The sequence below is a fragment of the Myodes glareolus genome, chromosome 25, assembly GCF_982192425.1.
Source record: "Myodes glareolus chromosome 25, mMyoGla1.1, whole genome shotgun sequence".
Classification (NCBI taxonomy): domain Eukaryota; kingdom Metazoa; phylum Chordata; class Mammalia; order Rodentia; family Cricetidae; genus Myodes; species Myodes glareolus.
The window spans coordinates 33,905,623-33,977,711 of NC_142050.1; positions in this window are offsets into that span (position 1 = coordinate 33,905,623).

A 72,089-nucleotide genomic window follows, 5' to 3' on the forward strand; every position below is an offset into this window, starting at 1 on the left:
AGAAGTAGAGGGAGTGCAGACAGTCAAAGAAATAGGAACCTGGACCCGAACTAAGCAAGAATGTGGGAGAAAGTCTTTACTTTTTTGAACAAGACAATCATCTTTTAATAAGTGATTTTAAAGTCAGGAGGGCGATGGCAGAGGAATTTTTCTATTCATTTGCCTATAATGGATTTAGGGAAGGATTTACTGATCTCTGTGTTTGTCTCTTGCTTCACAGAAAGTAGACAATTTTTGAAATGCATGAATTTTGAATCCTGTGAGTATAAGTGTAGTATCAAGGGCTGTAAAAGGATTTGCTAGCTGAATTATGAATTAAAAACATCCCATCAAAAGACTGAATCTTGATGCCTTGTGAATAGGGGCAGTGAAGGCTAATTAGGAGACAGGTGTATGTCATTCCCTATAGATTTTGAGAATGCTGACCAGACCCAACAAATTTCACTATTCCCTGCCAATGCTGATCAATCCCTAAAAATTTCACTACTCCTTGAAAATGCTGAGCAATCCCTACGAATTTCACTATTCCCTACCAATGCTGAGCAATCCCTAAAAATTTCACTACTCCTTGAAAATGCTGAGCAATTCCTACAAATTTTACTATTTCCTGCCAATGCTGAGCAATCCCTACTAGTCAAATTGCATTTGCTCTTTCCTCAAAGCTCCCAATATTCCTACCTCTTCTTTAGACTTTCTAGGTCAGAGTCAGATGCCAGCCCAGCAGGCTCCTTAAATGCAGGGCAAGTGTTAGGCAGCAACTGGGGCCATTGTCCCTGGTGAAAGAAATAGTACTCACTTATCAGTCCTCTCACTGAGTGGAAATGTCAGAGAAAAATGTCCCATTTGTCTGACACTCTTGGTCTTTTAGTTTTTTTGTATGTGCATTACTTCTTGAAGAAAATTTTAAATATTTATTATCAGTCATTTTAAATATCATGAAAAATATGTGCATACAAACATTTATGAAAATCTTAAAATGATTCAGGAGCCTAAGGCAGCACAAATCTATAATGTGCTGTATCATTCGATGCAACACGATCATAAGTGTCTTTAGAAGAGAGAAATAAATAGAACAATACCAAAAGGAAAGAAAAGACAAAAGTCCAGTTTCTTTTAAAAGAGTTTAAGTAGCACATATCAAATTTCCAGGTGGCATTTATGCACGTATACATGTCTGTGACAATAACGGTGAGAGAAAGAAGCCACAAATTGGAGAAGAAGTGGAAAGGGCTAGATGAAGGAAATTAGAGGGAGGAAGGAGGAAGGGATTAATAGATACAAAACAGCTGGCCAAGTCCTAGAATATGTTAGCTGTGGGAACCTTGGCAAGTGGCCCACCCTGTGAAGCAACAGCGCAGTTGACACAGTTGGGTAGTAGCTGTCGAACTGTAGTGCCCTCACCAGATGTGAGTGGCGATGATAAACATGCCAATCCTAGTCTGGGGAATGCCTACTTGCGTGATCCCTGGCACCCATCTTTGCTTATCGACACTTTATAGTCACCAGAATACACCACTTATGCTTGTTTGCTTTTTCATTACTATCTTCATTTGGAGAAAAAAAACCCTTCAAAGTGTGGGAGCTTGATGACATCTCTCTGTGTTGATGCCAGAACTGCAATATGGAGTTAATTTTAAACTTGAAGTACTTTTTTTCTATGTAGCCTTTGACCTGGACTTGGTCTGCGTTCTTTATTCTAAAAATGTAGCTTTAAAAACAAACAAACAAACAGAAAGGCAAAAACAAACAAAAACAAAAAACATAGCCTTTTCGACAGTTACTATGCACCATCAGGCTTCAACTAGAAAGAAAAGAGCACAAGAATCCTGGATTGGGACCCCAATCTTTGTGTACGGGAAGAATAAATCAATTGTTCTCCCCTCTGCTTCCCCCTTGGAATGCTCTTTGGCCTCCTGTCTCCAGAAAATCGGTGCTGGTACAAGGTGAGCCTTCTTTATCTGTCACTGTTCGATTTACTCATTTTTCTTAAACCTAGGTCTAGGCTTGGGACAGGCGAGTCTGTTAGCAAAAACATGACGTTGGTTTCTGAGTTTGTTGAGGCTTATTCTAGAGAAAATGCATTTCAAACAGCTTTCTGATCCTTAGGTGCCCAATCCATTCTCAGTCCTTTGCTCTTGGGAACATAATGTCGTCATATGCTAGTCCATTAAGCCGGGGCTCTGTCTTTTACACAATTCATATTTTAAACTTTGAAGAGGCTCATAACTGAGCTTTCACAAACCGTCCCTGTTTACTTTCTTCCCACTAAAATAATCACTGCAAATACCCCTCTGAGAATGTATATTTTCGGATGCCAGGTAATCAAAGCTTAGTTGTACTCAGGGGTTTTTTTCAGAAGCAAATGGAAAATAATTGCTTTAAAGTGCCCACTTGTGAGGGGTTGTGCTCATCACTGTAATTGCCAGCAGCCACTGTCTTTCTGTCACAATAAATTCTCAGTGATCCATTAGCTTCTACTGGGGACTTGAAATAGATCATCTTGTTAACGCTGACTTCGTTTCTTAAAATATTTTTTTTTTTACCTGATTTCGTTTTGGAAATCCAGTTTGCACATAAACTAAAATAATAAATGCCCACTGGCCTACTTTAAGGAGTGGGGCAGGTAGTTGGATAGGATAAAATTAAGGCTCGGTCAGCCTTGCAGGATTTAGATATGAGTTCTCAGTGTGAGTATTTACTCTGGGAGCATATTTATGGCTTCGCCTTTGTCAAAGGAATTTAATTGCTTGTCCATAAGCCTTTGCATGCAGAACACAGCAGTTGGCCATTAATCCCTAGGATGTGGTAGCAGCCTCTTCAGCCCTGCTCTCCAGTGCCAGAGGCATAGCATGATTGCTGAACAAAACAAAAAAACCTCCTTAGTGAAAATGCATGTCAACAACTTCCTAATTTGACTGCATATTCACCAGATTGATGGATGTACACCTCCACTCTACTTTGTAGGGCTTTTTGGGGGAAAGGTAAGCTTACCTTTGCTGATTTACTAATTTTCCAGTTGGTTGGGAAATACATCCAGTTATTATCTTTGCAAAAAATGGCTTGCTAATTGACTACTGGCATCCCTTTCCTTGCTGGTAATCTGCCAGCTCACTTAGGAGTCAACCATTCATTTTGTAAGATCTATAGAATTTGATATCTAAGTCTCCACCAAGCTGGTACATACTCACTGTAGGGATGTATGGATCATTGAGGACATGCCCAATTATAGTCACTCCATGGTACCATCCCATTTTTATACAATTTTATCCGTTTCAGTCAATCACAGAGACCATTCCTCTAGTTTTTGTATCTATTATTATTGTAAATAAATAATAAATAAAACGCAAAAATAATGACCAGTTGTGTGTGTATATGGAGGCCAGAGGTCAAACTCAGGTTCTGTCAACATCATTTTTGAGACAGGTTCTTTTACTGGCCTGGAAATCACCAAGTAGGCTAGGCTTGCTGGCCTGTGAGTCCCAGGGATGCCCTTGTCTCTGCCTGCCCAGAGAGGGAATTACTATCATGGGACACCACGTCTGGCCTTCATGTGAGCACTGTGGATTGAATCCGGGTTCTCATGTTTACACGGTCAGCATTTTACTTACTGAGCTATCACATCAGTCCTTGTGTGTTTTTTAAAAAAAATCATAACCAAATAATATTTACTAAAAGACAAATAAAACAACTGAGAAGTCATTACTTTCACCCTAACAAAGTGAAACACAGAAGTCCTCAAGAAAAACAAAATTCTGTGAAGGAGTAGTAAGGGTTTAAAGAGGTAACTCCAGGCTGAGAATGGCCTGTGTGTCCACTAAGGATGAAGTAAGCTGACAGGAAGCAGGTTTTAGCTTGGCCCAAAAACTGTGAAACACCACTAATTAAGATTTTAGCAAATTCACATCAAGTGACCTCAGTAGGGAAGCAGAACAGATAGATCGTGGCTTTTTAGTTGTCAGTGTGAGTAAGGGACTCAGTTCACAGCAAAGCCAGCCTACCTTTCACTGTGTCGAACCATCTTCTAGCACCAGGCTACATCCAGCACAGACCACCATTGACTCGTGAAACTACACTGGAGGGAACAAGAGGCATATCTTCAAAACCAAAGAACGAAACAAAACAAACAAATGAAAAAGTTGGAAAAAAGAAAGAATCAACCAACCAAAACAACAGCAGAAGCAACAAAACCATGGGTATTTCTGACTGGAAGTTTGGGGGAGAGTAACCTAGTTTCTGGGCTAAGTGAGGAAAAATAACAAAATGCCTAATTTTTCGATGCTGAGTCATTTCGTGAAGAAATAAACAAATAAAAGAATACCCATCAGAGTCTTTCAGACTTAAACCAGGGCAATTTTCAGCTGTTTGGATGAATAACCTTAATTCCTATTAATATCAGCCACATCTGCCCTGTAGTGGAGGATCTAGATGTATTGTTGTGAAATTTAATTTGGTAGAAAGCTTGCTGTGAAAATTCTGAAAAGTTGCAATTTTCAATAATTTTTAAGCTAACTCTCTCTAATCATGGGAGTCCAGCACATTTTGCTGCAATGGTTTGACCTAACAAAGTTTTGCTAATGTACGTAAGGACGGTGGGAGAGATTAAATATTTGATCATATGCAATATCAGTCATTCTACCCTTAAAACGTCTAAAAGAACTAGATACAAAGGATAGTTGTCATGGAGATATATATAGGATAACCATCTGTACTTTTCATGCAAGGTGGATGTGTGTCAAATTTGGAAGAGGCTTATGCTTATAGTGAAGATCCTTATAAATGTTTTCTTTCTGAGGATTGGTTGGAGTCATAAGCAAAACTGACTTCAAAGGTATGTTATGCAAGTTCCCTATCTCCATCCTCCTAACCGAGTGTTGAGTGTTGCCTTTATTTTTACTTTGCCTCCGTGTAGCCATCATGGAGGCACCTGAGGACTTGGTCGTGCTGGAGCTGAGTGATCAGGATCAGCTATGGCTTGAATTGGATAATTCCCCTACAGGCTCGTGTTCTGAATGCTTGTTCCTCAGCTGTGAAGCCATTTCTGGAGGGATCTTTAGGAGCTGTAACACAGCAGGTGGACATCCGTAACCTGGGTGGGCCTTTGTGGGTTGTAGTCTGACCCTGGTTGTGGTGTGATCCCCAACTCTTGCTCTGTGAAGAACTCCCGCCATGTAGTGAAGAATTTCATCCGTGTGATTCCACTGTGAACTCTGCCCTACTTTCTCATGATGATGGAAACCTCTGGAACCATGAGCCAAAATTAATCTTTCCTTCCTTAGGTTGTTCCTGTCAGCGCGGGATCAAAATGACATGAAGGCCAGATTCATACCAGCCATTCATCCTCAATCTCAATTCTACTTTGACACGTCGCCAAGTTCTAGTGAGCATAGTTCTCTCCAAGCTGTAAAGGACCCACATGATTAATGTAGTCTTTGATTTGGGGTTGATATGTTTGGAGTGTCTAGAGAATAGCCCGCATATTACTGGGGGGAGCTACCAAGAAACCTCTGAGAAGGAAAATCTCCAAGTCTTAATTTTTAGTTAAGATGAGAATTTGAAACAGAAAGCCTTTGGGATTCAGAAAAAAAAAAAAACAAGCCTAAATAGTTAAGTGATTACAGACAGTATTTGATTTGCTGTAAGTACTCTGTTTAGTATCCCTGCATTAGGTTGTGTTTTACAATCAATAGCATTGCTAAGTTGTTGATGGCCAATAATTGTGACACAGATGCTGTTACCTGTACAAAAGTACCCAAATCATCATCATCTTAAATTGCAGAATGTCTGGAAACTACTTGGGAGACAGTGATGGGTCACTGTTTCAACCTCTAGGTACCAAATAGCTGCAGAGAGAATAGGTGCTCTTGCGATTGGTGGTTGTTTATTACTCAACACCAGAGGATGTTGTTGTTTGAGTTGCTCACGTAGATTTTAAAAAATGAAATCTGCATCAATTGTACCATATGGAATAACACAACCATTAATGACTGAGCTCAAGAGAACCATACTGGCACATGGGAGAATTTCTAGACTACCCATAAGCCATGCATTGTGTGTGTGTGTGTGTTTATTTCCTATACATGGTCAACAGCAATGAATGAACAATAAAACAGTGAATGAATGACTAGATGAATGAATGAACAGCAATGGATGAGTAAAGTGTGTCTAAATGCATTGCATAGAGCCTTCTCAGTTTTCACAGAATAAAACTCTAAGTGAAAGGAACACACTGTATTATACTTTAATGCTTTTTGTTTTGATTAGTACATAAAATAATGAGACTCCTTGCAATCCATGGTGTCAGATTCAAGGACATCTGGCATATTTGTCCAAAACTTCTGTAAGAAGTGGTCTTTCTTTTAAGGTTTACCAAGTATTCAGACTAGAAAAATCAGTGATGTCAATGTGTCAAGCCTGACATCTAATTGACAAAGAAAATAACCCACTGAAGAACAAGTTAATGCAAAGGTAGTAGCTCCAGCAAGAAGCTCTGACACTCATGCTGGCAGAAGGATTGCCTTGGAATTTTTGTTATCAGGTCTGCACTAAACCCATTCTGCATGTGACACACTGCACAGAGTTGTGAAAGTTGCCTGGAGACTGATGTGAGCCTTACTCATGTTGTAGCTGGTCTGATGAGAAAAATAGGCCATTCCCAATTGTTCACTGACCTCACCATCTCTCTCTCTCCCTCTTTAGGGGAAGGACACAGTTATTTATAGACCCTATTAATTTAGCTTAAATGATTCTAGCTACTGGCTATGTGTAATCAGCTTTTTCCTCCTTTCTGCTTAGAATTGGCTGAAGACACATTGGATAAGAGATTATAAAAATGTATCATTTAAAAGCATCCATAGCTGCCTCTAATGTCATCTTGCAAGTTTGCTATCAAACCATATGAAAAATAGGCAGACTCCCCTTTCTCTAGAATGGGAGATTAGATTGATCACTGGTGCTTAAAACATGTGGACAGGGAAAGGCTCTTAACCGAGAAGAGCCCCCTAATGTCACATTGAATGGAAGCAGAATGTCCTCTTCTGTGTTTTCAAGCACATGTAGCTAATTCACAGTAGGCAATCGTTAAAAAGGATTCCAGAGAGATGCCCACCAGAGATTAGGGAAAGGATTATTTGTGAACGCCACTGGAGGATTTAGTCTCTCCCCGGGTAGCTAGCCTTCCGGTTAATGAAGTGTCCGTCCTGTGATTTAATGGGCCAGGCTGTTCTGCAATAACAATGGGAGGTTGCTGGCTGCATAACCCTAAAGAGACAGTAGACAGAAAGAATTCGGGGCACTGTAGCAAAATTTCCTTTCTGATGGTGGGGCCAACCCAGAGCTCCTCTGTCATTAACCTGGTCTGCCCCTGGGGTCAATGCTTGGGATGGACTCACCTGACTGTGACTAGAAGCACTATGATGGCTCCTTTCTCGGCCTTTGGGGAGGGATAGCTGTTTTCTTTTTAATTTCAAAGTAGATTGATGAATAGCCAAACACTCTGGAGTGTGTGTGTGTGTGTGTGTGTGTGTGTGTGTGTGTGTGTGTGTAGGTCATGAATGTAAAAAGCAGGCCATGAAAGGGAAGAAGAGATTTTAAATGGGTCAAGAAGTAATAAAAGAAAAGTAAAGGTGATAGTAGTCACATGACATGGAAGAGGGGCTGTTGGGTCCAGGGGATGGGGCAGCAGGAGACGAGAACCAACAGGAACACAGTGTGGAAGGAAATACAACCACCTTGCATGGAAATGTACATGAACTGAAAACCCGCACAAGGAGCCAGGAAAACTGAATGTCACCCACAAGAGCTTCCACATCTTCACTCCTGGGCTTCAGTGGAGTAGAAAACTCCATCTTTAAGGAAATGGGGCATTGGTCTGACTTGTAGGTGTAAGTGACTTTATTACTGCAGTCATGGGAACGTTCAGTATGGGTTCTGCCTGTGGTGACTCAACACTAGTCTGTCAGGTGATGTTCTGAGCACCAAGGACATGAATTCCTTCCTCAGTCATGGCTTGTGTTGAAGCTCAAAGCCAAAGATTTACTTACATTTTATTCTGTTATACACCTGCCATTCTTCCAGAATTCTGTTTTAGTCTTGGGGTAGTTTATCACCGTAAACACTTTTTTTTTAATTTATGGGGTTTTATTTTTGTACATATTAATAAAATACTTTTAGACTTGTACATTATGTAATGTTTAAATCAGGTCAACTGTAACTCATTTTCAAATGTGTTCCTGATAATTATTAACCCACAAAAGTATGACTGCTGCTCTAGTTACTAAATATAAAGCATCAATTGCACATACCTCTCTGCATGTGATAATTATCATTCACTTCATGTCTTCATGTTGGCTGCTGTGACTAGCCTCTTCTGTCATGGGAGATGGAGACATGGTGCCCGGCATATATCAAGCTAATCTTGATAAACCAAGGTTCTTTGGTGGGTTTGCTTAGCATTCACGTTTTATTTGAAATATATTGATTGATCCGTTTGCCTTAGCTCGGGGCTGGGTCTCTTAGCATTAAAATCCCCAGGCTCTCTTTCAATAAGCATCCATTGGCTTCTATATATTACTATGTAATATATGTTACAAACAAGGAAGTTTCACGCTTGCTTTCATGTTGATGTGGTACCAGTCACAACAAGGTGACATCTGCAACGTGGGCTCAGGTACAATTTGCTCATGTGCATTCAAGATAATAGTTAAAAGCGGTGCAGCATTTCTATCTAGTCTTTAAATAATGTCAATTGAGAACTAATGAAGACCACCCACTCTTAACACTTCGGTACATTGTGAAAGAGAATACTTTGCCTCCCACAATCGTAAAGTAGAGAGACTGAGCACAGGAGCATCTGTTCAACACGTGAAGAAGTATACAGCAACTTATCAGACTTCTAGAAAGAGCCAAGGATGCAAATCATATATTTCAATAAGGTTATTGATGAGACTTTGGTGTGGACAGTAGTGATTTATATGAAAGAGTGTTTCAAATGGATTTGCTTTAAGAATCTTTTGCTGCCACCTAAGTCACGTGCTCCAGTTTGGAGAGCAAACGTGCGTGCATGTAATAACGGCTCTGGTTATCAGAGTAAACATCACCTTCAGTTCTTTTCGGTAATTTAGTGATTTGCTCTATATCTCAAGAGCAAAACTTGATTTATTTGCGGTGATTCCTTTCACTTTCCACTCAGTTTTGCAATTTTTCAATGTTGGAAATTGATATAGAACATAAAAATGTTTAGAGTTGCCTAACAAGTCCCCAGGAAACTTTTAAAAGCCATTAATTTGCAAGCAATTTTGCTTCTATATTTCATTTCTCAATTGGTTGTGATGGAAGTAATTGTTGCATCCAAAGGGAGAATCATGACTTCAGGCAATCCATAAGCATCCGACTCTTTGGGAACTGCTTTGTTTTTGTTAAATATCCCCAGTTACAAAGAAAAATGGAATTAAATCTTGGAGGCATGACGTGATGACAGAGCTCACAGCAGCAATTCAAGTTGCAAGGCCTGTGCCCCATACATGAAAATGAGAGGAAAAGTTTTTGTTTTTTCTTACTAACTTGATTTAGGACTAAAATTTGCCTCTAAGTGTGTGTGTCTATGTAGTCATTGCCAGAGAGGATTGGCTATGGGGAGAAGATACACACTGAAGACAGGTGACATCATTGTATAGGCTGAGGACCCTGGGCAAGCACAGCAGAGGAAAGTGTGAGAGCAGGTGGGTTCTCTGCCTTTGTCCTGGCCACTATAAGGTGAGCGTGTTCTGCCACAGGCTCCTGCTGCCTTGATGTTCTGTCTCAGCTCAAGATCAAAGTAATTGGGCTGGTGAACCATGAAATCTCTGGCATTGTGAGCCCAAACAGATGACCTTCCTCTCAAACTGCTTCTCTCAGGTATTTGTCACTGAGATGAGAAACTGATCATCATCGTCCCTGTTTAATTAGGTAAGGTTGTCCTTATAGTCTACCCTCGAGTTTAGTAAGTACTAAACAGAAACAGTCAGACACCTAAGATTTGGATGTCAAAAATCTAAGGCATTTAATATTTTTGTATTTTAATGTGCAGTTTTAAAATAAAGGAACTGGAGAGTCCTTGGAAGGTGTGGGAAATAATTTGCATAAGTCAGCTATGGTATACTTTGTGGGTGCCTGGTAGTAAGGTGGTAATATTTATGCCCATATGCAGATAGTGTATGTATGCATTTTCTGTATATCATTAAAGGACAAATAAACCCAGTGGTTTCTGTTTCTGTTTAGCTTTCAAAGCTAACAGATGACCAAAGGCAGCATTATAGTTGATGATAATAAGTTCTTAATCATGCATATGTTATGTGAGACTCTGTTCAAAGTAATAATAAAAGTCTGAGCATTTTACATAAATTTAATTGAACAAATTGTTGTATCTATGTAATTCTCATTAAGTCATATAATAAATTGACACAAACACACACACATATATACATACATACATATATATATATATATATAAATCTTTGGTAAAATATTTCCAATGTATGGTCCTTTTAGTCCGTATATCTGTCTTGCTTTTGCTTGTGTTCTTGTGTTGTGTTGTTCAGCAAAATGTATGTTAGCTGTGTACACTGAAAATAGTCAGTGGGAGATAAAAAAAATTGAACATCTCTTTTGGCTAATTTGTGCATGTAACACAGACATCAATTGCAATTGAGTTTTCTATAGGAAATTAAATCTTTCTCAAAATAACTCAGAATAAGAATTCAGTCAAAATTCAGTTACTTATGTGACTATGACCCTCCTCCCCATCTAAAATTTGTATTTTTCAGACTTTTTTGTAGAGAGTTTGATTGAGTGGAGTCGCATCATGTGAACATGATATACGCAATTTCTTAAATATGAACTTTATTCCCTGCAATTATTTTTTAAGATTTATTTATTTTTATTTGATCTATATGGGGGTTTTGTTTGCATGTATGTGTGTGTATCATGTGCATTCCTAATGTCTGCCAAGCCCTGAAGAGGATATCAAATCCCTTGAAACTGGAGTTATAGACATTTATGAACTAGCATGGGTGCTGGGAACTAACCCATGTTCTCTGCATGAGTAAGATGTGCCCTTAACTGGCCAATCATCTCCCCAGTCACGTTGCTTCAGTTCTTTCACTTTTTTGGTACATGACCAGAAAATCCTAGCCTTTGACTTGAAGGTGGAAAGATCAACATTTTTAGTTTGAATGTTGGAGAGGGAGGTTTCAGAGTATTTTGTGTCAGGGGCATATATAGGCAGATAGGTTTGCAAAATTAACTACTCTGATAATTCCTTTTTATTTATACTTTCCCTTCATCTTTTACTAGTGGGCTTGAATTTTGTTAGACTCGGGAATGAACATATGGAGACTGTATTCCCCAGCTCCCCCTGAAGCCCTGAAGTGATGCATAAGTGGAGTCCACAGATGTCTGGGCTATGCAGTTAATCTCTGGGTCAAGTCCCTTATGCTGAATTTCTTCATTCCTCCAACGGGCCTAGAATGTGGTCTTGAACTGTTTGTAACCACATAGTTGAGAGAAATCGTCTAGAAAATAGAGAAACAGCTTGGGAGTCACTCGAATTTCTTAGATGGGCAGTGTTGTTGACCTAATGGCTTTAGATGCCTCTCTCTGTTTTTGGTCAAACATGTTCAATAACTTAGGCTGTTACATAATTTAAGTCTCCACACATGTACCATAGTCCGCCATTTAAAACAGATCAGAATCATCCTATGTCATTTTACTAACACTTTAAAACTGATTGCCTGTCATGGAGTTTAACCTCTATCTTAGACTCTGAGATGCTATGATGAATCACATATTCATTGAAGACATGATTTAACCAAGAATGAATGGGTACTTTTAGCATGAGAGGCTTGGACTTGGGTTTTGAGGGTAGAGTCTGGCTTTAACAATAGAACTGCTCTCTTTCCCTTGAATTCTATGGTTCCTGTTATTCTCCATGCAGCATACAACAGGAGCATCATCTGGGAATGAGCCAGAAATGCAGACTTCTCCTCCTTCTCCAACTGGACCCTCGGGATCAGAAGTTGTGGGGTTCAGCAGCCTGTGCTTTACCAAGCCCTTCACATGACTTGAATGCATTTTTCACGCTAGAGGGTCACCACTTCTGTTCTCAACACAGCTCTGAAAGTTCTTTGTGGGAGACTGTGAGATACGGGCTTGAGGACCGAACCATTTCAAGGGCTAGGAAGTTTGCCTGTGGTAACACGGGTGGTCAGTGGTGGGCCCTGGGTTAGAATCTATGTTCTCACGGAAATCTGTACCAGACTGTCTTCCTTTCACAAACTCTCCATCGAGAGACTTGGGACTCACTTCTTTAGTGTTTCTATTTGTGGAAGCAAAGGAGTAGCTTTGATTACATTAAAAAAGCTTGTGTGTGTGTGTGTGTGTGTGTGTGTGTGTGTGTGTGTGTGTGTGTGTGTAGTGTGTGCATAGTGCATACCACACTGTGGGAGTGCATGTCAGAGTTTAGTCTTCAGGATTTGGTTCTCTCCACCCTCCAGATGTGTCTCTGGGGTTGAGCTCCTGTGGTCTGGCTCAGTGGCAGGCACCTTTACTTGCTGAGCCGTCTCACTAACGAAAGGTTTTAGATAACAGATGGAAGGTACAATTGTTGTTGGCTTCTGAAAATAGAGAAAAATTATACTATTTACTGCAATTATTGGGAACTTAATAGATTAGGTTTGTTTCACATTGACCCACCGCTGGGTAAAAATTGGTTTGGGGGGCCTTTCTATGCAAATTAACATTTTTTTTCCCAACAGAAAGGTGTTCTCAGTTGTGTAAATGCTCAGGAGTCTCTTTCTGTACAGATTTACTTGGCCATAGTGATTGAATTATTGCCCTCAAAATCTTTCTAACTCATTGATTTCCAGGTGGCAGTCACTCAGAAATTACATATATATTAAAAAAAAAACCTTTGCTGTCTCAAGCAGTGGTTAAAACAAACAAACAAACAAACAAAAAACAACAACTATAGCAGGTTAATAAAAACTCAGAGGCAGATATTGGGGTTCAATTCCAAGACCAGGAAAGCAAAGCAGCCAACAGCAATAATAACAACAACAACAACAACAAACCCTTCATTTGTCTTTTTGCTGAGATAGGCTTGTCAGGCACTTCTAGAAGCTGATCTTTCATCATGACCAGTGTGTGCAACAAAAATACACTGTGCCACACTTTTACTATTTAAAGTGAGGTTACCCCATAATCCACTGTCAAATCTACTGAAGTGATAATTTTCATTTTCTCCATTTCTTAGCAGTTCCCCTTTTATTGTGTGTGTGTGTATGTGTGTGTACGTGTGTGTGTGTACACATGTGTAGATTTGTGGGAGTTGATGCTCTCTTTCTACAATGCGATTTTCAGGGGTCAAGCTCAGGTCGTTAGACTTGGTGGCTTGTGCCTTACTGAGGTACCTCACCTTCCTAAAAAAGCTAGAAAAAAAGAAAGAAAACTGTGAACAACATGAGTACCTCAGTCAATATAATAAATACTATTTTCATTGTTTTGTTTTTTTTCAGGATGTTTTTGTTTGTGTAGCTAGCAACAGTGATGCTAAACTTCCAGAGGTAATATAGTAAAATAGAAACATATTAATGTCAAAGTGGAGATAGACTTTATTATCTGAAGAGATGGATGGTAGAACTCCAGGAGTAAATATAAATCCTGTTATGCAAGCAATATATCACTTTTAGGGAAAGAATATATGGTATGGGAGGTCCTTCTGTCTGTGTATTGCTTTTATTGGTTAATGAATAAAGAACTGCTTTGAGCCTATGGCAGGGAAGAACAGAACTAGGCCGGGAAAGCTAGACTGTATGCTGGGAGAAAGAGGGCAGAGTCAGAGAGAAGTGATGGAGCTGCCAGTCAGATGCTGGGAACTTTACCTGGTAAGCCACTGTCATGTGGTGATACACAGATTAAGAGAAATGGGTTAAATTAATATATAAGAGATTAGCCAATAAGAAGTTAAAGCTGAAGGGTCAAGCAGTGATTTAATTAATACAGTTTCTGTGTGATTGTTTCCTGACTAAGCAAGCTGGGCAGCCAGGAACCAACAAGCGGCCTTCCTTCTCCAACAATTATACACATGGAGGCCAAATCTAAGACAGGTAAATTGTGTTAATAGCTGGTGTTTTAGTCTCAAACTACAGTATGTACAGTGAGTTTTGATAAATTGTTGAGTGAGTACACTAATCCAGGCTAGAAGAAGATCTACCAATGTTTTCAAAACATATTGGCATTTTAGAGTTGTCTGCACCATAAGGATACTTGGAAGTCTCATTTGCCATAGAAGAGTGAGCCAATCACTGAGAGGTAAGAGGATTTCTATTGAAGTCTGGGCAGACTGCTTTCAAGAGGAGCCATCTACTGAGTGTGGCCTTAAAGAAAGCTAATCATGAAGAAAGAGCAGACCGGGCTAGGCTCCTTGTGGATGTAGCTCTATTCTTGGGCGCATACACTCAACAAAATGGTCTATTCTTAGAAGGTGGCTAAGGATGCTGTGTGGGGTGGAAACTCTATCTATGCTGTCTAGATAACAAAATATCAGGTCTATTTAGGAAACTCAATGACAAAAATAGCAAATCAGTTGGACTTGGAGCACAGTGACAGGGGCCCACGTGGGAGGTGGCCAAGAGAAGGGAGTGTAAAGAGGGCAGAAGATAGAGAAGATAAGAAGATTTGGGATCCGGAGGTCTTGCACAAGTGATGACTCATGGAAACAGGTTTATTATGAAGCACAACATCTTGTGTACTATTTCCAGGTGAGAAATGGGATAAAGTCCACAAGAGGACAATCTGTTAGACAGTATTGCACAAAGAGAACACAGGGTATCTCGAGAGCATTTCAGGCCAAACACACAGCTTCATTGAGACCGATAATCATAGCTCTGTACAGTGGGAAGAGTTGGGCTCTCGGGATCCAAAACACTCCAGAAGACCCAGCTACAGGTCATTAGTGATGCTGCCAAGCATATTCCTGGTTTTGAGAAGGAGCTATGCTCCTTCTCCAAACACCAGGACTTTTAGGGAAAGCCTCAGTAAAACCAGCCCTCAACGCGGAGCTTATTGGTACTTTGAAAACAAGTTACCTGTGAATGGATTTTTTTTTAACCTTTGTATTTATCTTAGGATAAAACATTCATTTGCTCATTTATGAATCTTTGTCTTCAAGGCCAGTAACTAAGGCATGGTTCTAGACCATGCCAAGTTCCCTTGTCCTTTCAGAGACACTGTGGATGAGATACAATTTGAATAAATATATGCTGCTTATCATGAAAACTTGGAGAAAGCCAGACTTGTCTTAGCTGCAGGAAGGATGCTCCAGACTTGGTCCTCTGAAATGGTGAATTGAATAAACACCCAGGACTCTAGCATTTCCACGATGCCTGATTTTTTTTAACCTTTGTTCTTTGTTTTCCAGAGCTGACCTTTTGTTAATGATATTTTACTGCAACCCAGATTCATGTTGCATCAAATGTTATGTTATTTTTAATCCCACAGAACTTTCCTGGTAATTTTGGAGTGGTTTGTTAGAATTTTAAATACATCAGAAAATGGTCTTTAAAAAAACACTTGAAAGAATTTAAAAGAGAGAAAAAAATATTGACCTTTATAATAAATTGATACTGTTATAAAAATATACCCTAGGGGACACTAGAAATGGTCCATTTAGAGTTGGACACTAGAGAAATAAGCTCTTTAATGTATCTCATAAATATGTTTCAGATGCCTTTCAAATGGTGAGAGAGCAGTGCAGGGCATTTTTTTCAACCATAATAGTTATGTTTTTTCATCACTTCTGTCTGTCCAGTATAATTTGTACATGACATTTAGGCTGGACATTTCCATTTCCCATTGCTAAATACAGGAGCATTTGCAATGTCAACCAGACCTTATTTATTGTAACCATGTTGATCCTAGCAGTGTTTCACATAGATATGATTTGTAAGAGGCTCTCTCTACCTCTTAGAAACTGGTCAAATGGAGCTTGACAAATAGGTGGCCATGGTGATTGCTGTTGTAGCTCAGAAATGATGTGTGTTCTTTTTGAATATATATTAATGGTCATGGTTTGAGATTAAACTTAGTTCACTGTAGGTTTATTTGGCCAAGTTCCTGGAAGGTGTTCTTTACTGCAGAGTCTAGAGAACACTCTCCTGGTGCCCCTCCTCAAACTTTACTTTTTGTAGTTTACCATACTCAGCTTGCTTCTTTTCATTATAAATCTTCATTAGCAGTAACACCAACTACCATATTGCAGAGTCTATACTAGGCTGTTTTGGGATTTCTTCTGCTAACAGAATTAATCCAAAAACTTTTCTCTTTAGCCTCAGCGAAACTTTCTGTACAAGGGCAAAAGGCAAAAGACAAAAGGCAGCCTCTTCCCTCACCAAAATATCACATAAACAATCTCTAGGCAACATACTAAAATTCCTCTCCTCTAAAAGCTCTTGAGCTAGCACCCAACAGTTCAAATCATTATCAGCACCATTGTCTTCCATACTCCTACTAGTATGGTTCATTAGGCAGTGTACAAAACATTCCACTAACCCAAAATAACAAAGTTCGTATTACTCCAAACAAAAGCATGGTAAGGCCTATCACAGCAAGAGTCCAGTCCCTGGTACCAACATCTGTATTAGTTAGGGTCTTCATGGTTTGAAGAAACACTATGACTATGGCAATCCTTATAAACGGAAACATTTCACTGGGGTGGCTCACTTACAATTTCAGAGATTCAGTTTGTCATCATGATGTTAGGGAGCATGGTGATATGCAGTCAGACAGGGTGCTGGAAAAATAGCTGAGAGTCCTAGATCTTGCAGGCAACAGGAAGTTGACTATCCTGAGCATAGGAAACCTCAAAGCCCACCTACCTAGTGGCACACTTTCTCCAATAAGGCCATACCTACTCTAACAAAGGCATGCCTCTCAATAGTGCCTCTCCCTATGTGACTGTGGGGGCTGATTACATCCAAACTACCACACTTGGGTTAGTGTGTGCTTTTATCCTTGGGGTTGCTGATTACATGCCTCTGGTACCCAATTCTGCCTTTATCTGAAAAGTTTCTACTTTTCCCTACAGTGCTAGCACATGTCATGCTGGGAGATAGAGACCACATACTAACCTGTTGTATAATTCTGATCCACAGTTTCAGGGAGCTGGTGAGAGGAACATAGCAAGAATTGTATCTGGGGTTTCCTTTGTCTGATGTCTCCCATGGATGTGCTGATGGTACGGTACTTTCCACACAATAGAGTTCAGAGAAGAGACAAATTCTTCTATACGTTTTGCATTGATGTCCTATGTTTCTACTCTAAGAGTTTTATACTAATAATTTCCCCACATTATTCTAAGGACTAGTTTTCCAAAATCGACAAGGAGGAAACAGACTTAATGCCAAGCATCACGCGTGGAATCTCAGCCTCCAGCTGTGGTAGTCCACAAAACCTTAGTGATCCCTCCCTTGATCCGGATTAGAATCTCATGCCCTTGTTTACATAGGCTGGGCAAACCGTTGCCTAATGGAAGCATAGAGATGGGTGTAGCGGTTGCATGGAGCATGTATAAAATATGTTTTTTATCACTTGCCCTCATCTTACCACTCTTTCAGATCTACACCACGGAGAGCAATGGAAGATGAATTAAACACAAAAAGGGCTGAATTGCTGAGAGGGGTGTACAACATGCATGCCAGAGTCTCTTGCAACAGCAGAAGGCAGTGCCAGCGACTTCTGTTAGGACAAGAGAGAACGAATTCGGTATAGATAATAGGACTGTGACATCAGGTACAAGTGCCCTCTACACAAGTGTCAGTCTCCTTGTAACGGGTTTCTGGCAGCCTGGTGGAGACTTGGCAGTGCTTCCTCTTTCATCAGGGATTGGCAGGTATGGAAGCTTGTGCTTCTGCAAGGAGCCAACAGCAGACTTCCCACTCTGGGTCTGATCAGATACAGGAAACTGGATCTGTAGACAGCAAGTGCATAAAAGAATAAAATGGCCTATACTGTGTGGAAGGCATAGAGCATACACAAGGCTCTGCTTATATTTTTCAGAATAATAATGGTGTGGGAGGTCTTTCTGTGTATGTGTTGCTTTTTTTTTTTTTGTTAATAAATAAAGAAACTGTCTTGGGCCTGCACAGGGAATAGAGGTAGGTGGGGGAAAACTAAACTGAATGCTGGGAGAAAGAAGGGCAGAGTCAGAGAGAAGCCTTGTAGCCCTGCCAGGAACCAGGCAGAACTTTATCCGATAAGCCACAGCCACGTGGCAATACACAGATTAATAGAAATGGATTAAATTAATATGTAAGAGTTAGCCAATAAGAAGCTAGAGATAATGGGCCAAGCAGTGATTTAATTAATACAGTTTCTCTGTGCCTATTTTGGGGCTAAGTGACTGGAAACAGACAAGTGGCCCCCTCTTCCAACATAATCTTATGCAAATCTTAGCAGTACGGAACTTTCTGTAGAGAGACTGTGTATTCAAAAATACTTCAGAGTGAGAGTTAGGTCTTGCCTAGACATCCGGTCATCCAGGCAGTACTTCAGACTTCTATTCCCTAAATGTTTATTCACATTGAAGCTAACTGTTTAGTAGGAGAATTGATAAACTTTTTATTTCAAAGTAAACGATTTTATATGTGATTTTACTACCATGTCATTTAAGATAGGCATTTATTATGTGCCATAGGTTAGACACTAACAGCTTCTGGTACAGTGCACACTTGCAGAATGACAGGAATAATTTATTCCTGTGGCAGTCCTACCCTGTGATCTCCCAGTCCTGCTCTGTGATCATCTATCAGTCCTGCCCTGTTATCTACCAGTCCTGTACTGTGATCTATCAGTCCTGCCCCGAGATCTACCAGTTGTGCTCTATGATCTACCAGTTCTGCCCTGTGATCTACCAGCCCTGCACTGCAGAGTTCTGGAGGTTTGGCATTACATTTGTCAGTGGCATTTTGGCTCTCCTGGTGAGTCAATGACTCCAGGATCTTGTTGGCTGACCTTCTAACTTGGCACTGATGTCAATATAGTCCCCTGTGGGTTAGAAAAATTGGCATCTGTGCAAATGTAATGCCATTGAACCAGCACGACTGGATCAAGCCCTGTCGGGAGATTCTTGGCAGTTGCTGCTCTTTTTGGCTCCCACTGTAGCTCCTCTTGACCATTTTATTGTCATGACTCTCCAGTGACAACATTACTGTATCCTTGCAACCAAGTTCCAATTGGGTAACTAGAAAGACTTGTAAATCCTCACGAACAGACTCATATTCTTCTGTGCAAAAGAACAGTCTTTGAGTCTCTCATTTACAACTTCCCTGTGAAACTTGGAACGAAACTCCTCCAATCTACAGTAAATTTATCAAATGATAGTCTAATGTTCCAAGGAAAAATCAAAGTGATACATTTAAGAAATAATAGCACGTCTTACTCAGAACTTCTCTGAAACTTCACTGCTAGAGGAAACACAAGATAGACTTTTGCTGAACATTTACCATGCTCTCAGAGCCTTATGTAGTAGATAAATAAGGATGAAGTCCTCAAAGCATATTTGGGAGGAGCAATTAGCTTGACCAATGTTGTAGAATGCATCTTTCTTCCAGATGTCCGCACTTCTGCCTCATAAGAGTTTTGTACTTCTAAACCATTGTTTGTGAGTTTGATGCCTTCTTTTATTCAGTAGTCAAACTTGGCCCATGTGACTTAGTTTGCCCAAAAGCAAATGAGTGGATATGATATTGACTATTTTTAGAAAGAAGCTTTAAGTGTCTTTCTGGTCTTTCTGCAGGTGATAATCACTTTGCTTCTGCTTTGCCATAAAATAACCTCTCTTCTAGAGAGAGGCTGTATCTTTGGATGATGTAACAAGGGTGTAGAGGGCCTGGCTACTCGAACCCAGTGCTGCAGAGCTGCAACAGACACTTGGCCTACAGGAAAAGTCCATGACTAAGACGGGAAATTCTAGAAGGGGCTTTGGATGATGTTACAAGGGAACAGAGAGCTTGGCTACTCAACCCCAGCGCTGCAGAGCCACAACAGACACTCAACCCACCGGAAAAGTACATGACCAAAACAGGAAATTTTCTTTGGTAGTTACTGAAATTTTGGAGGGCCACTGGTAGGTGGCTTAAGTCCAATACTGGCCAAGAAGACTAGCATGTTGTTGAGGTGGAATGGAGCATGAGATGCAAAAGAGATCCACTCAGTAACTGTAACCATGAGAATTCCCCATAGCATATATACAGGTGCACTTGTTTTATTTTGAACAGAAGTGGGAAGCTAGACCATGATGTTGGTGTTGATAAGTTTTAATGACCAGAGCAGGGTCAACACTTCACCATTCACTTTCTCATCTAGCATTTCTTTGTTGAATGCTTATTAGGTATCCCATGGAAGGTTCTGACTGCATAGGGAGGTACAGAATGACCGGTCTGTGACTTCTAAAAATTTAGGATATAGTTTGTATATTTGTGATGATACTGCTAGCATGGAAGTAAGACCTATGATATGCACCCTAACAATTTAAGAAGAAAATTTGAGTTTTGTTTAAGCCATGTTGTAAATTTTGGAATTGTACTCACACTAAGGTAAGGGTTTACATACGATTGTAAGACATGCTTCTGTTTGGTATGTTGGAGCTGGCTCAGTGTCAACCTGTGTGTCACTTGCTTCTTTGCTCTTGGTCCCAGGTTTAGTGAAATCAGATGCAAATCTGAAATTAGCGATGTTGGAAGCATTTCAGTGGACAAGGCACATAGTTATGTATGACTGTCCTCAGCTGATAAAAGATGCACACTGTTGTACTGGTGTCCCCAAACAGTTAGAGCTACAGTCTATTTGAACTAATTTTTCCTGTAGATAATAAAGACGTTTTGAAACGAGGAGCAGGATCTTCAGAGGCCATCTTAAGGCTACAGATTGGCATTGGTACATAGGAAACACAGGAGCTGAAAGACTGTAGGGTGAAAATGGAAAGAAGCCTTTAAAAATAACCCAAGATGGCTCCCTCAATCAAAATATCTCTTTTCTTGCCCTCCATCTCTGTCTTTCTGCCATCTTGACTATCCCATTACCTCAAACTCTCCTCCCTTATCCCCTTCTTCTCTCCTTCTCCCTTTCTGTCCTCTCCCAATTTTGTCAAAAGATTTTGTCTATTTCCCCTTCTCAGGAAGAACTATATATGATTCTTTTAAGGTTCACCTTCTTACTTAGCTTCTCTAGGGTCATGAACTCTAGGCTGGTTATCTTTTGCTTTATAGCTATTATTCACTTATGAGTGAGTATATACCGTGTTCATCTTTCTGGGTCTCGGTTATCTCACTCAGGATAGTTTTTTCTAGTTCCATCCATTTGCATACATATTTCAAGATGTCACTGTTTTTTTTTTTTTTAACCACTGATTAGTACTCCATTGTGTAAATGTACCACATTTTCTTTATCCATTCTTCTGTTGAGGGACATCTTGCTTGTTTCCAGGTTCTGGCTGTTACAAATAATGCTGCTATGAACATAGTTGAACAGATGTTCTTGTAATATGATTGAATATTCTTTGGGTATATGCCCAAGAGTGGTATTGCTGGGTCTTGAGGTAGGTTGATTACCAATTTTCTGAGACACCGCCATACATTTCCAGAGTGGTTGAAAAATTTTGCATTCCCAACCGCAATGGAGGAGTGTTCCCCTTAATTCACATCCTCTCCAGTATAAGCTACCATTTGTGCTTTTGATCTTAGTCATTCTGACTGGTATAAGATGGTATCTCAGAGTTTGATTTGCATTTCCTTGAGGCAAAGGATGTTAAACATTTCCCTAAGTGTCTTTTGGCCATTTGAGATTCTTCTGTTGAGAGTTCTCAGTTTAGATCTGTACCCCATTTTTTAATTGAATTATTTGGAATTTTGATGTCTATTTTCTAGAGTTTATATATATATTGGAGATCAGTTCTCTGTCTGATGAGGGGTTAGTAGTAGTTCAGTAGACTGCCTTTTTGTCTTATTGACTGTGTCCTTTACTTTACAGAAGCTTCTCAGTTTCAGGAGGTCCCATTTGAGGGAGCCATTATGGGACTAGCAAGAAAACATGGCACTAGAGAAATTCCTAGGAACCCACAAGGATGACCCCAGCTAAGATCCTAAACAATAGAGGAGAGAGTATCCGAACTGGCCTTGCCCTGTAGTCAGACTGATGAAAATCTTAAATGTCATCATAGAACCTTCATCCAGCAACTGATGAAGAAAGAGGCAGAGACCCACAGCAGAGTACTGGGCTGAGTTCCCAAAGTCTGGTTGAAGAGTGGAAGGAGTGAGAATATGAGCAAAGGGATCAAGACCATGATAGGGACACCCACTGAAACAGTTTATCCGAGCTAATGGAAGCTCACTGGCTCTGGACAAATAGGAGAGGAAACCAACATAGGACTAAACTAGATCTTCTGAATGTGGGTGACAGTTGTATGGCTGTGGTAGACTGTGGGTCCTCTGGCAGTGGCACCAGGATTTGTCCCTGCTGCTTATACTGGCTTTTTGGAACTCATTCTATTTGGATGGATACCTGGCTCATCATGGATATAGTGGGGAGGGCCTTGGTCCTCTTTGAAACAATGTGCCTTGCCCTCTCTGGGGGAGGAGGTGGAAGGGAGGGAGTGGGAACTGGGACTGATATGTAAAACAAAAAAGATTGTTTTCTTTTTTTAAAAGAGTAAAGTAAATAGAAAAACTAATCCAAGATGAAGGAACTGAGGGTCTGCGCAGAGTGACAGTGGAGAAATAAACAACAAAGAAAATGGAGCCACAACATGTTTTAGAGAATACCGTGATTTTGACCATATTCAAGGTGCCTGGCCCTCAATGGAGACTCTTTAAATATTGGTTATGTAAAATTAATTTCATAGAAAGCTTGTTCTTGAATTTGATTCTCTTTCTTTTTCTCCTACTGTGTTCAGGAATTTCTTCATTGTTGCCAGCCTTTCTTTGTTTATGCCTACATGTAGTTTTTTAATGCTGTTTTTATATTGACCTTTTTAATGTTAATAACAAAATATCACAGACTGGAGAAGTTATAAAAGCAGACTTTATTTTCTCTCATGATTCTGGAGGTGCAAGTTCTGGGCTCCTTCCTGCAGTACTCTGACTGTGCAGGCACAGGGTGCCATATGTCAAGACATGGCAAGGAGGGAATGAGTGAGTGCACGTGAACACGTGTGTGTGTGTGTGTGTGTGTGTGTGTGTGTGTGTGTATGCGTGAATTAGTGTATGCACGAGTGAGTTAAGTGTGTGTGTGAGTGAATGTGTGCATAAGTTAGTGTGTGAGTGTGGTTGTGTGTTTTTGAGTGACTGTGTGTGAATTAGTGTATGAATGAGTGAGTGTAAGTGTGTGTGTGTGAATGTGTGCATAAGTTAGTGTGTGAGTGTGGTTGTGTGTTTGTGAGTGACTGTGTGTTTGTGAGTGACTGTGTGTTTGTGAGTGACTGTGTGTGAATTGTGTGTGAGTGAGTGTAAGTGTGTGTGTGGGAGTGAACGTGTGCATAAGTTAGTGCATATGTGAGTGAGTGTGATTGTGTGATTGTGTGTGTGTGTGTGTTTCCTTTCTGGTCTCTTCTTATAATGCTATTAGGATTCCACCATAGAAGTTCTACCTTAATGGCATTATCTAGTCTTAAAGCACTTCCCAAGAGCCACAGTCTAAACAAAATAATCAGATCAAGTTTCTATCTCATCGGTACTCAAAATGGAAGTTGTCCATATCTGAAGCTGTAAATTATAAGCCATATTCAAAGGTATGACTCCTCTTAGCCCATCATTCTTTCCCTACTTCAGTCAGAGTAGTTTATAACCAGCAAAGAAGTGTGAGTTACAAAACTGAGTCTCTCCCAAACAGCAGGTACTTGGCATTCCCCCCACACCCAGACTATTCCTGTCCTGAAAAATACTTCATAATCTTCGCATGCTTATGTAGTTCATTTCAGTGGCATTTAGAGATGGATACACGATGAACACAAGTCACCTTGGAAACTTCAGCATGTCCGTCAAACTAATTGCACAACCCATCAGCAAATTCACTCCCTTTAATTGGGAGTCTTCAAGGTACCTCCCTTCAGCATATGCTTGCGACTGATCAATCGTTGCCACAGATGATTTAACATTTGTGTACACATAAGACGACACGCCATAATTCACGGAAATGCCAATGCTTCGAACTAATCACAAACACTGATGAATGTGCTGTCAATGTTTATGTAATTACCCCAGATCTATCACCGCACTCCGGTGCATTGAAATGCATTAGTGCATAAAGCATGTGCATCATCTGGTGATCGATATCTTATTTCAGATGAACGTGTGTTACTGTGTAATTACTGTGTTACACTTTCTGGGTTTCTGTTTGTTCCCACTGTGTTTGCACTGCAAGAATAAGACCATGCAGCATCTACCTGGGCTGAGTGGGGAAACTGGTGACAATCAGTGCCTGGTTGATGATGTGTTTAGTTAAAACTTAAACACTAATTATAACTTGAGACTCCACTTGCATGATTCAATTTGTTCTTTTAAAATTGTCCCTTTCTTCTGGCTAGCCATATTGTGCCCTAAATTAATTTTATTCTCTGAACCATGTCTCTGATTCTTTTAAAAATGTATTTCTTTGGGTTTCTTATCCCCCTTGGCTATATTACTTTGTTTTCCTTTTCTTGATTTGTTCCTTCATCCTTACTAGGTTAGAGACTGAGGCCAATTAGCACTAACCAGTAATTGCCTAACATAAATCAGCTCTCTGATGGATAAGCCAGACAACTTTTTACATGGCTGAATTCTCAGAGAATCTGGTTTTGAAATAAATGGAGGAGCATTCACCTTTTAACTTCCCAGCCATTCTGGGCTAATCTCATTTTTGTAAAGGGTCACGGGATGTGCTAGGTCAAAGATCCAGGAGACAGAGCAAGTAGTCATTTGGCTGAAGCATGACAGTGCTTAGCTCTCCTGTCACCAGTCTCTGAGGGCGCTGTAAGAGCCCTCCACAGCTGCCTCTCAAGAATATTGTTACACAGTTATTTTTAGAAGTTATATAATATTGGTTTCTTTCTTTCTTTTTAAATGACCACTCACAGAGATAATATTCTAGCAAAGGTCTGAAAAGAGACCCCTGTAGTCTTTCATCTAAGAATGAACGAGGCAATACTTGAAGGAAATGTATTTTGGGAAGACGTCAGAAACTCAAGGATCCGACAGGGCATTTCTCAGACCTGTGGAGTGGGAGGTGAGAGGTGTTTCTAACACAGCCCATGGACACAGAACACGGGCTGAGAGTCTGTGGAAGACAATTGTAGCTAAAGTAGGCCTTTTCTCCTCTTTTCTCATGTCTCCTGGAGTAATCCCATTTTCTGGTCCAAGAGAATCAACTGAGAATACAGACTATGTCAGAAAACAGGTGCTCCCAAGATTACCCTCTTGAAGAGTGTTTCTGAGGGCTCTTGGCCCCTGTCAGCTCTTCTCCTTTGTGGCGCCTGTTGTTTATCTGCCTGGTCACTTCTCTATAAAGGGAAATACATAGTTCCCTCTAATTTACAGAAAGGTAAATACATTGTTCTCTCTAATTTGCATTCCTTTGAATCTCTTCTAATAACTGAATTTGTTTTCTGAGCTCTCCCTTCCCTTCCCCATCTTCTCCAGATGGAGGTTTTAGAACAGCCTCTGATGTTCACCCTTGTCCACACTTCAGAGTCTCAAACTCTCCAGCTCTCTTTGCCTCCTATGTACTGGTTATGTTTCGTTCTGACACAGGGATGTGCATGAAAAAGCAAAACAACAAAGCTCCCAGTCTTTCTCTCTCTAGGTCTTGTTCATCCTTTGTGTAAAGTTTCATTAAATCTTGATCCGGTATTTAAATAAATGGTGAACCAAGTTTCTTTTTTTTCTTTTTCTATTAATTAATTAATTAATTATTTTTTTTAAAAAAAGACATGTTTTCTCATTTTGCATACCAAACACTGTTCCCACTCTGTCTAGCTTTCTCCTCACTCCACCCACCATTCACTCCTCAGAGAGGGCAAAGCTTCCCCATGGGGAGTCAACAAAGTCTAGCACATTGCTTTGAGGCAGGACCAAGGCCCTCCCCACTAAATCCAGGCTGAGTAGAGTATCCCTCCAAAGAGAATGGGCTCCAAAGAGACAATTTAAGTACTAGGGATAAGTCCTGGTCCCACTGCCAGTGGCCCCACAGACTGCTCCAGCCATACAACTGTCACCCACATTCAGAGGGCCTAGTTTGATCCTAGGCTGGTTCCCCTGCCGCCAGTCTGGCTGGCTCCCACTAGCTCAGGGCAGCTGTTTCAGTGGGTAACCCTATCATGTTCTTAACCCCTTTGCTCATATTATTACTCCTTCCTCTCTTCGACTGGACTTTGGGAGCTCAGCTCAATGCCTCCCTGTGTATCTCTGTATCTGTTTCCATCAGTTGCTGGATGAAGGGATTTTTATGGTGATTGCTTTGAATCTATAGTTTGCTTTTGGTAGATTGCCACTTTTATTATGTTGATCTTACCTATCCAAGACCGTGGGATATCTTTTTCCATTTTCTGGTATCTTCTTTAATTTCTTTCTCCAAAGACTTAAAGTTCTTGTTGTACAGGTCTTTCACTGCTTTTCTTAGTGTTACCCCAAGATAGTTCATGTTATTTGTGGTTATTGTAAAGGGTGATGTTTCTCTGATTTCTTTCTCAGCCTTTTTATCATTTGTATATAGGAGAGCTCCTGACTTTTTTTAGTTGATCTTGTATCCTGTTACATTACTGAAGGTTTTTGTCAGCTGTAGGTGTTTTCTTATAAAAATTTTGGGGTCACGTATGTATAATTTCATATCATCTACAAATAGTGAAAGTTTGACTTTTTTCCCAATTTATATCCCCTTGATTTTATTTTGTTGTCTTATTGCTTTAATTAAAACTTTGAATACTATGTTGAATAGTTATGGAGAGAGTGGACAACCTGTGTTGTTCTTGATTTTATTGGAATTGTTTTAAGTTTCTTTCCATTTAATTTGATGTTGGCTGTCTGTTGGCTTGCTCTCTGTATATTCTTTTTATTATGTTTAGATACATTCCTAGTATCCCTGCTCTCTCTAAGACTTTTATCATGAAGGGGCGTTGGGTTTTGTCAAATATTTTTCATCATCTGATGAGATGATCATGGTTTTTTTTCTTTCAATTTTTTTTATGATGGATTGCATTGATAGATTTTCGTATGTTGAATTATCCCTGCATCTCTGATATTAAGCCAACATGATCATAGTGGATGATTTTTTTTGATGTGTTCTTAAATTCAGTTTGCCAGTATTTTATTGAGTATTTTTGCATTAATGTTCATAAGGGAGATTGGTTTGTAATTCTCTTTCTTAGTTATGGCTTTATGTGGTTTGGGTATCATGGTAACTGTAGCCTCATAAAAAGTTTGGCAATGGTCCTTCTGTTTCTATTGTGTGCAACATTTTGAGGAGTGTAGATATTAGTTCTTCTTTGAAGTTCTGGTAGAATTCTGTGCTGAATCATTGGACCCTGGGCTTTTTTTTTTTTTTGAGAGAAAGAGAGACTTTAGAGGACTGCCTCTATTTCCTTAGGGGTTATAGATCTATTTAAATTGTTTATCTGGTCTTGATTTAATTTTGGTATGTGGTACCTAACAAGAAAAATTTCCATTTCTTTTAGATTTTCCAGTTTTGTGGAGTACAGGTTTTCGAAGTATGACCTAATGATTCTCTGGATTTCCTCAGTATCTGTTGTTATATCCCGTTTTCATTTCTGATTTTATTAATTTGGATGTTCTCTCTCTGACTTTTGATTAGTTTGGTTAAGGGTTTGTTTATCTTGTTGATTTTCCCAAAGAACCAACTCTTTGTTTCATTGATTTTTTTTTTGTATAGTTTTCTTTGTTTATATTTTATTGACTTCAGCCCTCAATTTTATTATTTTCTGTCATCTACTCCTCTTTGGTGAGTCTGCTTCTTTTTGTTCTAGAGCTTTCAGGTGTGCTATTAAGTCACTAGTGTGAGATTTCTCCACATTCTTTATGTAGGCACTTAGTGCTATGAACTTTCCTCTTAGCACTGCTTTAATAGTGTTCCATAGGTTTGTTGTACATCATTTTCGTTGAATTCTAGGATGTCTTTAATTTCTTCCTTGATCCATGGGTAATTCAATTGATCATTATTCAATTTCAATGAGTTTGTAGGCTTTCTGCAATTAGTGTTGTTGTTGAATTCTAACTTTAAGTCATGGTGATCTGAAAAGATACAGGAGGTTATTCCTACATGTTTTCTCATTTAACTTTTAGGACAGCCCTGTCTCCATGTCAGAGACAAGGAAAGTAGAGTTGGGTAAAATTAGAAATCTCTACAAAGGTAAAATTTGAACCCAGATTCTCTCTCCTTTTGGACAGTGTTCTTCCTACAAAATAGTTATTGTTTCTGTTATAAAGTAACAGATACTATGCAGAGACACTATGATTTAATATACATTATCTATGTAACATTCACTTTTAAATGCAATTATTCACTCCTGTGAAATACATGTTTTTGTATTTCAATAATGCTTTTGCAGAAAGAAAGTGATGGCAATGAATGAGAAAAATGAATCTAACTACCTAGTATATTAACTTCTGCGAATTTTTATTACCCTGCTGTAAACTAGCATACTATGGTAATTACTTCCTGACTTCAGATCCAAATATTCTGCCTTCCAGCTAGAAGTTCCCAGACATCCTCATAATGAACATTGTAGGCAGATGATGATGTTTACAAAGACAGAAGGTAGAAGCACAGCCACCCACACCTTGAAGACAAATTTCATCAAATAGATACAAGAGTAGTAATATTTGCTTTCATTGCCCCTGTGTGCTCAAAAGAAATTTGTGTATCAAGAAGAAAAGTACACACTATTTCATAACTCTGAGTTTGTCTAATGCACTGTTTTGAGTGCACCCAGTCAAGCTCAAATCAGCTGTGTTCTTCCTCCCCCCCCCTGGAAATTAGACTAAAAATCTGCATTGCAGGACAAGTTCCTGGGTTGTGCTTGCTGAAGGCGCTCCCTCTGCTCCTCTCATGCCCACCCAGACCTTCCTGCCTTCTCTTATCAGTGTGCTGATGCCTCCAAGAAACTTCACCCTCCCAGCAGGGAACTATTTATTCATTTGTGCAGTAACTTCACAATGAAGTGAAAGGGAAAACTAAGGCTTTTAGCATAAAGGAAGAAGAATCTTGCCAAATTTTTATGTACTTCAAAGAGAATAGCTTCCTGTCATCTGTTTTGTGTGTGTGTATGTGTGTCTGTGATTATTTGAGAACTCATGCTTATGATATATGACCTTAATTATTAATAAAAATATTTCATTTGAACATTGCTTTCAAACCTATAAGATGGAAAACTGACTTGAGTAAAAATTCAATTATTCAAAAGTACCTTTTATTAAACTTTCATATGGAGGTTCACAAAACATTAAGGTGTTAAACAGCTTAGAAAAAAATTCTGAAGTAATAATTTGTGTAAATTTTGATTAAAATAAGAAAACAATTCTCTCAAACTGCTGTGATGTGCTTGAGCATAGTGCTTTGAAAAGTAATTTTATGTTTCCTTTGGTGAAATAGAGATAGATGTTCTTGGGTGTTTTGTCTGCTTACATCTCTTTAAAAATAAAACTCTGTTTTTCAGAATTATAGGGAGAATTTTCTCTTCAAAATATAAATTTATCAAACACTTGAATTCTCATTAAATTCTGGGGCAAAACCTCCCTGCTGGGACACTGGCAGCTAATGATTATTGGGAGAGAAAGAGTCATTTTCTTCAGTGGTGTAGCTACTGGCTTGGTGCTCATGCTCCAGTAAATAGCCCTCCAGCCATGATCGTGCAGTGTAGGCAGCCCCAGGCAAACTCAGTGGCTCACACAGACAAAAAGACAGCAAAGTAGAAGGGGACTTATGGGAAAGATCAAGCAGACTCAGTGGAAGTGAGCAAGTGCTAAGAGCTGGTCCTAGGGGTGTTTAGAATAATGATGATGATGATAAATGCATATGTAATTGTCAAAGAATTAAATAAAACTATAAATTTACCCAAGTTTCGAAAAATGTGAATATGTTAGTTGTCACAAGAGTATTCTTTCACATAAAGCTTGTGGGGATATAAATGATGCAATTTCTTGGAAGGCAATTTTCCAAGGAAACTCAAGAACCTAAAAAGATACATCATTTCCATCCACAGATGAAAGCTCATCCAGGAAAGCAAGTGAAATCCTATAGCACCTCATGTGCCAACATCATCATACAAAGGCACATACACTATTCTGGATAATGGCAAATAGATGCCTTAACAAACTGGGAGGTATAACCACAGAGTCATTTAAAATGCTACTTGCAAAGTGCACATGCTATTTGAAGAGAAGCAAATGGATTATGTTATTTATGTACAGTTTGATTTCAAAGTATATCACATTTACGAGGTTTCATAGAAGAAAAAAATAAATATATTAATGAAAGACCCCCTATTATTTTTGCTTTCTATAGACACAATTGTAGGATCACATTGCTATTAAAGTTTAAAATGAATTTACTTTTTGGAAGCAGGTGCTACTTACTATCTTGGGCAATGTCTTCTTTGCTATTTTTAGAAGATGAGGGAAAACAACTTTTCAATCTCTGTCAATCTGAAGTTCTCAGTTCCTATATGTTGTAATAATACTACCTCATGATCAAGACTGTATGAAAAATAGAATAAATTATGAGTGTGAAAGTACAATATAAATTATATACAAATATCTTATATTTTCTTTAAATACTAGATACCTATCAAATGTTCTACAGTTGTTGGCCTCAAATCAATCACATTCACAATGTCATGGTTACCTTTGAATGATATTCCTGTGTAGAAGGAGATTTGGATATGCACCAATGGTACTGATTTGTCCATTAGCATCTAATCAAATTTATATTCCTGTCATCAAAGTATTACATAATGAAAGAGCTGTCAGGTTGTTAATATGAAAAGTACGAACTAATTTACAGAAGTATTCAGTTGAAAGATAATGAAAGGAAAGCTGCCAATATCGAGAGCCTTGTGAAAATGAATTGGAGCAGAGGAACTAGATAGAGGCTTTTATTGAAGAGGAAAAATCTTTGAAGATTCTGGTATAAAGAAAAAGAATGATAGACAAACTGAAGGGTGACAGACCATTGAACAGCCTATTTTGATTAAGTAATTATATTTTTACTCATCTTTAAATGGAAGGATTTTCATGATGCAGGTGCAAACTGTTATCAATTAAATGGAACCCAGAGCATACAAAAGAAAAGAAGTCTGCTCAAATGCAATGTAAAAGGTAACAATTGGCTAAAACACCAGGCTACTGCCTTTATCTGGTCCTCACGCTAGCCCATGGTGACTAGCCTATGGCTTGAAGAACTACGTATATGTAAATCTTGAGACAAATCTTTCCTTTGTCTCACCACAATAAATAACCTCTCAAAGATGCTAAGTCACCATTTCTGTACTCATGATGAACTACTTCTCAAAGGTAAATGTGACTAGGGAGAAGAGCAGAATCAGATGCTCACATCAGACCAGCTATAAAGTGGATGCATGGAGAAAGGAGTGATGTGGGATTTCTCTCTGTATGCTATGAATATCATTGGTTAATAAAGAATCTGTCTTGGGCCTGGCAGAATAGAGGTAGGTGGGGAAAACTAAACTGAATTCTGGGAGAGAGAAAGCAGAGTCAGAGAGATGCCATGTAGCCTCTGCTGGGAATAGCTGAGCCAGAACCTTGCAGGTAAGCCACAGCCATGTGGCAATACACAGATTAATAGAGATGGGTTAAATTAAGATGTAAGAATTAGCCAATAAGAAGCTAGAGCTAACAGGCCAAGCAGTGGTTTAATAAATACAGTTTCTGTGTGATTATTTTATGGTCCGGGCAGCCAGGAATGAGCAAGCAGCGCCCTACAACAGAGGAGGACAAAGTAGAGTAACCTTTGGGTTTTTTTGTTTTGTTTTGTTTTGTTTTAGTTTAGTTTAGTTTTCATGTTTTTCCTGCAGGGAAAGATAAATTACTACAGTTCTCTTCTAGTGACTGGTGTGATAGATTGACTGGCATCATGGCTCTAATGTTAATCTCTGAGAGTTCTTCCAAGCAGCAAGTCTGTCTTCCTCAACCCTGAAACTGGGCTAACTTCATGATTTTTCTCTGGATCAAAAACACCTGAGGATCCACTCTTGCCGCAGTTGTAGATAAGAAATGCCACATAAAGATTCATGTGTTGAAATCTTGGTCCCCAATGAAGCAATGTTTGTGTGAAGGTGTGGGCTTCTGACAAAACTGGGTAGTGAAGGCTTGGATCACATTCATAGTAGTCCACTGATGGAGCCATCATCTGATGGTCTTCCCAGAAGATGACAGCAATTTTAGGAGGTTGGAACTACTTGGAAAAAATAAGCTGTACCCCAGTCCCCAACTGCTGACATATGAAATGAGAAGAGTTGTGCTCCCACATCCATCTTCCCTCCTTTGCACTACCTTACCATGACTCAGAAATAGAAGAACCAAGTTACCAAGAGAAAAATCTCAGAAATGGAGTCAAATGGGTCTTTTCTCTTATAGGTTGATTTTTTTTTTCAGGAATTTTTTCCCCACAGTAATGAAAAACTGGCTAGCACAGAATGAACATCGTTTATGCTATTGTATTCAGGTCATTGTCATGAGACAAATGAGTTTGGTTTTAGTCCTGTCTTTGTAAGTATCATGAATCAATATGTATTGTTTAGCTAAATTTGCATGCTCTACATTCAGTGAGGGATCCTATGTTTAAATCTAAATTGAAAAGTGGTCAAGAAAGACATCAACTGTCAGCCTCTGCCCTTCACTCACACATCCATGAGCATCTATACGTACATATGTGTACAATAAAAGAAGAGAAGAGGAGAGTTTGGTGGAGGGGCTATTTACAGAAACACTGTTACGACTGAGAGAGTCCAAAGGGCCATTGCAGGACTTTGAGGTCAGCTAAAGCCAGAGGGCCAACTGGAAGAGAAGGTGGTCAGAAGGTGATCAAAACCTACATCCAATCAGGATAGGGGATGCCTGATTGGATGTAGGTTTTGAGACTATAGTGAGAGGGCCAGGTTAGGGCAGAGCAGAGCTGGCAGAGCTGGAATAGTGTGATTGGATGAACTTCAACACCTTCAAACAGAAATTAGGAAAAAGCAAGAGAAAGTGAGTCACACAAAGGTGAAAACAGGTAAAGAATGGACTGAAAACAGCACCTTGAATAAATGACAAATACAATAGAAACATTGGAAACAGACACATAAGCAATGTACATCTATAAAACAGATGACAAATCAACAGGGCATGGAATCTGGATTCAGAAAGACTATTTTGTCCTGATTCAGATTTACAATTCCAGCCTTGTATAAATCATTGGAGCAGAAATGGATCATCTACTTCACAATGTGTTACAATTCAACAGAAATGATATATATGTAATCATTCTAATCCGGTAACCATCCAATGATAGATAACTCTTCTTGGGTGCTTAGATGCACAAGCTATAGATAGCTAAGAAGAGATTCTAGGGCAAGATCCGGGCTTCATAGTGAGTTAGCCAATCGGAGTCAATGTCTCCTTTCTTTTTCAAACAAGACCATTGACTGCTCTAAGCCTGCCTCATCTCTCTTATCTCATGTTCAGTCTGCCTGTGTGTTTCTGGGCTTGTGGACAGGAGCAAGCTCTTCCTGTTGCGGACAAAGAAACATATAGACACAAAAACTTCCTCTGCATAACTATGTGGGAATGTTTTACTGTTGAGAAAAAATATACTGGAGTCAGTGTGGGAAATCTGGTTAAGTCTAGAAAACATTCTCTATGTATTACTTTAGACTTGACATGTTCAATTATGCGTAGGACCTCAAACAGCAGTCAACACAGTGCTGTATCTCACAGCAAGCCATGGTGCAAAAACAGAGAAGATAAATAAATTTTCATAGTAAAGTGCTTTTTATACCCAGACACTAATCCATGCTGGTACAGATGGAGTGATTGCAATTCAGCGAGAGTAAGACAATAGAAGGGATTTAAATGATCTGGAAAAATTAAAATTGATTGAATGAGTGCAGAGAAGAACAGTTCTGGATATGTAGTCTGTGGTGTTAGAACAAAACTGTATTCCTAAATCAGATGTATGAAGAGACAGCAAAGGACGTCCACACACAGGAGGCAGGGTGTGTGAGAGACATTAGCGATAAAGACCATACATTAGGGTGAAGAATGAAGAAGAGAGCACACGGGGTTTCTAGAGACAGGAAAGAGGGTGGGTGAGATGAAGGGGATGTGTACAATGGCTTTTACGGAAAACAGTTTCAGGAAGAAACCAGATGCAGCCCAGGGCCAATTTCTCGCACTGTGGATCAAGGCTAATCAAGGTCAATGCTAGTTTTGTCTACCCATGAAGGGTTTCTTCTTTTGTTTTTGTTTTTTCCAATTTGGGAGTCTTGATAAACTTAGGAATTTAGAGGTTTATGAAATCCCTGAAAGAGTAGATCACCTATATGTGGGATATATGCACATGTATATACATACATGCATGTATATGTACATATGTGTTGTGTACATGTGTCTGTGTGTAACTGCAGATATCTTATGAGAAAAGAATCCACAGCTTTCTTGAGGCTTCCAGTAACCAATAATTTGAACATGTAAAACTAAGAGCAAGGGTTTAAAGTGGTGGCCACCTGACTTCATTTTGAGGAAGACAACTCTGGGCAGCCATAATTTTGCTATGGTATGTGATAAAGTCCGTGGAAGAGAGGGTGCAAACAGATTCGTGCTTGTGCATGTGTATGTATGCATGTGTGTGTGTGTGTGCGCGTGCGTGCGTGTGTGTGTGTGTGTGTATGTGTGTGTGTGTGTGTGTGTGTATGTATGTGTTCATGAGGCTTCTGGGTGAAGGACTTTGTTTTAGTTTGGAGAACTCTGAAGAACTGTGTCAACTTGACACATGCTAGAGTTATCAGAGAGTCGGGAGCCTCAGTTGAAAAAATGCTTCCATAAGATCTAGCTGTAAGGCATTTTCTTAATTGGCGATCACTGGGGAGAGGACTTAGGCCATTGTGTGGGATGCCATCCCCTGGGTGGTATCCTGAGTTCTGTGAGAAAGCCAGCTGAGCAAGCCATGAGGAGTAAGCCACTAAGCAACACCCCTTCATGGCTTCTGCAATAGCTCATGCCTCCAGGTTCCTGTCCTATCCGAGTTCCTGCCCTCACTGCTTTGGATGATGAACTGATACATGCAAAGTAGGTGAAATAAATTCCTTTCTCCCAAGTTTCCTCTAGTCATGCTGTTTCATCACAGGAATAGTAACCCTAAGTCAAGTTGGGACCAGGATAGTGACAGAGCTGAGCATGTTGTTTTTGAGACAATTGTGGAAAGGACTTTGGAACTTTGGAATAGATAGGTCATGGAGTGTTGAGAGCTTAGTGAACTGTTCTATAGGGGCTTGGGAGATAATGCTGAGAGCAGGGCAGATGATGGAAGTCTGGCTAATGAAGTTTAAGAGGCAAACAAAGACTCTACTGCTCTCTCTCTCTCTCTCTCTCTCTCTCTCTCTGTTTGTGTGTGTGTGTGTGTGTGTGTATGTGTGTGTGTGTGTGAGACAGAGAGACAGAGAGAGAGAGAGAGAGAGAGAGAGAGAGAGAGAGAGAGAGAGAGAGAGAGAAAGATCTGTAGTTTCTAGCAAGACACCAGAACTACTAAAGTGAAACCTTTCCTTTGCTGGGATTCTTGATGCTGGTCAACTGGAGCAGAGAAATTAACGGTGATTAAGAAGAGCTTTGGTGAGTATAAGGGCAATGCAAATTGGACTTTTCTTTTTGGGGGATGGGGGTCACAAGGGTGGAGTGGACCTGGGAGGGCTGAGAAGAGAGTTTGTTCGAGTTTCATGATGTGAAATTCCCAAATAATCAATAAAAATATTATGGAAAAAAGAAGCGACCAGCATCCCCAAAGTAAAATCCTGAGAATCAGCACACAGAACCTGTGTGTCCCAGACACGGCCAAGGTTGTACCTTGTCCTGACAGCTGAACTTGATAGTATGAGTCACCCAGTGGTGCTGGTTTTGAAGGTGTGAATCAGCCCTGAGCTTGGCACTGTGGGGGCAGAACTGGAATCCCTGAAGAGAGCCCAGAAGAAGCTACTGATGAAAGAGTAGTCCAGTTGCAGCAAGGAACTCCAGAAGTTTTAGAGATACCAGGGCCACGGGTTGACCTCTAAGAACAGTAGCAGTAGTGAAGTGGAGCCTGCCAGAGCCTAGAAGACAAGCTGTGTGTGCTACAGAGGGCAGAGCTGGAGAAGCAACCCAAGCCGTTTGAGCTCAGAAGATCGTGAGTGAGTCTCAGACAACTGGAAATTGAGTTATTCACATTGTTCAATTATTTTATTGTTCAGATTGTGACTGTGCCCTGGTTCTTCCCTCTTAAAGTAATTATTTAACTTAATTTTTATTTGTATGGGAGGCTTTAGTTGAGACTTTGAATTTTTATAAGATATTTTGGGTTTTCAAAGAGATTGGATATTTTAGTTTATTTTTAAAATTTATTTACTTAAAATTTCCACCTACTCCCATCCTCCCATTTCCTTCCCACTTCCCCACTCCCTCTCCCCCTCGCTCTCCAGTCCTAAGAGAAGTCAGTGTGCCCTGCCTTGTGGGAAGTTCAAGCCCCCCCATCCTAGAAAGGTGTGCATCCAAACAAACTAGGCTCCAAAAACCCAGTCCATGCAGTAGAATCAAAACCCAGTGTCATTATCATTGTCTTCTCAGTCTGCCCTCATTGTCAGCCACATTCAGAGAGTCCAATTTGATCCCATGCTCATTCAGACCCAGTCCAGCTGGCCTTGGTGAGCTCCCACTAGATCAGTTCCACAGTCTCTGTGAGTGGACGCACCCCTCGCGGTCCTGCCTTCCTTTCTTATATTCTCCCTCCTTCTGCTCTTCGAGAATGAAAATAGATCCATATCTATCACCATGCACAAAACTCAAGTCCAAATGGATTAAAGACCTCAATATAAATCAGACCACACTGAACTTGATAGAAGAGAAAGTGGGAAGTAGTCTGCAACACATGGGCACAGGAGCTCACTTCCTAGGTAGAACCCCAGTAGCACAGACAATAAGAGCAACAATGAATAAATGGGACCTCCTGAAACTGAGAAGCTTCTGCCATGCAAAGGTCACTGTCATTAAGACAAAAAGACAACCTACTGAATGGGAGAAGATCTTCACCAACAGCGCATCAGACAAAGGTCTGATCTCCAAAATATATAAAGAACTCAAGAAACTAGACATTAAAACTCCAATTAACTCACTTAAAAATGGGGTACTGAGCAAACAGAGAATTCTCAACAGAAGAAGTTCAAATGGCCAAAACACACTTAAGGTCATGCTCAACCTACTTAGCGATTAGGGAAATGCAAATCAAAACAACTTTGAGATATCATCTTACACCTGTCAGAATGGCTAAAATCAAAAACACCAATGATAGCCTGGTGGGGGAGAATTATCTGTACTCTGTCAATCATGTATTTTAATAAAACGCTGATTGGTCAGGCAGGAAGTATAGGCGGGTCAACCAGACTGGAAGTAGAGGCGGGGCAATGAGAACAGGAGAAGGCTAGGGAGGAGGAAGCTCACTCTGCCACTCCAGCCCAGATCACTGAAGAAGCAACATGTGAACTGACAGCTGAAAAAGGTACCAAGCCATATGCCTAATGTAGATAAGGATAATGGGGTAATATATGTTATAAGAGCTAGTAAGTAGCCAGAGCTAAGGGCCAATCGGTTTATAATCTTATGGAGTCTTGTGTGTGACTTTCCTTGGGTTATGCCAGCTGTGGGGTACCGGGTGGGACAGAAACCCCAACAAGCCAGCCCTCATGTTACAATAGCCTATGCTGGAGAGGTTGTGGAATAAGGGAAACACTCATCGATTATTGGTGGGAATACAAACTTGTGCAACCACTTTGGAAATCAGTGTGGTGGTTTCTCAGGAAACTGGGAGTCAACCTACCTCAGGATCCAGCAATTCCACTCTTGGGAATATTCCAAAGAGATACCCAATCATACTACAAAAGCATTTGCTCAACTATGTTCATAGCAGTACTATTTGTAATAGTCAGAACCTGGAAACAACCTAGGTACCCCTCAATAGAAGAATGGATAAAGAAGGTGTGGAACATATACACATTAGAGTTTTACTCAGTGGTAAAAAAACAATGACATCTTGAGATTGGATATTTTAAAGGGACTGAACTTTTAATATGGATATATTAAAGAGGCTGAACTTTTAATGTGTTTGAATTTGTAAGAACTGTGGGACTTCTAAAGTTACTTATGTTTCATATTCTGATATTAACATTCCATCTTGGGGATAAGTGAGCATGGAAAGAATCAAGAACCGATGTGTTTGTGTGTCAAGTTGACAAGAGGCCAACTATGCTGGCTAATTTTATGTCAGTTTGACACAAACTAGAGTCATCTGAGAGGTGGGAGCTTCAACTGAGAAAATGCCTGCATAAGATCTAGCAGTGAGCAAGCCTGTAGAGCATTGTGATCAATGGGAGAGAAATAGCCCATTGGTGGTCCTGTGCTCTGTAAGAAAGCATACTGCTCTAGCCATGAGAAGCAAGCTACTGAGCAGCACCTCTCCATGGACTCTGCACCAGCTCCTGCCTCCAGGTTCCTGCTCTGACTGCTTTTGCTGGTGAATGTTTTGTGGAACTCTGAGTGAAACAAATCCTTTCCTCCCCACGTTGCTGTGGGCTGTGGTGTTTCATCGCAGCAATAGTAACCCTCACTAAGACAAGGTAGACTGGAGGGGAGCTGTTCTTTTGCTTTTATGGTGTGAGAGTGTGGATGGCAGCCTCTTCTGCCAAAGATCTGGATCAAAGAGCGACCAGGGCCATCTGCAGAGACACCAGAATGGCATCTCTCTTGTGTCAGCTATGGAGATTCTTCAACGAGGGAGAGTGGCAATGACCTGTTTCTGCTGTTTTGGGAAGATGAATAAGACCAGTATATCTCAAATCCTCATTTGAGATTATCCCACTTTTGCTCTGGAAGAAACAGAGGGGAACAGCTTTCAATGGCATTGTAATTAGTTGGTTGTCCTGAGAATGAGTGACGTCAACTCTTATATAGTTCAAACTGTCTTTCAGAGGACAATTGTCTGGTTTGTCGATATTTACCACCCCTTTTCAAACCCCTTTATGTTCATTGTTAGTATTTAAGAAATAGCCACATTTCCTTAAATGAAGGACAAAAGAAAAGCTAAAGTTTTTAGTCTTTTTTCTTTTTTTAGCAGTTTTGAGAAAATTGGAGAGAGAAGGTTGAAACTGCTTTTTAAAATGAGGTCCTTGGATTGTTCATATATAGATAAAATCCCATTAGTGATAATAATGAGACAGGATGAAGCCTTGTTCAATGCCCCATCCTATTGCAACTATAAAAATCATTCTTTATAGTAAAGCCCATCACCAGGCAAGCGTGTTACACGATTAAAGGGAAAGATGCAGCATGCGGAATTAGAGAAGCTGCTGTTTTCTCTTTCACAGAGCAAAAGTGGAATAATCTCAATTGAGGATTTGGGGATTGGGTGGGAGAGAAGGAAGGAGACAATACCCTGAGACTTTGTAGTCATAAGTAGGCCAATAGAATGGCACTTCAATTTGTTTGTGAAGTATAAAAACATTATAAAATACAAGTAGGAAAATAGATAATATTAAAATGATACATTTTTTGTCACTCAGATGCAATTTTTACATTCTGTTGATTTATGTACAATATGTGGTAGTCATTTTGTGAATGCTTTTAGAACAAATTGATTTTCATTTTAACTTTCTCATATATATATATTTTATATATATATATATATATATGGTGTGTGTGTGTGTGTGTGTGTGTGTGTGTGTGTGTGTGTGTGTGTGTGTTGCAGGGAATTGAACTCAGGGTCCACAACATTCTGGGCAAGCATTTCATTAACAAGCGACAGCTAAACATTTCTAACTTTTCGTGGTCCTAGAAATCCAGAATCTTGTGCTTGCTAAGAAATCACTCTACTACTAAGGCTACATCCTAGCTTGCAGACTAGATTTTGAGAAAGTTTCAGAAACACATCATGGATAGACAATGATGAACCTAGAGAACCACACGGAAAACTTGTAAGGTAGTCAAAGAAGAATGACACCTGGAGGAAAACCTTTGGGGTCTGAAACCTAGATTTGAAGGGATTTTCGACAAACTCAACTGTGGCGTGGTTCATGCAGCTTGGAGAGCTCCCAGGTCCATAGACAGAAGAGGTAAAACTGGAACAATGCAGTCTGAAGCTAAGGTGTCGATCTGACAGGTTTTGTCTTATTCCTTTTGTCTTATTGCTGTAGATAGAACTTCTGAATATGTAGATGTACTTACTCTATGATGTAATTGCTGTAGCTACTGTGTTAAGATGACTGACAGGAGTGTTTAGATAGGGGTCTTCTGACAGATGGTTAGCTTCCTAACAAAGATCTAGGCTTCCATTCAAATAGAGTAGTCATATCTAGGAAAGCTTGTCCTAGGTAACAACTGAATTTCCCAGTGTCCCTTGCATTTACTTTTCCAGTTGACTGAGCTCCAGCCAATGAAATATGAGCAGAGATGGCAAACGTGTGCCACTTCCAAGTCTGTTCTCCTAAATATGTTACTGGACATTTTTGGTCTACGTGTTCTCTGACCATTCAGTGTGTTAGAGTATGGCTGCCCCAGAGTAACTTGGAAACCCACTTGCTGCAGATGTAAGAACTTCTGCCAACCAGTACCTGAATAACTGAGTACAATGTCTGTCAATCTACCCACATGCCCAAAATTGTGTAAAAGAAATGCTGTTTGTTTGCTTTTTAAAACTCTTTGGGGGCCCACCACCCAGATCCCAAATAAATATATGGAGACTTATTCTGAGTTATGAATGCCTGGCCTTAGCTTGGCTTGTTTCTAGTCAGTTTTTCTAACTTAAATTATCCTGTTTCTCTTTAACTGTGTTTTGCCACTGAACTTTTTACCTTTATTTATTCTATATATCTTTCTTTCCTTCTTACTCTATGCGTGGCTGTGGGACTGTGTGGCTGGACACTGGAATCCTTCACTCCTTCTTTACTCACTCCATCCTCTTCTTCTCCAGCCTAGATTGATCCTCTCTGTCTGCCAAATCCTCCCACTTCTGTCTGCTGCCTAGCTATTGGCCCTTCGGCTCTTTATTAGACCAATCAGGTATTTTAGATAGGCAAGTAACACAGCTTCACAGAGTTAAACAATTGCAACATAAAAGAATGTAACACATCCTTGCATAATTAAACAAATATCCCACAGAATAAAAAAATGTAACACATCTTAAACTAATATTCCACAACAGAAATTTATATCAGAACTTCTGAGTCTGTAGGGGATCGTTTATTATAAAAGTCTGATTACACTAACTAAAACAGTTACATACTATACTTTAACTTTATGAAAAATGGGTTTTAAATTGAAGAATAATTTATTCACTTTTTCATCAGATATTCAATGAATGTCTCTTAAATGCTAGCCCTCTTTCAATACAGGAGATCAAAGTTGTAAAGATAAAACTCTTGACCACTGAAGAACTCACAACATGATTAGAGTTATTAAATAGTAAAATATCAGAAGATAAGTACTTTCATCATAAACCATAACAGAAATTAAGAAGAAAACACAAACGGGAAATTATTCAAAAGATAAGTAGAAGTCCATGTCATAGTAGCCTCGTTTGTGGAGGTGGTATTTTCAATAAGAGATCTGGTGTAGGATTCCCCTCTGTGTATTATGAATATGTTTTATTACCATTGCTTAATAAGGTATCTAATTTGGACCTATGACAGCTCAGAATAGAGCAAGGTGGGAATTCCAAGCAGAGATAGAGGAGAAAGGAGGGCAGAGTCAAGGAGACAGACACCCTGGAACTTTACCAGTAAACCATGAGTCTCATGGTAAAACATAAAATAATAGGACTGGGTTAATTTAAGATGTAAGAGTTAGTTAATAATAAGCCTAAGCTATTGGCAGTGTTGTAATTAATATAGTTTCTGGGTTATTATTCAGGTCTTGGGCGACTGGGAAACGAACAAGCAGTCTCTGTCAATGGAGATCAATGTGGACTGCCACATGTGCACTGTCAAGCAGACATCCTGGTAGAGGGGATGGTAGTGGTAGACACTCTGAGGTAGGGATGCATTGGAAAGCTAGATGCACAGGAAGCATGCTTAGTGCTTTAAAAATGTCAGAGTGATTGAAGGTGTGGTCAGAGGGGCAGATGCAGATCTAAAGGGTGTTCAAGGCCATGACGAAGGGTCTCAGAAGCCATAATCTTTGAAGCAGGCAAATTGACCTGACCAGATTTTCTCACTAAGGATTTTTGTCTCTGCTGTGTGAAGGGTGGATCCTAACAGGGTAAAAAGCTCAAGGCATATATAATAGCCCAGAGGAAGATGGGGCTACAATGGAAAAAGACTGGGTTTAGCATATAGTATTAACTGTCACTAGACATTATCATTAGCACTGTTTCCACCAGGATATTGGAATCTACAAATAAGCAAAATATGAAGCAGATAAATAGGACTCTCATATTTTATCTTATTATTTGTTTATATTAGGATTTGTATATTAGTACTTGATTATGCTAAAGAATCAGTATTAACTGGTCTACATCAGGAGATGACTGTGGGAAAATTGCTGTCTGATGCTTTTTTGAATATAAATAAAGGCCTTGAAACAGTCATTCCCATCATTTATATTATATATTTACATGACTGCTGTTATGTAATTACAGAGATGAGAACTTACAACAACATCTCATGGCTAACCAAGCCTATAGTTTATATCTGACCCTTTGCAGAAAAAGTTTACAGAATCCTGCCAAGGAGAATTACTTTCTGTTTCGTCATGGGGAAATCTGGGATTGGAATGATAGTTACCTAATAGACAGGTTACTGGATCACTTAGGATTCCAACTTGGTCCCTTTTTCCTCTACTCTTTAGAAGTGTATTTTTGCTTTAGTGGATACACTAAAATCAGAATTAATGCATTTCATCCATCCTACAGATATATCATAGGTTTGGAAGAAATCATAGTGACCACCTCGTCTCATTGACTCACTTTCTAAAGGAGGACACTGAAGCCCTTAATCCTTATGCCAGTAGCTCAGGGCTACAAAGTCAGTATCAAAGCTAAGTCTAACATGTCCAATTCTGGCCTCTCAGTCCAGTGTGCTATCCACTGCGGCATTCTGGGTAGCTTAAAATAGACGTAAAGATTGACGTAGCAGATACGGGATTGATGGACATTTTCTTTTAAAGTGATAATGCACCTTTGTAACAAGTTGAAAATGTGTACGGCCTATTTCTCTCAAACTAGGCTGCCTTTCACTGTATGAAATGATCAAATGCATTCTACTTTTAAAATCTGTACTACCCAACATTTCAAATATCAGAAATAGCAGCAAAGGAACCTCTGTGGAATATCACCCAGAAACAAATTTCAGATATTCCATCTTTTAGTCTGAGTATCCTAGCTATTGCCTTTGGAAGATGGCAATAGTTGAAGTATGAATAATTATTTCATTATTAGCTTCACAATCATCCCTTAATATCACAAATGCCCAGTCAGTGTGTAATCTCCTTGACTTGTGTTTTTTTTCAAGAGAATGCAGATTCCATAGTAGTCATTGTTAAACAATTGAACATCTGCCTTGTAGTTTTCCTTATGATGACATTTTATAATTACAGCTTCACATTGAAAAAAGTCATAATCATCTCATTAATATAAGTATTTAACTTCAAGTAGTGTGGAGTTTTTCAAACATTGTTTTTATTGCTTAAAATGTGCCCTGTAGCTTCTACAGGAGTATGTGATGCTCCTTGAATCCCATCAGATCCTGACCCTCCTATCTGAAAACCCTTCCTGGTCTGCAGGACGCTGACACGATCATCCTTGCACAAACTCTCTAGCATATCAATTCTTGATTTTTCATTATTCTTCATTGGACTCCAGTTAGCTGCCTCGCATCCTTGTTCCTCTCGAGCCACATTCACTGTTTGCTTAAGGGCTTGGCACTGGGGATCCTTTCCTCTGGACATTTCATCTCTCAGATGGCTTCCTGACTTGTCCCCTGTTTTCTAAGATAGTTCTGTGACTCAGCTCTTTCAGGTTTAAGTGAAACATAAACTTCTCAAAGAGGTATTAAACCAATGTATTTTAAATGGCAGTCTCCGCCTCAAATGTCCCTCTCCTTTCTCTATACTATCCATCCTAGCTGGAATGTGATAAACTTCGCCTATGAGATTGATTGCTCGACTCCATTACAATGTAGACTCAATGAAGATAGGGTTTAACAAGAAACACACACACATATATCACATATATAGGAATGTATATATTTGTGTATATATATGTATATATTTATGTATATTCTGTATCTTCATTGACTAGAACAATACATGCTTCATAGTAACCGTTTAGCAAATATTTGACCATTTAGCAAAAATTTGACAATTAATAATGAGTATATGTACACAGATTTTGATTGATAGAATTAAAAAATAGTAATATTTAACTCTAGGCCAGCGTGCCTTTGAGTTTTTACTCTTTTCTCATTTAACTGGATTAGAAAGGCCAACCTAGAAAAAAGTCCTCAATTTCTTCACTTTTATCTTTTACCGTTGGAATCTAGAATTATATAAGTCCAAATACTTTGTTACTTAACTCCATCCCTCCCCCTGTCCCTTCTTTTCAAAATAGAAACACAGAGCTCTGTGAGCCAGGCCAGCTATGGGTCACAGATTCTGTGTTGGTGAGGTCTAGGCCAGGTCAGCTGGAGAGCAACACACTCCCAAACTCCATGAACTTTCACATGGTGACATCATCTCTTAGAGATTGAAAAGGAAGAGACTACCCACCAACAGCTTTTCCTTTTTTAAAAAATTTTTTTATTTTTTTGAGACAAGGTTTCTCTGTAGCTGGAGCCTGTCCTGGAACTAACTCTTGTAGACCAGGCTGGCCTCAAACTCACAGAGATCCGCCTGCCTCTGCCCGCTGAGTGCTGAGATTAATGGCATGCACCACCACCACCACCAGGCTGCTTGTTTTACTTTTAAAGACAATTAAAACTATCTTCTTCCTGCTACTTTTTTTCTTACTTATGTTTATAGTTTGTTAGATTCTGGCTCCATCAAATAAATGCCTCCCCGTCCCCCACATCTTCCTCTCTCATTGCCTCTACTGCTTGTGAAGTTTTCCAGGGTGCCTTAGGTTTGCGTGGCAAGGGAGGATGCTACGAAATTCTCAGTGAGCCAGTGAAGTACATTTTCTGCTTTGGAATAAGAAGTACAGAGGACATGAATCCAGGCTTTTGGGTGTTTCACTCCAGTAGCTCAATGTTTTCGTTCCTTGTCGGTCTTCATCACGTTATTTGTTGAAATTGTATCTCCGAGGATGGTTCATTGCCCTTTGTAGTCTCTCATCCTTTATCGCCTTAACGTGATAAACCCTCTCAGACCTGGGCGTGTGGCTGATGCCCACAGAGGACAGCAACTTGACTGTTAAGAATACATTTCATTGATTGATTCTTCACAGCCTGAATCCTCCAAGGACCATCACACGTGTGCCACGTGGCACTGAATAAATATTGATTAGACTGATGAGAAGAAATATTTTATAAACATGAAATATTAAAAAGAATAAAACTAGAAGTCTCATTTCAGACAGTGAACAGGGTATTCAATTTATGATTAAAATTTAAAAAACACTTTAGGCAGAAAAGATTTAGAGAAAAAGACTCCCAAACTAATTATATTAAAATATTTTGAACATTCAAATTTACTTACTATTTATTCAGCAAGTACTTATTAGGAGACTATTCTGTTCCATACATTATTTTTCTTGCCACTGGAATGCTCACTACTCCCAAGGTATTTCCCTCTGGGGAAGCAGACAACTAAACTAACAATCACAGCATGGGATGGTAAGTACTATGACAGACATACAGAGGTTGTTAGTGTAGGTAGGAAAGGGGGGGGGTGCGCAACTCTGTTTATATTAGGGTAGTCAAGCTGGTGGTTCCTCGCTGACCTTAAGAGTTAACTTTAATGGCAGGTTGACAGAAGGAAGTACAAATTGTTCTTCATGTCTCAAGAGACTTGAGAATAGGAAGTAGTTTGGATAGAATGTAGATTAATAATTAATTAAACCATGTTTTGCAATGAGTTTGGGAGGAGGAGAGAAGATGCAGGGAAGGGATTTGGATGTGGTGGTAAAGGCCTTTTGTTTCCTGGTTGAGCTCTGGGCCATGGCCTTTGAGGACTTCAGTTCGGAGATCTGACTTAAGCAGAGGACCAGAAACAGGGCTTAGCTTGTGAGTGTAGATGCTGAGAGCAATGGCAGAGTGAAAGTAGGAATGATAGGTGGGGAGATGGCTCAGCCAGAACCGCAGTTGTTCAATTTGGATACCCAGCACCCACACAAAAGCTGGGTATGGCAATAACACCTTTGGCCTTTGTGCTGGAAGGCTGATGCAGGAGTATCTTTGGGGGTTCCCTAACCAGACAAATCAAATCAGCCAAATCAGTGAGAGAGAGATGTTATCTCAAAAATAGGGTGGAGGCCAGGCTTGGTGGTGCACACCTTTAGTCCCAGCATTCAGGAAGCAGAGGGCAAGTAGATCTCTGAGTTCCAGGCCATTCAGTCCTGTATAGTGAGGTTAGTAACAAACTTGATCTTAGTCAAAGTTGGTGTAGGGAAATAGTTGGAATAGAGGCTATTTTTCAACGACTTGAGCGACCGGATGGAAAACAACTGTGCAGATCTTCAGGCTGTCCTTACAAGGCAATGATTGAGAAACTAGGGATTTGAAACTAAATACTAATTCCTGGGGGAGCTTGTGCAATGAACAGTCCTGACAGGAGAGTAATTTGCTTCACCATACATCCATCTGTGAGCTGAAGACTGAATTACTGGTGATACAGTGATAGGCATTGGTTCCTCCGTCAGCCTCCTATTGTTTTAAAAATATAAATACTGTTAGCATTTGCTTGATTTTATTCTTTAAAGATTATTTAATTATATGTATAATTATATGTATATGTATAAATGTATAATACACATTATATATGTATTATATTATATATATAATACATATATAATTAAATTATATATACATATAATTAAATAATCTTTATATATACTTTATAATATATATACTTTATAATAATCAATTGACCACTAGTATGTTAACTTCATGTTTTTGCTTAAAAATTTGGACTGATGTTCCTGTCAGTACTTATAAACCCTGCTTTTCCATCTCTGTGACAGACAGATCGTTATTCCACTGTTTGCCGAATCCATCTTCTGTTGATGAGGATGATTGTTTTCCATTTTCCTTCATTGCACACAAGGCTAAACTCAGCATATTTACATAGCTGTGTCATTATTAGGGTATGATTAATTGCTTAAAGTGGAGTGCAGGTCAAAAATCTATGCAAATTTATATTATTAGCAGGTATTTTCAGTTTTCCTTCTCCCAGTGTTACTCTCTGGATTTATGTTCCTGATCACAATGCATTGGATGCTTGAAAAATCATAGCTTGTTATTGAATTAAACTCTACACAGAAGTAGCGTGGTGATTTTTCTCAAGTGCTCCACATAAAAATTCCTCAAGGAAGTGGCTCACGTTTCCTAACCACTGACTTGACTTTGCTCCAATCGAAATTTTATTGAAGAAGCTGAATTTCACAGAAATGCCTTCTGTTGTTTTCTTTGCTGATTACTACTTTATGGTCTATTCAAGAGGATTTTGCCTGCCTTACAAGGATAAGTGTTGCTAGAACGTTAGAGAAAGAAGTTAGAGGAACTTTGGACCAGCCGTCTCATAGCTGAACGGAGAGGATCATGGTCGGAAAGGCTGGCCTTTCTATGCACTTACAGGGCCCCTCCCTCGGTACAGCTTTTCTCTGTGTTCGGTGTCTGCTGGCTGCTGAGACCGGGTGCTGTGAAAATCCGTCCCACCTTCTGGGAATTTGTTTCTCTGGCTATTTTATGTTGCCTCATCTTTGTGTTCCCCAGTTTCTATATCCACTATAAACATATAACAGTGTGCCTTAATCTTTCTGAGTTCTTCCCAGGGAATTAGAGACTTCAGGCAATATTTATAATGAATTCTAACTCTACACTACAATAAAATATAAATAATGCTATTAAATGCCTTCTGGGGACAGATGAAGGCACATGATATGCTTCTTAGATATTCTCTTTATGAAAACCTTACATTTATTTTTTTGGGGGGATGGGGGTCAGAGGACAGCTTTTGAGAGTCTTATCAGGCTTGGCAGCAAGCACCTTAATCTCCTGAATTACCTTGTTAGCTCTTAGATAATTCTTGGTTTTTTTCCTGCTGCTGCCCTGTGGGTGCTGGAAGACAAACCCGGGTCCTCTGCCAGGACAGTGAATGCTTTTAACTGCTTTTTAGGCCCAAGACAATCTTGAGTGAGTAGGGGTTGGACTTTGGGGAAAGAACCTGAATCTAATATAATCAAGACACTAGATAGAATTATCAATATATATACACTCAGAGAAACATTCTGAGTGGTCAAAGGATAAAGCTAGCCAAATATAGACAGGGTCAAATGCACAGTACAAATATTCTAATTATTTCAAAAAGTTATAATAAAAATGGAATACAGCTAGTCAAGGAGACATCAATGTATTTTGATCATTGCTTCAGAATGAACAGATTATACAAGATGCAGGAGGTCTGTCATCAGTAACCTTGCTTTTACTGAGCACACATTCAGACTGATTTTCAGGTATCCAACTTAAAGTTCAGGCATCCTTAAAGAACCAAGTTGTTCTCCCATTTTTTCCCCTACTATAACAACAAGATTTAAGATCCTATCACACTCAGTCAGCCTTCATTGCCAGCCACATTCAGAGTGACCATTTTGATCACAGAGGTGGGAAGGGGGAGGGAAAAGGGAGGCGGGGAGGAGGTGGAAATTTTTAATAAATAAAAAAAAATAAATCTTTGAAAAAAAAAAGATCCTATCACCCAGGAGAACATGGCCCACAGAATCGATTAAGCAGGCTCATAGGAGATCACAGAGACTGAAGCAACATTCATGGAGCCTTCATGGGTGCTCTTGGGACTCCTTTCCTCCTACTGGGTTACCTCACCCGGCCTAGACACGAGGAAATGTACCTAGTCTTGTTGCTGTGCACTATGCCACGTTCAGTTAGTATCTCTGAGAGGCCTGTGCTTGTCTGAAGGGAAATGGAGGAGCATGGATCTCGGGAAGAGGAGAGATAAGGAAGGACTATAAGGTGTCCTTAAGGAGGGAGCAGAGGCTGCATTTGGGGTATATATGAGAGGATAATAAATGAAAAGAAAAGGGGAAAAATCTTACCTTCCTGTTTATGGTGTACCCAAAGGACAACTGGACTTAGAAGGAACTGGAACTTTGGTATTTGAGATGGGAGTTGGGGAGCGCTTACATTGATAGTACAGGGAGATGGGAGCTTTGTATTGTAGAAGAATTGTTTCCCTGATGACGTCTTTCTAGGGATGACCAATCTCAGGGTCTTCTGAAATGTTCAGCACGTAAACCTTAGCTGAATCCTGGACAGCCCTAGGTATTTCTGAACACTTTGTTACCTGATGATGGGTCCATTGCTGCACTGTCACAGGGTGTCTGCCATAGATTTCCTCTGACATAGATACTGTCCATTCCTTACGCGTCAGGATCGCCTATGGATTCAAGGAATCATTGATGTGAGTGTGATTTATTGCTTACTTACCCACAGTAAAAAGATCTAGTTAAAAACAAACAGAATATTAGAGAATACTCAAATACCAAACATATTCACCTGACATATGGTTTCCTTAGTAACCCATGGAACATCAACCAGGAGAAGCTGTGACTCTGCTTAGAGAGGTGAAGACAGGCAGCGGGCGTGATACTTCAGGGTTTCTTCTCAATGTGGTTGAGAATACTCATTAGCGGAGTTAGAGCAATGGCTCAGTAGATAAAGCTCTTGCCATCTAAGTGTGATAAGTGCAATTTAAATTCCCAGGACCTGAATAAATGCCAGAGTACTGTAGTGACCAGCCTGTGGGAATCCCAAGAGCAAGCTGCTTAGCAAGACTATGTAAAAATCATGATGCCTGGATACACAAGAGATCATGCCTTGATAAAAAAAATATGGAGAGTAATCAACAGAGTCACCTGAAGTCAAAATCAGGCTTCTGTATGTCCTTTCCTGCACCCACACACATGGGAGTATGCAGACACACAAACCACACACAGATACACAAACTCAACAAATAAAAATAAAATACTTATTTGTCAGAGATCTGCTGCACCCTTCTTGTGGATTCCACTACTTTAGATATCTATATGTGTCTTAATACATGTTAAAGGGTTTCTGGAAGAGCAACCAAAATACTCATCCTAGAAAATAACATTCCAATGAGTAAAGGACATTAGAATATGATGATAAAATATGGCCAAAAAATGGACACAGGGTTTCTCAATATCAGAAGGTAAATTTGATTTTTTTTATGTTTATATTACATGTATACTAAGATACAGTAGCGTTCAGTTGACATGGTATGCACACACAAACACACACACACACACACACACACACACACACACACACACACACAGTGGTATGGAAAAATTACTGACAGTAGAGGCTGAGTCAAACCTGAAGAACTGAGCCAAAGTATCAAACTATGGAGTAAGTAAGGATGGTAAGAAAGTGGGAACTGTGATCTTGAAGATTCCCCTAACCAGCTGCTTTAGTACCAGCATGGAGGACTTTGCATCTTACCCTTTACCTGGTGGGGTATCCAGCTTTGTTCTGACCTATGATGCTGCTGCAGATATAGGGATTATATAAGAATGGCTTGGTCAGGTCTGTTTTATGTGAGAAGAAACACTCAGAGAGTCTTTTGTTCAGGAAATTGGCTGGAAGTAGCTTGGGGCCAGTTCTTGCTTGTCAATCATGTTCCTGTCATTTCAAGACAATACATCTGTCTTTCCATTCCTAGCCCCTGGCTAACAAATGATCCCCAAATTGAAAAGCAAAAATTATGTACAGCCGAGAGCTCAATGACATTAAGCCTACACAAAAAAGTGTTCCTTCTTGTGAGGACCAGATGTGGGATATTTGAGTAAAAGTTTGATAATACAGGTTATTCTGAAGGACTTGAGGGCAGCCATGAAAATTTTAAGTAGTTGTAAGAGCATTTCCTGTGTTTTCCTAATGATAAGAATCCTTATGTGTCTTTTTTTTTTTCATTTTTAAGACAGGGTTTCTCTGTTTAGTCCTTGCTGTCCTGGAACTCACTCTGCAGACCAGGCTGGCCTCAAACTCAAAGATCCTCCTGCCTGTGCCTCTCAAGTACTGGGATTAAAGGAAGTTACCACCACTGCCCAGTTGCCTTTTTTTTTCTTTTCTGTTTTATTTTTGGTGAAAGAACAAATGTCATCTCTAATATTTTGAAAATTAGAATAAAAAAGGTTGCAAGCTGGAGACTCCTTGGAACTGGTGGTATGTAGAATTCTTTTGTGCCTTGAAGTCACTGTTCCTTCATATCAGGTCTGCCTCATCTGATATGCTGTCTACAAACTTCCGATGCTCAAATATTAAGGCCGTCTCAGTCAGTGTTCTGTCGCTGTGAAGAGACACCAGGAACAAAGCAACATTTATCAAAGGAAGCATTTAACTGGAGGCTCACTTTCAGCTTCAGAGGCTTAGTCATTATCAGCGTGGCAGGAGCATGGTGGCATGCCAGCACGGTGTCCGATAAGCCCCTGTTTGCCAGCAAGTGCCGTGGCATGCGTGCCTCCTGGATGGTGTTCACTTAGACATGAGGCACTTCTGTTCACGGATCCTGAGATTTTGCCCATCCTGCTGTCTTTCCAGCTCCCCTGGTTCCATTCCACCTTTGCTTCACCGAATAGTGATGGCAAAAGACGGACAGAAAGCAGGAACTTGAACATTTCAGGAGAAATGGGGCAGGTTCAAGACAACTCTAAAAGGTAACTTGAAGAGTTCAGAGTCCTAGCAAATGCTGTGGGTCTAAGAATCACAGACAGCTCCTGGGACCTCAAAGCAGGGGCTGCTGTGACGATGCTGTTCCCACAGGTGCTTCCTGGACCATTGCATCACTTAACAGAACAACAGCAACATTCCTTCCAACGTCTTTATATTCCCTGTAACAGAATGTCTCTCCGTGTGGACTGGATGAGAAATTCTGATTCTGAACAGCAGGTAAAAAGGGAAATTAGAATCTAATTTCATAGGAAGAATGAATATTAAATATGTCTCTGAAAAAGAGGATGTGTTAAGATAATGAAATCTGTCATCTTGAATATTGGAGAGAAGCAAAATGAAAGCACAAGAAACACATGAGCGATGTTGGATGCAAGCCTCTTCAGCTTGCTGAGGTCTGACTCTGTCTCGCCTCCAAATTCCCATGTTAATATCCTAATGCACCAGATGATGCAATAGAAAATGAGGACTTGGAAGGTGATTAGGTCACGAAAGCAGAGACTTTGTGTATGGTATTGTGATAACAGACTGTTGGATGCTTGGACTGTAAAGGAGATTTTTAGAGACATAATGAGAAGAATGTATTTTGAGAACCCTGGAAAGGTTGCTATCACTAGATTAAAACGTTTACTATGCTTAAAGAACAAGGCCAAGATTGGCAGTCATTTGAAGCTAGATATAAAACTGGGCTAAAGGGATTCATCTTCTACAGTGAAGAATGGAGTCAAAAACACTTGACCTTTTGATTTTAATGGCTAAAATCATCTCTTTCTCTCCAACTCAATACTTGGCCTGTGAGCATAATGAGAAATGGGTATAAATACTGAAGATGTCTCTGTGTGTAAGGGAAAAGAAATCACTTAATCAGGAGTAGGCTGGGCGGAGAGAAGTAGGGAAAGATGGCCAGAGCACAGCGTTGTTCAGTAAGTGCTGCCCTGAACTCTGGGCAGACATTCAAACCTCAAGGGTCATTCAGATTGTGTAATAAGATGAAAATGTTATCATCAAAAGAGCTGATATTCCCGTTGCTCTACCAGAGGGAAGTGTGTTTGGTTGGAGTTTCACCTGAGTAAGGCTACTCTGAAGTTGTGTTAGGTACGACTTTGGAGAACAGGAAAATGGACCATGGAGATATTCCTTTCTTCAGAAAGGAAAAAGAGCTGAAGAGTCAAAGGGGAGAGAAATGACATGGAGGAAGTGTTCTTGACTTGTACTTGACACTCTGCAGAAGGAACCAATACTAGTGGGCTGAAACACGGAAGAAAATATCATTAAGGTATTTTTTATGTTCCACAATTTAAGCCTCAATGAAGATTTTGTATTGTAGTAAGTTTTCTTCTTACAGATATGTCCTTTATTCTTCTTTAAAATTGATGGCAGCTCACAGTGTCCTTGTTTGTAGAAATCTACATCTGGTAAACTTAAGTTTGGTAGAAAAAGTCTCTTTACATCCAACTTCTTCAGGTGGTTTGGAGTTTGAGGCAAAATTGATACAGGCACCAAAGTTCATCTTACATTGGGGTCTTGTGGCATCATGGAAGAAAGGTGCTTACTGGTTTGCTTCTCATGACTTTCTGAGCTTGCTTTATTGTACAACTAAGAACCACCTGCCCAGGGTGGGTAACTGTCCCCTGTGGAATGAACCTTCCTACATCCATCATCAATCATCAATCGTCAATGAAGAAAATTCATCACAGACTTACATACAGGCCAACCCTATGGAGGCATTCTCTATTCAATATTCCTCTTCCCAAAGGACTATTTCTTGTGTCAAGTTGGCGTTAGACAAGATAACCTCTCTGCTCTCTGGACCAATATCCTCGGCCAGAGAAATTTACTATTCTCTATAGTTTGTGAATGAATGTAAATCTGGATATTATAACATGTGACCACTGTGCTAACTTCCTTTATCAATATGGAAAAGATTGGTGGGGAGCAAAGTAATTCTGAATGAGTAGAAAGAGAAGCAATCTGGACACCTGGATTTTAATCCTCAATTTGCTAATATTCTTTTCATGATGCTGAGAATTCACTCCCTCCACCGTCTTTGACATCTTTGCTGACAGATTTATGCAATATGAGGGTTAGATTTGACAGTTTATAAGAATCCTCCTTTTCTAACCTTTTATAAATGTTTGATGATGTGACTGTGTCACATACTGTTTTGAAACCTTACAGTAATGTTCCAAGGTTGTATTCATATTTCCAAATGCTCTGAAGCAATCTTTTCAGGTATTTCAAAGCATTCATATTTTAAAATTAATTAAAGCACACGATTATAAACCATATGTAAGTTCATACAGTAATGGATTATGAATGAAATCTAATCATCTTTGAAGATGATCAATTCCTGGAATTCCTCCAAAGATTTTACATGGAAACAATTAGTTAATTATTATAATAACTACAATCTTGCCTAAATTCAAAAGATAAAGTATAATTTGACAGGAAAGCAATATTCTTTTAGAATAACTCATTCAATTCTTTTAACAACACACATAAAATATTCATTACCACCAGGCATGAATTAAAACAAGAAACGTTTTTGTTTATCTGAATGGAAAACCCAAATAGAATAATATCAATGGGTTCTGATGAAAACAAAGTGAGATAATATGTCCATGTGCAACAAAAGAAATGCAAAGTAGAACAAAGAGATGTGAAATTTTTGGTAATCAAAGAAAGGGAAATAAAACAATGTCTCATGTGTTTCCATCTTCATTATTATCAATAGGATTTAGGTGTGGTTAATTTAAATCAGCAAATATGGGGCACTTATCTACCCCATCACATACATATACTAAAAATATACATAATACATATACACAAGGTGTTACTATCAAAGCAGTGTAAAGACTAAATGACATAACTTAGTACTAGAATCTTTTTGGCTAAGCAAGAGACCCAACATATTTAACTGAATTTTTATTCATTATCAACAATGGAAAAAAGTTAATAAATCAAAATGACAATTTTGCAGTAATACAAAGATAAAGTATATATAGGAAAAATCAAAAAAATCAGAAAAGATCATTAGTGGAAAAAATATAGACCTTTTGATACACTAAGGAGGAAGTCAATCATGGAGAAACAAGAGATGTTGGCAGATTGAAAATTACGATATTTGGAAGATACATGTCTCCACGTGTTAAGCCAAAGTTTAGTTTTCAATTTGTCGCATTTTTTTTTTCCAAAAATTGGCAAGTGGGTGCTGCAAATTGGAGGGGACAAAGGAAACAAAATATTGACAAAGATGCTGATGCAGGATCTGTTTTAGAAACTGTTGGGGTATACCCTGCAGTGTCCGTGTGCTGAAGTTCCTGATTGCTGGCCAATTGACTCATAAAGCAGGGTCAGCGGCTCAGAAACATAATAAAGGTCCATGACATCTTGATTCAGAGAAGCAACACTGCAGGGCAGTAAGAAAACAAGTGTAAACATTTGATATCATTTTGGGGGAAACTTAGAGTCTATTCCTACCTTCACACTGTACTGAATAGTATTTTGCCCAGAAATTTCTGCAAGACAAGGCTGTAAGACTTTGGCAAAAATATAGGAATTTTTTATATATAATATAAAAAATATAATATCATCCTACTTTAGAATGTAGGATGCAAAAGACTTCATAAAATGCTCAAGAAATGAAATGTATAAGAAAAGAGTATAGCCAAAGATGTTTCATTTGGTTATTTTTTATGTGAATTTACTGAAAAGAAGAAAACTGTTATTTGTAAGGAATTTTCAAAACTTCTCAAGGATTGGCTGTGTTTATGGGTACAAACAAGAAACAGTAGCTTCAGTGAACTTTGGTGATGGTGTGGAGAAGGCAGAACTCTCAGACACTGTTGCGGGGAGTGGAGATTCGATTTGATATTGTACAGGATGATATGCACCTGTCTAGGTAAGGTAAAAGTAAAGCTACCTTATGATTTCTCTCTTGTCTCTGGGTACCATAGCAGCATCCCGAAGAGATAGCAGCATGCCATGTTCACGGTGACTATTCATAAGACAGGTACGGGATGGACAGGAGTCTATAGATCAATGAATGGATGCAGAAAATGAGCCGTGTGGATACACTGGAATAATATCCACACACAGAAGATTGAAATCTCACCATTTCCGGTAAAGTGTGTGTAAATGGTAGATACTACATTAAATATTTACTACAGAAGTAAAATGAGACACACAGAGAAAATAAGTGTGGTACTCCAGTTTGTAGAAACTTCCAGAACTGTGTTTTATAAACAATAAAAGTTCCTGTATCTTAACAGTTAGAGCTGCTACAGCATATGAAATAAAATATTTCAAAATAAACCTATATTTTACAGAAAACACAATTTTTCTAAAGATTTAAATTAATGTTTTTAAATTTTGAAGTGATCTATAAATAATTAGTATAAAACTTAGACACAAATTCTAATGCTAAAATATGTGTATCTATCATCGCAAGTCAGAATAGCTCTGTGAAGCCAGAGATATTTCTGAGGCTCCACAGGCCAGCAAGCCAGGCAGGTTACGCACACGGACTCTTCACATGCATTTCTGGCTCCTCACATTGGCCCAGTTAGTGCCACATTTTCTGGGATTTCAACTAAGCCATGTGGTTTCCACTGTTGACGTGAGCACTGACTATTTTTGACTCGGCTTGTCAGGGAGCGGGGCCCACCAACAGCTCACACACTAGCGATGCACAGCTGCTGCCTCTCAGGAAAGGTGCCAAATGTGACATTTCACTACCTTAAATAATCAGATACTTCTGAGTCACTACTGGTGTTTGGGATGCCAGTCTATAGGCAGTCAATTGCTGGGGATCACTTACACGAACAGGACACGAGAGGTAAGAGCTGATGGAGATTTTTGTTTATTAGGTAAGGGTCTGAGATAGAGTGGGATGAGTGTTCTAATACGGTGTCTTCCATGCTCTGGATTGGCCACAGTTCGTAAGGACTGTGGAGACTTCAGCGGTTGTCTAAGCAAAGACTAAATGGGCATTTGTTGGGGGCTCTGCAGTGTGAGTTATTCACAGAATGAGCCAGATGATTCTCATTGTGTTTTCAAACTGCGCACTCCCTTTCTAACAAAATCGTTTTGGTGGGACTAAGAATAACAAAGGCAAGGTCTTAGGAGAAAAGGCATAGATTTTTCATATTAAAAAGTCCTCGTAGGTTAAAAATAGCAATTGCCATTGAAAAAGGAATAGAAATAAACACACTATTACACCAGACTTACAAAATACCAACTCCAGGCTGTTGTCTTAAGATTCATTGGCTTGATCTTGTAGGCAATGTGTTGAATCTGTCTAACACCAAATTATTTGGCCACTGTGGTGAGAAGATTGCTCAGCTAATTGCTGAGGGGATAGAGTTTGCCTTTTCTTTAATGTAGAGAAGGCTAAAACAGCATCACTAAGGGCACTAAATACCTAGTTAGTGTGTCATTTTCTTTTTTCTTATTTTTAAAAAGAAAAAATATCTTTTTTTATTTTACATACCAATTCCAGTTCCCACTTTCTCCCCTCCTCCCATTCTCTCCACTTTCCACCCCACCCCACCCCACCCCATCCCACCCCACCCCACCCCCATCCACTCCTCAGAGAAGGTAAAGCACATTGCTTTGAGGAATGTTCAAGGCCCTTTCTACTATATCTAGGCTGAGTAAGGTATCCATCCAACGAGAATAGGTTTCAAAACAGCCAGTACAAATAGTAGGGATACATCCTGGTGCCACTGAGAGTGACCCTGCAGTCTACCCCAGATATACAACTGTCACCCACATTCAGAGGAACTAGTGTGGACCTATGCTGTTTCCTTTCTCTGTCTGGTTCGAGTTTGTGAGCTCCCATTAATGCATGTACACTGTTTTAGTGGGAATCCCCATTATGGTCTTCATCTCTTTGCTCATATCCTCAAACCTCCCACTCTTCAACTGGACTTTGGGAGCTCAGTCCAGTGCTCCACTTCAGATCTCTGCCTCTGTGTTCATCAGTTTCTGGATGAAAGTTCTATGGTGATATTTAAGATATTCATCAGTCTGACTACATGCAAGGCCAGTTTAGGCAGCCTCTCCTCTATTGCTTAGGATCTTTTCTGGGGTCATCCTTATGGATTCATCGGAATTTCTCTAGTGTCATGTTTTTTGCTAACCCCATAATGGCTCTCTCAATCAAAATATCTCTTTCCATGTTCTCATTTCTGTCTTTCTTCCATCTTGACTATCCTGTTTTCTCAAGTCCTCCTCCCCTCTCTTCCCCCCTCCTGTCTTCCCCCTCTGTTCTCCCTACTCCTCCACCCCCATGCTCCCAATTTTGTCAGGTGATCTTGTCTATTTCCCCTTTCCAGGTGGATTTATGTATGTCTTTCTTCAGGTTCACCTTGTTACTTAGCTTCTATAGGATCATGAACCATAGGCTCAATATACTTTGCTTTATAGCTGGTATCCACTTAAGAGTGAGTACATACCATGTTCATCTTTCTGGGTCTAGGTTAATTCACTCAGGATGTTTTTTTTTCTAGTTCCATATATTTGCATACGTATTTCAAGATGTCATTGTTTTTACCACTAAGTAGTACTCTAGTATGTAAATGTGCCACATTTTCTTTATCCATTCTTCGATTGAGGGGCATCTAGGTTGTTTCCAGGTTCTGGCTATTACAAATAATGCTGCTATGAACATAATTGAACAAATATCCTTGTACTATGATTGAGCATCTTTTGGGTATATGCCCAAGAGTGGTATTGCTTGGTCTTGAGGTAGATTGATTCCCAATTTTCTGAGAAACCGCCGTACTGATTTCCAAAGTGGTTATACAAGTTTGCATTCCCGCCAGCAATGAAGGAGTGTTCCACTTAATCTACATCCTCCCCAACATAAACTATCATTAGTGTTTTGATCTTATCCATTCTGGCAGGAGTAAGATGGTATCTCAGAGTTGTTTGATTCGCATTTCCCTGATGGATAAGGATGTCAAACATTTCCTTAAGTGTCCTTGGGCCATTTAAGATTCTTCTGTTGAGAAATCTCTGTTTAGTTCTGTATTCCATATTTAAATTTGATTATTTGGAATTTTGATGCCTAATTTCTTGAGTTCTTTATATACTTTGGAGATCAGTCCTCTGTCTGATGTGAAGTTGATAAATATCTTTTCCCATTCAGTAGGCTGTCATTTTATCTTATTGACTATGCCCTTTGCTTTACAGAAGCTTCTCAGTTTCAGGAGGTCCCATTTATTTATTGTTGTTCTCAGTGTCTATGCTCCTGGGGTTATATTTAAGAAGTGGTCTCCTGTGCCCATGCATTATAGGCTACTTCCCATTTTTTCTTCTATCGCTTCAGTGTGATCAGATTTGTGCTGAGGTCTTTAATCCATCTGGACTTGAGTTTCATGCATGGGAATAGATAGGGGTCTATTTTCATTTGTTTACATGTTGGCATTCAGTCATGCCAGCATCATTTGTTGAAGATGCTTTCTTTTTTCCATTGTATAATTTTAGCTTCTTTGTCAAAAATCAAGAGTTTATAGGTGTGTGGATTAATATCCAGGTCTTCTATTTGATTCCATTGGTCAACCTCTCTGTTTTTATGCCAATACCAAGCTGTTTTCACTACTGTAGCTCTATAATAGAGCTTGATGTCAGAGATGGTGATGCCTCTGGAAGTTCCTTTATTGTATTTTGGCGATCCTGGGTTTTTTGTTTTTCCATATGAAGTTGAGTATTGTTCTTTCAATGTCTGTGAATAATTGTGTTGGGATTTGGATGAGGATTGCATTGAATCTATAGATTGCTTTTGGTAGGATTGCCATTTTTATTATATTGATTCTACCTATCCAAGAACATGGGAGATCTTTCCATTTTCTGGTATCTTCTTTAATTTCTTTCTGAAAGACTTAAAGTTCTTGTCGAAGAGGTCTTTCTCTTCTTTGGTCCGTGTTACCTCAAGATATTTTATGTTATTTGTGTTATTATGTTATTTATGTTATTATGCTATTTGCTATTGTGAAGGGTGATGTTTCTCTGATTTCTTTCTCATCTTCTCTATCATTTGTATACAGGAAGGCCATTGAATTTTCTTTAATCTTGTATCCTGCCACATTACTGAAGGTATTTATCAGCTGTAGAAGTTTTTTAGTAGAGTTTTTGGGATCACTTATGTATACTATCATATAGTCTGCAAATACCCTAAGTTTGACTTTTTCCTTCCCAATTTGAATCCCTTTGATCTCCTTCTGTTGTCTTATTTCTCTATCCAGAAATTTAAAAAACTATGTTAAAGATATGGAGAAAATGGACAGCCTTGTCTTGTTTCTGATTTTAGTGGGATTGCTTTAAGTTTCTCTACATTTAATTTGATGTTGGCTGTTGGCTTGTTGTCTGTAAATTGTTTTTTATTATGTTTAGATACATTCCTTTGTCCCTGATCTTTCCAAGACCTTTATCATGAAGGGGTGTTGGATTTTGTCAAATGCCTTTTCAGCATCTAATGAGATGATTGTATTTTTTTCATTCCACTTTATTTATATGGTTGATTACATTGATAGATTTTTTTTTTTATGTTGAACCATTTCTGCATCTCTGGGATGAAATCGACTTGATCATGGTGGATGATTTTTTTTGATGTATTCCTGGATTCAGTATTTTATTGAGTATTTTTACACCTATGTTTGTAATTGATTTGTAATTCTCTTTCTTGCTTGAGTCTTTATGTGGGGTATGATATGCGATTTAAGCTTTAGTAATGTTTCTTTTACATATGTGGGTGCTCTTACATTTGGGGCATAGATGTTCAGGATTGAGACTTCATCTTGATGGATTGTTCCTGTTATGAATATAAAGTATCCTTCTCCAACTCTTCTGATTGATTTTAGTTTGAAGTTTGTTTTGTTAGATATTAGAATTGCTACGACAGCTTGTTTTTTAGGTCCATTTGATTACTCTGAGTTAATGTCTGTCTTTGAGGTTGAGGTGTGTCTCTTGTATACAGCAGAAGGCTGGATCCTGCTTTTGTAGCCTTTCTCTTAGCCTGTATCTTTTTTATAGTTGAATCGAGTCCATTGATATTAAGAGATATTAATGACCAGTGATTGCTAATTCCTGTTATTTTTTGGTGGTAGTGTATGTTTTTCCGTTATTTGGGTTTTGTTTATGTGAGGTTATCTGTTTCCTGTGTTTTATGGGTGCAGTTAGCTTGTTTTGATTGGGGTTTTCTTTCTAGTACTTTCTGTAGGGCTGGGTTTGTGGTTAGGTATTGTTTAAATCTGGTTTTGTCGTGGAATATCTTGTTTTCTCCATCGATGGTGAAAGACAGTTTTGCTGAGTATAGTAGTCTGGGCTTGCATCTGTGGTCTCTTAGTGTCTGCAGCACATCTGTCCAGTACCTTCTGACTTTCATGATTTTCATTGAGAAGTTGGGTGTAATTCTGATAGGTCTACCTTTATATGTTACTTGACTTTTTCCCTTTGCAGCTCCTAATATTCTTTCTTTATTCTGTACGTTTTGTGTTTTGATTATTATATAGTGAGGGAACTTTTTTTTAATTCAGTCTATTTGGTGTTCTGTCAACTTCTCGTCCCTTCATAGGGATATCCTTCTTTAGGTTGGGAAAATTTTCTTCTATGATTTTGTTGAATATATTTTCTTTGCCTTTGAGCTGGAGTTCTTCTCCTTCTTCTAGCCTTATTATTCCTAGGTTTGGTGTCCCGAATTTTGTGGATGTTTTGTGTTACAGATCTGTTGGATTTAATATTTTCTTTGGCCAGTGAATCTATTTTTTCTATAGTATCTACAACCCCTGAGATTCTCTCTTCCATCTCTTGTATTCTGTTGGTTATACTTGTCTCTGTAGTTCCCATTTATTTGCCCAGATTTTCCATATCCAAAATTCCATTGGTTTGTACTTTTTTTTTAATGTCTCTATTTCAGACTTCAAGTCTTGAACTGTTTACTTCTCCTGTTTAATTGTTTTTATTTCTTGGTTTTCTCGGAGAGATTTATTAATTTCTTCCCTTTTTTGTCTGTCTTTTCCTCTCTTTCTTTAAGGGAGTTTTTCGTTTTTTTTTTTAAAGTCTCCATCATCTTCATAAAGTTATGTTTAAAATCATTTTCTTGTGCTTCTTTTGGATTAGAATGATCAAGTCTTCCTGTTTTATGATCACTGGGTTCTGGTGTTTCCATGTTGCTTTTAGGTTGTTGAATGAATTCTTGCATTTGCGCCTTCCCATCTCTTTCTTCAGTTGATGCTGGCAGTGTCTTTGCATCTTGGTCCAATCCTTGCAGTTGCTCTTTGTGTCATGGGAATTGTTTCGGGTCTGCTCTGTACTGTTACTGTCTGTGTCTTAGGGGTTTCAGAACAGCCTACCTGTCGGAAACCTACCTGCTAGAGAAGCTAAGGCAGATGGGAGAGGGGCCTGGAGTTTGTCCCAAGTAAAGAAGGCATAGAAAGTGGGATTTCACATAGGGTAGCTGGTCACTCACCTCTTGGTCCTGTCTGCGTAGTAGCAGTTTGTGTTTCAGAGTTCTACTGAGGTTGCAGGGGGATAGGCAAGTTTGGGGGCAAAGAGGGACTTGTAGCTTGCAGTATCCAACGGATAAGATGGGGATATTGGAGAAGTCTACCTGCAGGAAGCTCTCCTGCTGGCTAGCTAGAGAAGCCGAGGCATACATGGGAGGTACCTGAGGTTTTGACCCAGTATGCAGGGCCTAGAGAGTGGGGTGTCCCACCGGGTGGCTGATCACTCACCTCTTGGTTCTCTCTGTATAGTACCAGGCTGTGTTGAAGAGTTCCACTGAGGTTGTGAGGAGATAGTCAAGTTTGGGGGCAGAGTGGAATTTGGAGCCTGCAGGGTCTGATGGTTGGGATGGGGGTAATAAAGCAGCATTCCTGCAAGAAACTCTCTTGCTGGTTGAATAAAGAAACTGAGGCAGGTGGGGGAGGAGCCCGGGGTTTTGGCCCAGTATGGAGGATCTAGAGAGTGGGCTTCTCACCAAGTGCCTGATCACTTACCTCTTGGTCCTCTCTGTGTAGTAAGTAGCAGACTGTGTTTCCGTGTGTCATTTTCTTTAGCAAGGTGGAAAAATAGCCTGAATCTCATCACTGTGAACCAGTTCGAAATTTGGCAAGCCATTGCTCTAATTTCACCTGACAGCTTTCCTAACATGCATTCCAAGTGTGTTTTAAACTAACATTGTTGATTAGGAGATTGCCCAACTTGTTCAGTTTAAGGTCAATAAAACTATATATTGCCCCACCCAAGAAAGTTTTGCTATAGCAAGAATCTTCTGAAGGCCTAATAGTCCAATAGTACAGTTAGGAATGTGTAGGTATGTTTTGACTGGCCTATATATAATTTATTTTTTCCTCATTTTTACTAGTTTTTTGTTGTTGTTGTTTTAGAATTTCATACAATATATCATGATCATGTTTACTTACTCCCTCCACACCTACCAGGTCCATTTCCCTTTTCCATCTCATTCGCTTATGTCTTTTTTCTGCTCCACCAAGTCCAATTTGTGCTGCCCATATACTCTTGGATGTGTGGTCTACCCACCAGGGGCTGCACCATGAGGAAAGCTGTCTCTTCCTCTTCCAGAAGCTATCAGTTGACTGCAGCTCTTTAGTAGGGCTGGGGCTTTGTGACAACCTCACCTTTCCATGCTGGAAGCTTGTCTGGCTTGAGCTTGGGCAGGTCTTATGCATGCTGTTTCAACAGCTGTAAATTCATTGACGCAACTGCCCTGCCATGTCCACAAAGCACTATTCTCTTGTTTTCATTCACTGTCTGAGGCTGTTAAAACATTTCTGTTTCCTCTTCCACAAAGATACCTAAGCTTTGGGAGGAGGGGTTGTGTATAGATCCCTATTAAGACTGGGTGTCCTGCCGTCTCTTATTCTCGACATCTTGACCAGTTGTGGATATCTGCAGTAGTCACCATCTACTGCAAATAGAAACTTCTCTGATAAGGTTTGGCAGATGCACAAATCTATATAATATAATATAATATAATATAATATAATATAATATATAGATTTATATATAATGGGTATAATGATGAGTCATTAGGAATTTGTTCAATACTATGTCCATTTTTTTAATGTTTTAACTTGACAGTCTGATCTTTGACATAAATTATATTTGCTTCTTTGAAAAATCAGTCAATGTGGCCATATAGGGTCATCATGGAGTTTTTTTTTTTCTTTTAATCTTGGTGACCAGTGGTCAAGATTTCCTAGTCTGTTGAATCTATCTTCAGTAAGAAACAGTGGTTCCTCCTTTAAACAATTTGTCCTTCCTGATGTCAGTTGTTGTGTGGATAATCAACTTTTTGGTGGTATGCAGCTTCCGACAGTGGCTCTGAACTGTTTGCTTCTCTGCCCAGAATCAAGGTACTGACCAGTTGTGTCTGTTGGCCCAGGAATACCTGTAGATGTGGGTTTCTATGGAATCTTCTGTAGTTATTTCTTCAATGTCGTTTGTTTCTTGGAAGTTGTTTCTTCATGAAAAAATATGCATGATCTTGCTGGGGCTTGAGATAGGCTGTTTCTTAATTTTCTGAGACATCTTCATACTGATTTCCAAAGTGACTGTACCAGCTTGTACTTCCACATGCAATGGAGGAGTGTTCCCTTTTCCCAACAACCTCTCCAGCATAGGTTGTCATCAGTGTTTTTGATCTTGGCCATTCTGACAGGTGTAAGATGGAATCTCAGATTTGTTTTGATTTGCATTTCTCTGATGGCTAAGGATGTTGAGCATTTCCTTAAATGTCTTTCAGACATTTGAGATTCATCTGTTGGGATTTCTTTGTTTAGGCTTGTACTCCATTTTTTTTTTTTATTGGAATACTTGTTCTTTTGATGACCAGTTTTCTGAGTTCGTTGTATCTTTTGGAGATCAGTCCTCTGTCTGATGTGGGGTTGATGAAGATCTTTTCACATTCTGTAGACTATCGTTTTGTCTTGTTGACCATGTCCTTTTCTTTACAAAAGCTTCTCAGTTTCAGAAGGTCTCATTTATCAACTGTTTTTATCAGTGTCTGTGCTTCTGGGGTTATATTTAAGAAGTGGTCTCCTGTGCCAATGCATTCAAGTATACTTCTCACTTTCTCTTCTATGAGGTTCAGTGTTGTTGGTTTTATGTTGAGGTCTTTGATCCATTTGTACTTTAGTTTTGTGTATGGCAATAGATATGTATCTATTTTCTTTCTTCTACATGTTGATATCCAGTTATTCTTGCACCATTTGTCAAATATGTTTTTTTTTACATTTTTTGCTTCTTTGTCAAAAATCAGGTGTTCAAAGGTGTGCGAATTAATATCAGAGTCTTTGATTTGATTCCATTGGTCCTCCTGTCTGTTCTTATGCCAATACTAGGTTGTTTTCATTAATGTAGTTCTGTAGTAGAGTTTGAAGTCAGGGATTGTGATGCTTCCAGAAGTTCCTTTATTGTACAGGATTGTTTTGGCTATTCTGAGTTTTTGCTTTTCCATATGAAGTTGAGTATCGTTCTTTTTAGGTCTGTGAAGGATTTTGCTGGGCATTGCATTGCAAAACTGTGTATTGATTTTGGTAAAATTGCCATTTTTACAATGTTAATTCTACCTACCCAAGAGCATGGGAGATCTTTCCATTTTCTGGTGTCTTCTTCAATTTCCCAAAGGATACTCAATCCTACAACAAGGACATATGCTCAACTATGTTCATAGCAGCATTATTTGTAATTGCAAGATCCTGGAACCAATCTAAATGCCCCTTGGCTGAAGAATGGATAAAGAAAATGTGGTATATTTACACAATAGAGTACTACACAGCAAAAAAAAAATTCATGACATCTTGAAATTTGCAGGCAAATAATTGGATCTAGAAAGCATCTTATTGAGTGAAGTAACCCAGAACCAAAAATGCTCATAACTGGCCTTTAGACATAAAACAAAGAAAAACCAGCTTACAATTCACAACATCCGAGAACCTAGACAATAAAGAAAACCCTAGTAGACATACATGTATTTAATCTACATAGGAAGTAGAAAAAGACAAGATCTCTTGAGTAAATTGGTAGTATGAGGATCGTGGGGGAGGACAGAAGGGGAGGGGCAGAGAAAGAGGGGAGCAGAGAAAAGTGATAATTGAGAATACTAAAAAATATGCATGATCTTAATGATTATATACAGGAAAGAAAACAATTCCAATGACCTTTCCTTATCGAGTTTCTTATTTTGACTTAGAGTCAATCAATCACCTTTGTCCGTATTGATGCCTTATGAACAAAAGTTTTGTTGAACAAATTTTTTTTTGCCCTGAAACATCAAATTGCAGGCTCCTAAGGAACTTATCAGGAACTTCAGGATTTTCTACATTTGTGTTATGTGCAAAATAACAAATATGAAAACTCAAATAGAAGACTTATCTTTAAGACTCAAAATAAATGTTCAAATTATATGCCAGAAACTGCTTAAGTTAGAGAGAAAAATCAATGTGGACAAAATTTTTCCATGAATCACCCTTTGCACAAAGTTTCAATTTATTTATCCAGCCAATTGGGCAGAACAGATATGAGAGCCTGATGCTTGATATCTGTTATAGAGACAAGAATCATATAGAAGTACTTTCTGCCCATTTTAATTCAATTTTTTAGTATCTGTAAGGTTTAGATATGAAAACTCTGTGTTTACAAGATAACAAAATGGTATCACACAATAATCAATGTGGGAATTATTACTGGGATTATTGGATGCCAAGGACCATCTAAATAGGAAGAAAGCCAAACATGGTCATGGAAGTACAAAGGTCTGGGAAAGAAATTCCATTTCTAAGAATTTATTCTAAGAATATTAATTTTTAAAGAGACAGAAAGCTGCAAGGGGGAAAAAGCAAGGGAAGAAAGAAAGCATTAAGAATAATGGTTTATCAATATTCCAAATAGGTTGAGAACAACTAGAAAATTCACAAATCTAAGAAAGGCAATGAAGTCCAAGTAAAGAAACAAAAGCCATCTCCAGACACAATTAACCAAATAGTTAAAAATCAATTATAAATAGAAAAAAATCTATGCTGCTAAAGGAAAATAAAAGAATCTATGCTGCTAATGGTATCTATACACTCTGCATGAACCCATGTGTCTGTCGATCCACTGGGATAAGGTGGAAATAATCGTAAAATGTGGTTATGTTTAAAAGAAAGGGAATATTCCATGTTAGATAAACTTAAAATCCACTGACCAAGTATAACATTTATGAAGATAAAATTATACTACTGAGCCAAGGAATGAGGATTAGCTGTAAGGAGAAGGAATATGGGATGAAACATGAAATGGATACATGGGAATGGTTGCAGGGCTTTGTAAATTTATTGAAAACCATTGAATTGCATATTTAAAATTGGTTAAATTATGACACTAAATTATGTTTAGTGAAGTTGCTAAAAAGTAAGTAAGTTAAATGAAATAAACACTCCTAAAAGACAATATTTTAAAAAAGCATGGAAAAGACCTAATTCACTCTGTCTAAAGGAACTACTTTAAGCACTAAAGGCTCAGGTGTGTTAAAGGTAAAAGAACAGAAAAGATTATAATATTAACTCAGTCATCAAACCTCTCTAGTAAGTGTTAGTGTCAGACTCATGACATCCCAGAACAAGGAATATGAAGTACACGGGATAATTTCATTATAATAAAGTCAGTTCGTGATGAGATCACAAACAACCTGATGGAGGTGTCTCTACTGAGGGAGCTGTAGCCCCAGGAGCTACAAGTACTATCACAGTAAGGAGAGACCGTCTAGCTACAGTGACCAGACCTCAACTCTTTTTAGTTCTTATTTTTTTAGTATTTAATGGCCGGAGCTGGTAGACCAAAACCAACATGATCAGAAGGACATTTGTTGAAAACATTACTTAATGGCAGCTAAACACACATTATTTAAGTGTAGTTGGAGCACTTACCAAAATGGGGGATGCACTGTGCCAAAAGAACATGCTCAGGACCCAGAAAGGAAATGAAATTTGGGGCTGTAGAGATGGTCCTGTGGTTAACAGCACTTGCTGCTACTGCAGAGGACCTGGGTTTAAATTTCTGGCACCCAGGTGAGGTGGCTTTAAAACTACCCGTGACGCTGGTTCTAAGGGATCCAACACTGTTTCCTGGCCTCTTTAGATACCAGAATACCCACAATGCACACGTAAGCAAGCAGAAACACATGAAGAAAAAAAAAAAAGAGAGAGAGAAAACACTGAGTTGGGTGGGAAGGGAGGTCAGGGTGGATCTGGGAGAAATTGTTGGAAGGGTTGAATATGATCAAATTACGCTGCATGAAATTCTCAAAACAATTATGTTAAGAAACTTTAAATAAAACTACTTAACATAATAGAATGTGTTTTTATTTCTGAACACAGAGAAATTCAACTAGATATCTATAAATGGGTAAATAAAATGCTCCTATATAATTACGACTTAACTGTGCCCTTTAAATAATATGGGCCAAACAACATCTTTGAAATTCAACTAAAAGCACTCTGTGTGAAATGAAATGAACGTACAGCACACCACAGATCATGGGTGGAGCCGAAGCAGGAGTCATAGCGACGGTCGTGAGCACTTAATGCTTGCACAGTCCTGTGACAGGCAGTGGCCTTCAGCAAAAGATAGGCTGTATGTGCCTTAAAATCACACCCTATGATGCTTTACCATGACAGATTTGCCCAGCACCGTACTTTCATCCCTTTCTTGATGGGAGATATATATATAAGAAGAAAATCTAAAATTCACCAATTTAGGTTGAATTCTGAATAAGATTGAAAAATCAAAGAAGACATTGAACTGTAAGTCAAGAACAAGATAGAAACTAAGATGAAAAATCCGACTCAGAAACTCGGCGTAGGATACATAGGAATCACCTCACGTGATCCATCATGCTTTCAACTGATGGAGGATCACGTGACCTCAGCAGATAGAGAGATGGCATGTGGACAAACGTAACACTTTTTTTGTAACAAAACTCTCAAAAATAAAAGTGAATTTCCTAAAGCTAATAAAGGACATCTCTGAAAAATTTTCCACTAGCTTCATCCTGAGCAGTGGTTTCTAAACTCTCTACTCTTAACGCTGTGTAGAGAGTTATTTATGGCTGCCCTCATTGTTTGTATTCAGCATCATTGCACAGATTTTCCCGGCCTGAGAAGGTAAGAAGACTTAATAAGAATCATATGGATTGCCACGGAAGCAAAATCACCTTTACTCAGAGGACATACAATCAAGTATGTGGGAACTCCACAAAACAGACTGTCGTTTCCAGTTAGTTGGCAACATCACAATAAAGAAGCCTAAACCAACGGCATTCATGTTCTTAATATAATTGCATTCAGTAGTAATTTCAATAATGCAGAAATATAAAGTACTTAGGGACTCTATTAGTCAGGGTTTAATAGAGAACAGGACAGGGAGAATGCATATGGATTACAAGGGAGATTCAATAGATTGACTTATGTTGTATGAACTTGGGAGTCCCACAGTGGTTGAACCAGGGACAGGCTGAGAATCAGGTACAGTCTATGAAGCTGGATGTCTCAATAGTCCTCACCTGGCACTGAAAGCCAGGAAGATTCCTAAAAAGCTGCTGGTTGGTCTTCAGTGAAGGTTGCAAGGCCAAAGAAGCTGGATTCAGAGTTCACTGAAGCAGCAGTAGCAACAGCAGAGATGATGCACTCACTGGTAAGGAGTGAAGGAGCTAGGGGAATGTTGTTTTGTTTGCCTTTAGACCTCTTCTATCTGGTTTGCAGATGAAAGGTGTTGCCAATACTGAGGGAGGTTCTTTCCCCTCAGTTAACCTTTCTGGGAAAAGAGTTATCAGGACCCAAGTAGAGGTGTATCTCTTAGTTGATCTCACACCCCATCAAGCTGACAACCAAGAGTGACCACCCTAGAGATAAAATAACAGACTGTCTGCAAGAACTTTACATCAAAGGTAAACAGTATGGAAAGAGACATGAGAGTCAGATTTGCATAATTAGAAAGACTGTCTATTCATGCAGTAGGTAACTCAATATTGATCTTTTGTCCTTTAATCCCTGTAAATATATATATTATTTTTAATTCTAGTAAAATTCCCAGTGAGGCACAGAAATGAACAAAATAATTGTAAAATAAAAAAGAAATGACAGAACATGGAATATAAAACAGTATTAGAAAACAAAAAACAAAGTGGTAGACTCACATTGACTGAATTCAAGATTCATTACAAAGCTACAGCAGCTGTGAGGGTGTTGATGAAATAAACTGATACACACACACACACACACACACACACACACACACACACACATATCCATAGAACATATCAGCTACCTTTACCTTCAATAAATCTTGTTGATCAAAGTAAAATTATAAAACATACAACTACATGGTAATTCTTTTCAAAATGGTTTATCAAATATTTCAGAAGTAAGTTGACTCAACATGGTTAAATTAGAATGGGCACAATTTTGTGTAGCATATGTTGATGAGAAATGGTTGTACACTGAGGCGAACAACCAAACTGGGTTGGAAAAGTGGGGGCAAGATATGAAAGGCTTATGACTTAACAAATACATCGCCAGACTTTTAACTAAGACTCAGTGGTGAGTGCTATTTTGCGGACAAGATTCAAGCTCAGACCTTATGTTTCTTGTTTAGAAGATTAAATTTATTTAGGAAATACAGAAAGAATTCTGTACACACCAAAAGGATGACTTCCAGATCTTCAGACACATACCTACAAAGGTCTGAAGGCCCAAGGTGATTAAAACAGATACATCCCTACAAGCATACTGAAGACACAATGTGGCTAAAACAGACACATCCTTATGAAAGTACTGAAGACCCAATGTGATTAAAAATCCTAAGCAACCCTTTAGAAGCTGGGTGGACTGAGCCAACACAACACCCTTTATACTGTTTAGAATTTTAATATGTGAATGTTTTATGAAAATGACTCGTTGGCATTATTATCTAAGTGTTCCTTAAACTTACACAGAGTGCAGCTTGTAAAGGGGATTAATGAATATTTGATATCCTGATAGACATGTAAAATAACTTCTAAAAGGTTAAACAGGGTAATAATAAGTCCAAATTAAGACTGTGCAAAGGACAGAATGGAAATGAGAGGGAGAGACCGCTTCAGTGGGAAGGGTTGTTTTAGCTTCATGATCCTGGTGAGTTTTGTTGTGGTGGGGAAGAGGGTATTGCATATAAACAAATTTGTCAGCCCATTTTTATAAATGCTTCCCCAGGGGCTTCTTGTGCCTGTCAGCAAGAGGTGGATCATGCAGAGACCCGAGCAGAAGAAAGCTAAACAGCAATTCCCTTTAATCCTGCACTTTGCATTCAGATGAATATGCAAATGGGTTCAGTGAAGTGAACCTGGCTACCCTCTCACTTTGAAACTCAAGCTAAATTGTTTTAAACGGGCAGAATACAGAGTAGCTCATGAGCTCAATTTATCTGTTTTTGGAATCATGTGGTTTTGGTATCATTCTGAAGTGATCTTGATTAATCCATTTGGAAGAACATGCATGGGGTAAAAGTGCTCGCCCCCTCATGCTTGTTTGCTTTGATTATATAGACATCTTTAATCTGTATTTATATATTTAAATAAAATATATTTGTATTTATAAAAGTTATATAAATTTTTTATAAAAGATAATTTATGAAATACAAATACATATACATTTAAAAATAAAATGTAACTTCTATAAATATAAATATAGATTTTTAAAATTATATAAATGTAGACTAAAGATGAATTACATAGTCATAGCAAATAGATACATGTCTCTTTATCACCAATCATCTCCCTGTATCATTTCCTGGTTTACTTACAGGAGAATAATAGTATTCAGTCTTTAAATAT